This window comes from Ixodes scapularis, unplaced genomic scaffold, assembly GCF_016920785.2.
Source record: "Ixodes scapularis isolate PalLabHiFi unplaced genomic scaffold, ASM1692078v2 PGA_scaffold13__105_contigs__length_92229423, whole genome shotgun sequence".
Classification (NCBI taxonomy): Eukaryota; Metazoa; Arthropoda; class Arachnida; order Ixodida; family Ixodidae; genus Ixodes; species Ixodes scapularis.
In genome coordinates, this window is record NW_024609839.1 from 20,445,735 (window position 1) to 20,517,823 (window position 72,089).

The following is a 72,089-nucleotide window of genomic DNA, read 5'->3' on the forward strand; positions in this document are numbered from 1 at the left end:
CTGAATTAATATGACTTGAATGTGTATTCTTACACAGCTGCTTTTCTCTTTCTTGGCAAGAATGGAATGATCGTTGACGTGCATTTCTCGCGTTATATTTATTTTAGTTGTTTACTGTTTTGTACCCCACACTTGCAGGGCCTAATGAAAGCATCTGCCACTCTTTTTGAGTAAAGCACAATGTTTTTCTTCCTCCGGTGTTCTGACTCTCTCCCGTTGTCCCTGTTTCGTCGCAGTGCGTCGTGTTTGCAATAACTCCTGGTCCGAGGTGGAACCACATGCGTGGACCCCCGGTCATGCACAAGATACAGCGCGGAGTCGTGAGTGTCTACGCGGTCGCTCGGCATTTCATGAACAGAGAGAAAGTCGAAAGCAGCACAAGGTCGCAGCGGCTCGGTAACTCAAATACCTTTTACTTTGAAGAAAGTTTTAATTCGAAAGCACTATCTGTCCCATGAAGCGAAGCCGGCGTTATCTGAGTGAGGCCAACGTTATCGTTGTCTATAGCCGCGAAAAACTGCACCTAAATTCCCATTGGCTGAGCATAACGGCACCTGAATTCCCATTGGCTGAGCGAAACGGCTCCTAAATTTCCATTCCCAATAAAACCCAAAGTAAAGCGCAGCAACGCAGATGTTTCGTCACTGAAGCCGTCGTAAAGCCGGCAAGGTTCGCCGCGCATGCGCAATGGGGGAGCGTGACGTCACCGCCGGAGTGCCGTACGCGATAGGAAGACGTGGCGGGATGCTTGTAGAAATGTGATGCCATGTAGGGATGCTTTCGCATTCCTACACGTAAACAGATTTAAGTGTCTTTGCCAATTTTCTTAAGGTCTTAGTGTTCATGACTGATCTGTAACATGACCAAGTTGATCTCTAATGCCGGGGAGGAAGCATTGTGGCGTTGTGCGGACATCCGCGTTCGCTGCGCCATCCTGCTGCCAACCTCAAATGTGCCAAAACTGGCCGAAAAAGCCTTCTTTTTTGTTCCTAAATTTATTGGTCTACTTTTTGCCTACTGGCCAATGTGGTTTAGTGTGTGGTGTTTGTTTAGACACTGCTGAAGCGATGTGGTCGTGTCAGTGTCAAAGTAGACGACTCTCGTCGACTTTGTCCAAAACAATTTAACATACTATTAAAGGAGCTGTGCGACGCTTTTAACGCTGGAAGAATTGACATCTACTCTTGACATTTTTTCTTTTGTCACAAGGTACAAAAAACACATCTCCTCCCTTCGAAACATTAAGATATCGCCGCGTAATCAAAAGGCAAAATTGAGTATATTTCCCGACCTGCAGCCGCGAGCGGCGGCCATGAGAACCACGCGGCGTGTCGTCAAAGGGAACTTGTAAAATGATAGCAAGTTGTGCAAATACTTGCTCGATAAGAGGTAATGTTTTTTTATGAATCTTTTCGTTCCAACCTAATATATAACTGGGTCAAAAACTGATATCATTGACAAAACTTTTATAATATGAAGTTTTAGTGGCGCCATCTATCCGAGGTCTACAAAACCGTCAGCTCTATCTGCTACCGTGAACAGCCGCCAGAAGCTGGAGGGGGAGGGGGACAGAGCCGGACGGGGATGGCTGAACCTTGACGAGAACGTTGGCACTTTCCTCCTTTCGCATCTTGATCGCGCTGCGCAAGCACGTGGTCACGTGGTTGCGAGCGGATGAGTTCTCGCTGCTCACTGATGGCTCTAAAGAGAGAGCTTCACCTGAACCCTGCGTGTCCCCATTTCACGCCACAGCGCACGTGACTCGGAAGATGGTGAAGGAGTTGAGAGGTGCCGAAAACTTCAATCTTTAATTGTCAATTGTTAAAATAACAACTAGGACCAATTGCAGGCAAAAACGGCGTTTTGTTCCTTACTTCAGAAGGGTCGAGACGCCGACTCCAAAATTATTTAAGGAAAGCACTGAAATTGTTGCACAGCCCAACGCCAAGTGTTTATTTTCATCCAAGGAGAATGACCCAGGGTGTCTAGTGACCGAAAATGCCGGGAATAGTCGTGGAAATTTCGGCTGCCGGAAAAAATCGGGGAATTGTCAGGGGTATCGTCAAAAAGCGAGCCCAGTCAGGAAAAATGAGCCAAAAATGCCATCAAGTGCACCAAGCGGAGACTTGAGAAATTTATGACAGAAAAATACGGAATAAATTCTGCCTAAAGCGGAGTGTGAACCCTGCTCACTTAATGCAAAGGGAACAGCCGACAAATCCAGTCCAGGCCTTGCAGTGGGAAAGCAGCCCCGGGTTGCAGGTTTGGCGTCTTTTTTTTTTATTCTTTTTTTCTTCCAAGGACCTAGCAATTTTGAGCAGCGTGCGCTAGCAGTGCTAGGCCTAGGGCCGAAATGGGGCATCAGTGGTTCCCTGTTTCTTTTTTTTTTTTTAATTGTGGTTTTGTAACTTTTTGTTGGCAGCGGCCACAGAGCGCATGGTCGAAGGTGCGTCAGTGAATGTTTAGTTATGCAGGACTGGTTTTGCGTCGCGTTTTTTTGGGGGGTTTTACAAAGCGAAATCTTTTCACTGACGATGTCGGCGACAAGGAAGTGCTTCTTGGGTCCGGACTGAACAAACCCAAATATTTCGGAATTTTCAAGTTAGATTAAGCCCATGCAAAATGATCATCACAACTCTGAATGTTCAATGTGCCTCAAAACGTTTTCTTTTAGCGACAAGACAGTACAGTTTCCAGTCACGCGTCGAGCGAATTGCATCTAGCTGCTTTCCAGCCTCGGCGAAATTAACACAAGCTGGACTTCTGTCGTTTGTTTGTGGCAGCAACGAACGTTTCGGCCGGATGTAGCGGAGATAGCACATTTCCGCCCAAGGAGCGTGCAACCACCACAACAAGCGTGAAGACGTTGATGAGTAGCTTTCCGTTGAAGAGCGCCTTGAAAGAGGTCGACATAGTTTGGTGCTTAAACGAGGTACCGATTCACGGATTCCTCTGTTCAAAAGAATCGTTGGCTTCACTCTTCCCCTTCATGTGCTTCACGAATGAAGTCACTGCAAAACTTCAGTTCGTGACAGACAAGGCGGGGCGTACAGTTTGCCACGGTATTGCACCCTAGTTTAGGATTAGGCTGCTGTCGAGCCTTTCCAGTTTGCAATTCGTAGCTGTTTCGTTTGACGACTCTCCGAGCAAAGTCAATCAGAAACAACAGATGGATCTGCTTGCCCAATATTGGGATGACGCTACCGATGGCAAACGCAGTACCCATGGGTGGAAGCGCTGCGCCAATTGCGCCATTGTGCACCAAGCCACTTTCGCTGCGCCATCCTGCTCCCAAGCGCAAATGTTGCACCAAAAAAGATTTATTTTTAATAGCTTTATACTGATGTGGTTGTCTCAACGTCAAAGTAGGCTATTCTCGTTTGATGAGCACTGGTGCCAAGTGCCTATTTTCATCTAGCGGGAATGACCACAATTTATTCCGGCCCAGGTAAATAGACTCAGTCTGTCGAAAGCTGTCAAGCTCTAGCAGCACGAGGGGCAACACCGCGCGAGTTGGTTGTTCAAGTCGTGTGTTTCGAACGCGAGGGAAGGAAAATGCTTTTATTGTTGTTCAGAAATATACCGTATCTGTATGAATAACACGTCTGTGGTATCAACATCTGACAGCGTTGCTTTCAAAAATTGTCTTAACAATGTTCACATTTCAGCGTTTCACTAATGTGTACATATTGTTCTGCATTCATAGGTTGTTATTTATTGTATGTGGTTAAATTCCAGTAATGTAACCCGGTCCCCTCTGTAATGCCTTCGGGCCCTGAGGGAACGTTTAAATAAATAAATAAAAGTCGTTTGCTCATTTCCCTTCCCCGTACCAGTGCCTTCGAAGTACTTGTTTGGGCGCGTTGCTTCATCCTGTCAGTGCCACAACTCGGCCAACAACGGCATGTTGATGTATGTATTCCAAAAATTGGCAGACATTCCTGGTTTTGTAAGAAGTACTAAAACATCAAATCGTCGTTTCCTTATTTTGTTTTGCACAGTGTAAAGTACTGCACGCCTTAAATCGCGTATACCGTAAAGTCTCGTATGAACGCCTGCCCCCGAGGAATCACCCATCCCGTTTTCTTTGCTGAATATCCTTAAAGGAGCTGTGCAACAGTTTCAGTGATTTGCTTAAATAATTTGGGAGTTGGTGTCTCTACCTTTCTGAAATAAAAAGCAAAATACCGCATTTTCCTGCATGTTCTAATTTTTGTATTAAAAATGGGCAAAGATTGAGGTTTTTGGCACCTCTCAACTCCTTCAGCACCTTCCGAGTCACGTGCGCTGTGACGTCAATGGGGGTCACGCGGGGTTCCGGTGAAGCTCTCTCCCTTGAGCCATCAGTGAGCAGCGAGAACTCATCCGCCAGCGACCGCGTGACCACGTGCTGGCAGGCGCAGCGCGAACAATATGGTGAAAGGAGGAAAGTCTCATCCGGGTCCGGCCATACCCGTGCGGCTCTGTCCCCCTCCCCCTCTGGCTTCTGGCGGCTGTTCGCGGTAGCAGATACAGCTGACGGTTTTGTGGACCTAGGATAGATGGCGCCACTAAAAATGCGTATAATAAAAGTTTTTGTAAAAGAACTTGTTGTTGGGCTAGTTGGTGTTGACGGTATTGAAGCATGGTTAAAAGCTCTAAAAAAAGACGTACACAAGGTAGAAGACAAACACAGCGCGCGTATTTGTCTTCTAGCTTGCCTACGTCCTTTTTTAGAGCTTTTAACCATGGTTGAATACAATAAAAGTTTTGTCCATGATACCAGGTTTTTGACGCATTTATGTTTATGTTGGAACGACAAGATTTATAGAAAAGTTACCTTTTATCGATCAGGTATTCGCACAACTTGCAATCTTTATACAAGATTTCCCATCGACGTCACGCCGCGTGTTTCTCATAAGCGTGGCTCGCGGCTGCAGGTTGGGAAACATTCTCATTTTCGCCTCGCGATTACGCGGCGGAATCGCAACATTTCGAAAGAAGAAGTTGTGTTTTCTGTTCTTTGTGACAAGATGAACAATGTCAAATTTCGAAGATGCCAATTCTTTCAACGTTAAAATCGTTGGACAGCTCCATTAACATAAAAATGCCAAAACATTAACTTAAAGCACTTGTGACTTGGGCTGTTAAAAAATAGGCTTTATTTTTGTGGTTGAAAAAAAAGGAGTCTTTAGTATCAGCCAGGAAGACCACACTTCAAATATTACGACCTAGATTTGTCTAAATGTTCGTTAAACAAAGTGGAAAGTTGGGCCACTTGGTTCGTGGTTCTTTAAATAATTAAAAGCGCCGAAAAAGACAAGGACAAAGTCGTGGACACGACGTGGTGTTCCAGTGGGTTCCAGGCCATTCGGGACTACAAGGGAACGAAGCAGCAGATAGGGCGGCGGCACAAGGCCATCTGACTGGAGTACCAGATGTAGTCTTATACCCCTGTCAGACGGCAGCTAAAATGGCATTTACGCCAAATGACATTCAGGTTTTCAAATGACATTCATGATGAGACCTGCCAGACGACAGCTAAAATGACATTTAAGTGATGTCTATTACAATTGCGATCCCAAATTCGTCTCGTGCACATAGAACACGTTTTCGTCAATAAACAATTTTAACACGGCGAAACACTTGTTTTTGTGTGTGTTGTCTGCTGGGACAAGAAAATATAACGAAAACCTGGGATAGAAAGTTGCGCTCACTAGTTTCTGCCGAAAAAATAAAGCGAAGCGTGGGGCGAAATCCATTAGCCAACCTAACGTCGTCATAAGCCGATCCGTAAGCCGAGCCTCCCGCGCTCCGCCACTACAGCTGACAGCTTGCTCGCACAGTTCTCACTTGCAGTTCTTTCGTTAATTTCGGTAGTGCTTGCTCGCTCTGGCTGTCCCTCACGCTCGATCTTCGGCTGCCGTCTTCACTTCTACGTCTGCGAGGGATCCTGGATGCCGTATTGCGCTTCCGCCGTCACTATCACGGTGGTATGGATTGATCTTGGTTCGAGCGTCTCCGGCTGTTGAGAAGGCCGTCCATCATCTTCGTCGTAGACGCATACCGCGAGCTTCGGTTTGAAGACAGGCTACCGTACCTACTAACGCACTGCGTCTTCAAGGAGGCGTTTGGCTGGTGTCGGCGACGTGATCAGGCACCTTGTGAATGTGTGTCGGTGTTACATAGAGTGCTTGGTTCGCCAGGTGACTTGCGTGCACCTAACCACCACAGTGACAAAGTGAGTCGGCGCTGCAAAGCTATACTCTCCTGCGGAGGACAGAACCATCGCCAACTTGCTCGTCGTGAGGCAAACCACTGCCAAGTGATCGCACCCCTCCGACGCGACTGGCCGAAGATCTTGAGCGCCACCGCGACCGCTGAACGGTTAAACACACACGGGATAACCGAACTGCCCCAGGACTCCCTCAGGTCATAGGGAATCGCTGTAGGAATGCCACCTGGGACATTAGGTTTCAGCACCAGCGGCTACCAAAGCACAATAAAAATAGTAAGTACCCTTTTTTGCGAAAACCAAGAAAAAAAAAAAAAAATGTTTGAACTAGTAGAAATAATATCCCTACATGTTTTTTTAGCTCTTAGAAAATGCACGCAATCTTGTTTCAAACTCACAAAATTAAAAAGATAAAAAAAAATTCACTTGTCTTCCTTTTATTGAATGTCACTCAAAACTAACTGATATAGCTCCTGTCAGCATTCTAAAGTTATTCGTTAACTCGTTTTAATGTGAATAAAACAACTGGATTGATCATCTTCCCAATTGTGCATCTTTGATGAGGTGAAAATGACTGAACAACTGTTTCTAAATACGAGACAAGAGTGCCAGCTTCTAGCACTGTAAATACTATGTTTAGAAGCTATAGAATGTTTGCCATTCTGTGAAGTTTCCAAGAAATGTTCCAAGCTAGCTGTGTGGTGAAATTTTGACTGCTCTGCTTCCCCATTGAATCTACAATTTTGAGAATAATATGTCTAAGGTGTAAGATATTTTATGCCTAGAGGACTGATGCACCTGTTGCAATGTTTCTATCCAACTACAGTGATTCCTCTGGCTCTCCTAGACCACTGCTACCAGTTCCAGTATCTCAATGTTGGGATGCTGAGGCAGTTTCGTGACCATCTTCCAGAGGTTGGCACTGGCTAGCACTCGGGAAGCAGTGACGCCCCAGGCACATATGGCCACAGTCAATGGGACCGCCGTGTCCCCACGGATCCTGTGTAACCACGTGTTCCTGATAGCATCCAACATGCTCGAACCTTGCCCAACCCAGGACATCATCTTGCAGGGAACGGCACGTCGATCAGTCAATTCCGTACATGCGACGACCCTCCCAGACTTCTCAGCATCACTCCCAACTTCTTGTAGTGGTGGATAAATTTCAGCCTACTACTGACTTGGAGAATTAGAGTGGATACAGGGGCTATGGTTTCATTTACTTCATGCGCAAGTGAAGCTGAAGCTATGAGCATGAGCATGTTGCCCTGAACGATGCTAACACTACATGAGCGTGCATGCTTGGTAGCGACATTGAAAGCCTGGATCTTGCACTTAAAATGAAACGGAATCTTGCGTCGTGAGTGTTGTGTGTGCATCTGGCATCATCGGCGAGTTGGCAGAAGTCAAGCCAAGGCGAGTCAGGCTGGTTTTACCGAACCGTTTGTCATTCTGGGGACTCGTCGTAAACCATGTGTCTCTTGTCCAACTCCTCTTTTCTGCACGGCCAAGTCGGCCGCCTGAATAAAGCTTTGGGCAACAACGAGAATGAAGAAATTCAAACTCCGAGGCACGCAACCACACTTTTTTGAGCAACGACAGCTTCGTGGCAACTTGGCAACGACGAGAGAATATGGCGAAAAAAGACGAGCCTAACGTTGTCATCAAAGGGCGGCTGAGACATCTCGAAGAGTTCGACCCAAAAAGATTGAAACACGGCCCCTGTACCAGGAGCGACTAAACGTTTTCTTCATTGTGCTCAACATCGTCGAGGAGTCCCCAATATGCGCAGTCCCGTGTAGCGTTTGTGGACCGACAAGCTACTCCGTCGTATGCTCGTTGTGTGTGCCAGTGGACTCCCTATGCGGACATTGTGTTGGAGCTCACCGCCCACTTCACACCCTGCCTGTCAGTGATTGTTCAGTGCTTTGCGTTTCATAAGTGCAGCCAACAGCCTGGAGAAAGCATCTCGAATTTCGTCCCCGCCCCACGCCGCTTCTCCGAACACTGCAACTTTGGTGAGACCTTGTCAGCCATGCTATGGGACCGTCTGGTGTGTGGTGTCCTGGACAAAAGGGTGCAGCGTCGTCCCCTGGGCAAACCAGTGCTGGAGCTCAAAAAGGCGTTTGAGGTTGCAGATCCTTTGCCTTTGTAGGATTTGCAGCAACGACGTTGATTTCCGTCAACAGCTTAAAGGGGCACTCAAGTGGATTCTGAGATCGTCTATTTATTGGCATAACTCAATCTATGCGCTTTAAGCATTCTAAACAACCCAAGATAGCATTCAAGGGCAGCCGATTTTCATAGTAAAAATCCAATTAAAGATTCTGGCACGCCACCTTTTCTGTGCCGTAGCGCAGAACACCGGGGGGTGCCACCGGACGGGAAGGCAGCATGGGAGGGCACGCGACAGCCAGTCACAAGTGACGGCTTCTCGGCGGACTGATTTTTCAAAGGCGCACATGTTTGAAAATTTAGTGTGCCGGGAAGCCATTATTCGTAATTGGCTGTCATGTGCCCTCCCCTGTTGCCTTTCCGTCCGATGGCACCCTCTGGCGTTCTGCGCCACAGCGCAGAAAGGAGGGCATGCCGCAAATTTTTAATAGAATTTTAAATAGCGAGATTGACCGCCCTTGTATGTAATTTCGGGTTTCTTAGGATGCTTAAAGTCCATAGATTGAGTTATGACATAAAATAGACGATCTCAGAATCCACCTGAGTGCCCCTTTAAGAAGATGACCGCCTTCTTTATTGAAAGTAGCTACCCACTCAGCGTTCTGTGCAATGCGAGCAGTCGCGTCTCTAACATTTCGCGACAAAACGCTCTATTTCCCCAACCAAGATCTAAACCACCATGCAACACCCTCATCATCACGTTCCATCCCTCCATACCCAGGCTCAGCAGACTAATCATCGAGACCACTTTCCACCTGGTAGACTCTACAGTTATCTCTAAAGCACCCGCCCTAACGTCCTATCGAAGCACAACTTACGATCCCTTCCAGTATGCAGCAACCACTCCGAAACCCCCTCATCTTCACGTTCCATCCCCCCATACCCAGGCTCGGCAAACTAACCATGGAAACCACTTCCCACCTCGAAGACTCTACAGTTATTTCTAAAGCACCCGCCCTAACTTCCTATCGACAGCCCAACTTACGATCCCTTCCAGTATGCATCAACCACTCCGAAACCCCTTCATCTTTACGTGCCATCCCTCCATACCCAGGCTTGGCAAACTAATCATGGAAACCACTTTCCACCTCGAAGACTCTACAGTTATCTCTAAAGCACCCGCCCTAACGTCCTATTGAAGCACAACTTACGATCCCTTCCAGTATGCAGCAACCACTCCGAAACCCCCTCATCTTCACGTTCCATCCCCCCATACCCAGGCTCAGCAAACTAATCATGGAAACCACTTCCCACCTCGAAGACTCTACAGTTATTTTTAAAGCACCTGCCCTAACTTCCTATCGACAGCCCAACTTACGATCCCTTCCAGTATGCAGCAACCATTCCGAAACCCCCTCATCTTTACGTGCCATCCCTCCATACCGAGGCTCGGCAAACTAATCATGGAAACCACTTCCCACCTCGAAGACTTTATAGTTATTTCTAAAGCACCCGCCCTAACTTCCTATCGACAGCCCAACTTACGATCCCTTCCAGTATGCAGCAACCATTCCGAAACCCCCTCATCTTTACGTTCCATCCCTCCATACCCAGGCTCGGCCAACTAATCATGGAGACCACTTTTTACCTCGTAGACTCTACAGTTATTTCTAAAGCACCCGCCCTAACTTCCTATCGAAGCCCAACTTACGATCCCTTCCAGTATGCAGCAACCATTCCGAAACCCCCTCATCTTTACGTTCCAACCCTCCATACCCAGGCTCGGCAAACTAATCATGGAAACCACTTCCCACCTCATTGACTCTACAGTTATTTCTAAAGCACCCGCCCTAACTTCCTATCGACAGCCCAACTTACGATCCCTTCCAGTATGCAGCAACCATTCCAAAACCCCCTCATCTTTACGTTCCATCCCTCCATACCCAGGCTCGGCAAACTAATCATGGAAACCACTTCCCACCTCAAAGACTCTACAGTTATTTCTAAAGCACCCGCCCTAACTTCCTATTGACAGCCCAACTTACGATCCCTTCCAGTATGCAGCAACCATTCCGAAACCCCCTCATCTAGTTCCGTCCCTCCGTACCCAGGCTCAGCAAACTAATCATGAAAACGACTTTCCACCTTGTAGACTCTACAGTTATTTCTAATGCACCCACCCTAACTTCCTATCGAAGCCCAACTTATGATCCCTTCCAGTATGCAGCAACCAGACCACAAAGCCTCAGACTTTGCTCCCTGGTACCACGCCGTGCGGCACTCCGACATGTCTTGCGTGCAAACACACCGGCCCTCCTTACAGCCTGCCAATGAGAATTCCTTCGGCCCTTCAAAAGTGTCACAAATATTAGATAATGCTGCTCTCCAGCTAGTGAAGGCACATCTGAGATATCATAATGACCACTGTGCCCAGTTACGCCAAACGCTCACCGTCGCTAAGACTCCTCAAGTCCCTTGACTCATCTTTCGATTCACACTCATGCAAACTTGTTGACAAAATTCTGGAAGTCAACTCATATCTCTATGCCGATGGTCTCACCTGTAAATCAAGGAAACTATACTCTCTCTTGCCCCGAAATGATGAGGCTGCCGTCCAACGCATTGATGATGTCACCATACGAGACGATTTACCCCTCACTGCCCCTGAACACGTTATCTTATCGAAGGGCCCGTCCTTCGTTCCTGCACTTCAAAGCCGACCTTACCCTTTTTTGTTTTTACATGTGGACAGCAAACAATTCTTCTGATGCCTACTTTTAGATGCCCACTTCACCCAGCATCCGTCTAACTTTAATCGCACCATGTTCGACACCATTAACCCAAAGACTACTATCCGGACCCTGCTTCTCGCCAAACACCCTGAAACTGACAGTTCAATCAAAGCATGTCGTAGCATTCTTGCCAACTCCTCTAGCAAAATAATCTCTAAATACCGCAACGCAACCCCACAAGAAGTTACCGCTCTAAACTCCGTTCGAAAACGCACTAACCTCGTAACCAAGCCAGCCGATAAGGGTGGAAACGTGGTGGTCTGCACTCTGCAACGCCTACCCCTCCCTCAAGTTTACCTCACTGATATCGAAATGCGCTGTCAACTTCCTAGACTTAAAAGTCACTAGTGACGGTCACAGGTTCCACACCTTTGTGCACTATAAACCCACTGACAGCCACAGCTACCTTCTTTACTCCTTGATCCATCCTAGATCCCAAATCAACTCTATTCCCTTCTCACAATTCCTTCGCCTCCATAAGATTTGCAGCGACGAAATCGATTTTCGTCTTTAAGACGATGACCGCCTTCTTTACTGAACGTAGTTACCCACTCGACCTTCTGCGCAATGCGAGCAGTTGCTTCTCCAACATTTCGTGGCACTGCTACTGCGACTCGCATCTTCCGAGTGCTCTAGTGGGGCATGTCGGGCTGCTTCAACAAGCCGAAACAGCTCCTATGGCTATGTGGCCTTTTCCTTTTCACTCTTGTCAGCTCAGCTGCACATTACTGTTTGTGCCGGCCCTTATACCACTGCTTCGTCGGCCTGTTCTGGTACTTGTGGCATCATCACTGACATTGCCACTAGTCTCGGGTATCTTGGGGTCAATACCAGTGACAGCCTTGATGCTGGCTATTGGACTGTCATCGTCAGCCTCACACAATTATTTTATTGCTGCTTTTCTAGAAGTTACCTCACCCAGGTTGCTTTCTGCGATACTTTTACACTGCACGTCTGAAAACAAGTGAGGAGAATGTCACAAAAGTGGCCATGGCTGCAAGAAACTGCCACTTATTTAGAGACAGTGATCCCGGGAACTTGTAGATTCCTTTGTAATGTAGCCAGCTCACTACTTTGCCTACTTCTATGGTGGCCCCCAGCAGCAGATGTTTTCTGGAACACGTAAATATCTCAAGTAGCAACTGTGCAGCAACTGTATTTAATGTATATATGTAATGCATTATTAAACAATTTTTAGGATGTTTTGGGAAAAAATTGTGCACGTATCACGTAAACACACGTAACATATTTCGCTTTGAAACAGTATGGGATTATCCAACATCAAAGAAAGCTAGAAATAGAAACATTGAGAGACTGACTTCACGCAGCATTTCTTTTTATTTCTTTTTGGAGGATGTCAATGGGAATGTAAAAGCCGGCCAAAAGTAAGGGTGACGAATACCTACCCTACGTTTATTAGAACAGTGCATTTACAAGATTTGTACCACTTAAAGAAAAGTAAACTGTTTTTGTCGTATTGCATTCTTCCCAGAATCTCTACTTCGCGGCAGCCAAGTAAAGATTCAGCCAACTTCGCAAGCTGTTGCCAGAGCAACAAACGCAAAATTTAAAGCGCTGCTAGGCGAAGTCAGCTAGTATGAACCACGACCAAGCCGGCCGTGCAATGAACTCGTTCGAGGTACGCAGTACTCGTTCGAGGTACGCAGTACTCGTTCGAGGTACGCAGTGCTGCGACGACCCACACACACAAAACGAATACTAGGCGGCCGTCCGCTCCGATAATTGTTTTGCGTGCTCCTGTTGGCTATGCCCACCGTTAAAGTTATATCTTACCCAAAAATGTTCCTTGAGGTTTCGGTATTGTGATGGAGCGCGACGTATATCTTGAGGAAACGGAGGGCTTCTCAAATCGCCCGTAGGCCGGTGCAGAACCCGCCGTTCCGCTTCTGCTACCGAAGACCATTCGAGGCGCTCGTCTCGCATAGTTTGAGTACCGACGTCTCGCGGGACAGGCCGCCTTTTTTTGTCTGCAGGCGCTCCTTCCGATATCGTAAAAACGCGTAAATGAGGAGCGCATCGCAAGTGGAACCAACGAACCGAGAGCCGACCGAGGCGAGCACACGACAAGTTCAGCGGTTCAAAGCCATTAGGCCTACTGGGTAACTGGAGTCGTGAGTAGGTTAAAAAATTAGGAACGTAAAGTGCGTGCGAAATACGCGTTAAAGAAATTATTTTCGTAATTAAAACGATGTAAAAATTGTTTCCGTAATGTATGCCTTATTTTTTTAAAACAATCCCGTAATATGTGTCGAGCGCTGCCATCGAGAGTACGCTTTGCGAGCCGTAAATGAGTTTGGGGAACTCTGTTTACCCGAAATGGCATTTAGGTTAAATGCCATTTGAGTTGCCGTGTGGCAGTGCCTAAATGACATTTACACTGAATGTCATTTGGTGTAAATGCCATTTTAGCTGCCGTCTGACAGGGGTATTATTTACCAAAACCGACGCTCGAGCCCTTATTCGACAACTTGGAAAGCAGGAATTCCAACAATTATGGCAATCACCGGCATATCATTACAAACCGCTATATGCGATTGATCCTTTTCTCCACAACGCACTTCTATGTAATTTGCCAAGACATTTTGAAACACTTCTACATCGCCTGCGCCTGAATGCCACATACACAAACATTGAAAGGCACAAATTCGGTCTTGTCACCAGCCCTAACTGTCAGCATAGCGACATGCCTGAAGACAACTGTCATATCTTTTATGAATGTGAGCTTTTCGACGAAGACAGGCAGATATTGATAAATAATATTTAAGAATTAGACAGCAAGCCCTTTAGCTTAGAGAGGGTCTTGGGTTCGTGGGACCCTCCGCGTCTTCAGCAAAAGGCTATAGCTGCATTGGAAATATTTCTTCAAAATGCAGGGCTCATTGATCTTATATAATACTCTTTCCATTGTAAATATACTTTCGTGTTCATAACTTTCAATACGCGACAAGTGATTTAACGTAGACTGCCATGACTGTATTACACTAAACTCAACTGTGCTGAGTGAATAACTCTCCAGTGCTGTGCGCCATCAAGATCAACATCCAAAGTCGTGCTTCATTGAGTGCTCCCTCCAGAACTAAAACTCTCTCTCCCCCATTCTTCCTTCTACCAAAGCAAAGTAGCCAGCCCCGGAAGTTTAGGGCTAACCTCTTTGCTTTTACTTCCGTTATTAAAAAAAAAGCGCATTTGAGATAACGCAATAACGTCCTGTGGGAAGCACCCACGTCGAATGGCATATACGTATGGATCCTAGCCCGGCAGCACGACACAGCAATTAGGTTGATTAAGGGATACATCGACTGATGATGGGTGGGGGAACAAATAAAAGAGCCCGTTGTAAAAGAAATAAATTGCGGCAAAGTGGAAAGTTGGGCCAGTTGGTTCATAGTTCTTTAAAAAATTAAAAGCGCCGAAAAAGACAAGGACAATGAAGTGGAACGACACAAGGTGCATTTGAAATAGCGCAATAACGTCCTGTGGGAAGCATTCACGTCGAATGGCATACGTATAGATCCTAGCCCGGCAGCACGACACAGCAGTTAGGTTGATTAAGGGATACATCGACTGATGATGGGTGGGGGAACAAATACAAGAGCCCGTTGTAAAAGAAATAAATTGCAGCAAAGTGGAAAGTTGGGCCAGTTGGTTCATGGTTCTTTAAAGAATTAAAAGCACCGAAAAAGACAAGGACAAAGAAGTGGAACGACACATGGCGCATATGAAATAACGCAATAACGTCCTGTGGGAAGCATCCTCGTCGAATGGCATACGTATAGGTCCTAACCCGGCAGCGCGACACAGCAATTAGGTTAAGGGATACACCGACTGATGATGGGTGGGGGAACAAATAAATGAGCCCGTTGTAAAAGAAATAAATTGCAGCAAAGTGGAATGTTGGGCCAGTTGGTTCATGGTTCTTTAAATAATTAAAACTTATACGTTCAGGGAAGCTTTGCAACGCGCCGAGTTGCCGAAATCTGCTTACTCTAGCGGCCGAATTGAGGCGCAACCAACAGCGCAGTCATGCCTACAACGTGGGCGTAGCCAGCATTGAGCTAAACGCCATCACCATTGCCTATTTGTGTTTATTTTTACTTTTCTGTGCAATCGTAAAAGGTGACGTCAGCAGAGCTCCCTCTCAGCGCTCAGCGGCAGGGCTACGTGATTGGCGGAACGCCCCTGTGGGGCGCGCTTCTTGGGAGCCGTCCGGCCGTCCCGCTGTTACTTTTCTCTCACAGTTTGGGATTATTAGAGAGTTTTAGTAATACGCATAGGAGCAAACGCAGACCCCACACGTTAACGTTAACGTTGCGTCCTCTACACTGCGCATGCACCATACGTACGTGCTGCGGCGAGCCTTGCGTACGTACGCTCGCTATCGATTTTTGCGAACGTACGTAGCGGTCCCCCGCGTGCTATCTCGTTGCTCTCGTCACGCACGCGAGAGCGCGAGACTAGTCCAGTTTGAAAAATGGCGGCGGTGAGGCAAACCAGCGGAAGTGCTTCGCGCATTGTATGGGTTCGCTTTACTATTGAAGATGACATCAACCTCCTCAAAGAAGCACCCACAAAGATGGGTATCGATACCCAAGAACGTTGGCAACGCCGTCGAACCCAAAAAAAGTGTTTACCGTGCGGTCGGCACAAAAAAAAAAAACAGAAAAAAAAAACACGTACACAACAGGCACACGGAAACACGCACTTCCGTAACAAAGCGAGGAGAATCAGGGCTTTGTATTGGCTTGACCGAATACCCGCCTTGGATTGTTTGAAGCAGTTTACAGGAGCACATCTAGATGGCACTACAAGTCTTTACGTATGCATTCTTCTTCCGCTGTACTAAAACCAGTGCGTATTCGACGCGCTCCGTAACGTTCCGTCGACGCAACGTTAACGCTAACGTAGAGGGTTGGCGTTTGCCCCTATACATATTACTAAAACTCTCTATTGTCTCTGGGAATTTCGTTCCCATTACGTGCCCAGACTGATGCCGCAGTTGTGCAGACGTCGTCGAATGTCGCAGACGCCAAAATATTGTGAAGGGTGCGGTGCATAAAACACTTGCGCCTGGCACCCGAGCGCCCTAATCCCACCCGTCGTTGTATAAAGGATCACGTGGCATCTCGTTCCACGTGATAGCCATGGTCTTGGCGGCTCGAGGCGAAGGTTGCCAAACGGAGCCGAAGTTTCGGTTTAGATTTCTGCTGATTTGCCATGTAAGGTTCAACGATATATATCCCATTTTTGGCGAAGTAAATGATGTAGTGCGCCTTTTGTTAGTACCTTTTAATTTGAAATCACTCAGTATCCCGAAATTGTCCGAATTGAGGGAGTGGCGCTTTAACGTAGCGAATTTCTTCTACTATTGCTGAACAACATGATGCTGTTATATCAAATATTTTCGTAAGCCCACGCACAACGGAGTAGCAGAGACCACTCACGACCGAGGAGCTTTTTTGTTTACGTGCAACCTCACCATGCATACCGTTCGGCTTCATTATAGATTTTATAACTTTCTTTTCACGTATTCCACAGTCATGAAGTTAATTTGAAATTAAATAACTATTTCTTAACGATGCTCTGGTGTCTCGATATTACATTTATTTTTAGTTGTTAGTTTATTATTTAACTTTCAATAGACCGCTGTTTATGCTATTGAAAAATTGTCTTCTCTACTTATAACGTCCGAATGTCGAGGATAATTTATGCCAGCGGTGAATTGAATATAGTGAATTAAATTGGTAAGCAATAAGCTGTACACAAAATGTACATTTTTTAAATAAAAAACACATTTTAAATTAGGGTAATTCTCTCGTGCAATAAAACGGAATCAGGTGAGCTAACGAAAATAATGAGACATTAAAGTATGAAGCATCTTCTGGTTTTACATTTTTCAGAAACTGGATATCAATAGGTTAGACGTGAATTTCAGTATTCAATCGCAAACGTTTTCTATTCAGTTATGGCTGGTTGCAGTTTCCTAATATCAGACACAAATGGCGACATGTGTTCAGCAGCCTGTTTTGCACTTGTCATCATGTGCCGCTTGGAACACCAGGCAAGAAACAGAAATGGCACCAGACGTGTGAATGTTATATGATTAAAGATTAAAACAGCTCAAGGACACGGACAAGAACAAGAAGGTAGACAAACAAGGCGCTGAACACATGTCAATGATTAAAACAGCGCCTTGTTTGTCTACCTTCTTGTTCTTGTCCGTGTCCTTGCGCTGTTTTAATCTTTAATCATGAGATACCAACTAGCCCAAACTTCTACTTTACTTGAATGTTAGATGTCTGAATGCCCGCAGTGAGCGATCCTGAGATGGGAATACAACAAGCGCGAGGCTGCAAGTTGACCACAGCTGCTGCGCTGTGGTTTAGGGGACTAGAGGACTAGGATTAAAGGAGTCGCCATTAGATCAGGACGATTTTCACGTTTTGTTCGGACCACATATCCCGGAGATGCGAGCTGAGAGCGTAGGCAGCTGCTCCTTTGCACGAGGATAGGTGCAGCGGGGCCGCGCTCCCCAGAAAGCTTGTCCATCAAAAATAAGTGAACGGCCAGGGATGTCAATTTCAAGAGAAAAGTAAAGAAAGATACCACACTGTATCGAAGTGCAACCACGCACAATTTATTGCATTCGTGCATGGATCTGGAAGGCGACTCCATCGCCATCTGTTGGGTCAGAACTGCACTAACCAAGGGTGGGCTTAGCGGCTGGGAGTGCGTGCACTTCTCCCAAAAATAGCATACGGCCGGTAGCTTTCTCGCGGATGTAAAAGAGGAAAGGTCTATCCAGGGCAAAGGAATGTGGAGCACGTTTTTCTATTACCACTACTGTTGCGCCGGCGGCAACCGTTCCTTCTTCGTTGACCTCAATGGCTGCCTTGTGGTGGACTTCGGTTACTCTCAGCACTCCATCACCAGTGACTCTTGACAGATCGGCGTCAGAGAAGACTGAACGCACACCCATCTTCTTCACGGCAGGGACGAGGCCGTACTCTGTTTTCAAGTCGAACTTGGGAAGTTGAATCTTGACAGTCTCATCTTTCAAACTTTTCTGGATTTGTTTTATGCTCTCGATAGTCATGGCGTCGCGGAGTTTGGGAAGTTCCTTTTTTTCACTTGGAAGTATGATTACCATGCAGTGTTGGTCCCCTTTGTAAGATAGTTCTATGGCTTCAAACTCGGGTTCAGAGGTGAACGGTACCTTAGCCAATCGCGTCATGGTTTCTACCATAACCACCTCAAATCCTTTGTTATGAAAAGAAAGAATGCAGGTATCGTTGGGATCGAAAGAGGCGTTCCATAGCCCCTAGAAGTAAATGTCATTAAGAAGCGCCATTATGGTGTTTGGGGGAATTTTGAAGCCCGAAATCTTGCCTCTGGTCTTGTTCTTCAGCCACTCGTTAACCTCCAATTCCATGGAAGAATTTCCTGCGCCAACATCCACCGGCCGGAACATCGCCGCAAAGATGTCAACGGGCTCTTTCTGCTAACTTTCGAGGACGTTCAGTGTTTTCTTTACAAACACTGCATTGGCTATCATCAAACTTACATTGTCATCAGTCTGCTGTTCTGCTAGAATCTTTTTGTAAGACTCCAGGATAGATTCTCTGCTGGACAGTCCCGCTGCGGTGTGGCCGAGAGCAGTGGAAATTTCCGTTTCAGACTTGCCCCTGGCGCCGGCGTAGACCATGGCGAGTGCGACAGAGATGCTGGTCGGCGAGAAGAAGATGTTCGATTCTGGCTTTTCGCTGGAGAGTTCTTTGAGAAGCTGGAGGGAAAAAAGGTTCTGGGCACGGGCGAGCTTCATGTCGCTATCTTCAGCATGGCATCTCCTATTTCCCGCTAGCAGAACGAACAAGACGAGGAAAACTTTTTCCGCAAGCATCCTCAAAACTGGACTTTCGCCTGTTTTCCCACGTTCCTTATTGTGTGTACTTATTCATTCATGAACAATGGGCTTCTTCGATGGTGGAAACCTTCGGAATATTTAGCCTATGAAACAATACACATTCATGTATATTTTATAGCTCCCTGTAAGTTGTTCGTCAGTCATGGAGACGCGGAATCCGTAATAATAAATATGCGCAACATTCAAGCGCCAAGAATACTAATTTTATTTTCATATGATTGTGATCCGTATTCGAATGCGGAAATTTAGTTTTCTGTTGCTTTTGTCAGGTTCTGCACTTGCTTGCCTCACTTGTTTCGTGACATCGTTAAAAGGTCTGAGAGGAAACATTTTTAAGATGTACATTTGTGTTGATTACTTTTACAAGTTGAGCGGTCAGAATTTCTGCGATTCCTAATTTAACTCCAAGAACAATAACCACGGCAATAGAATTGCTGTTTTAATTTTTTTTTTGTATCTAACGATACGTGGAATTTGTAAAAATAAGTATGTGCAACCATCAAGCCCCAAGACAAATGATTTCATATTCATATTATTGTGATCCGCGTTCGAATGCTGTCATTTAGTTTCCCGGAGCCTTTTTTTGGTCCTCCACTTGCTTGCCTCGCTTGTTTTATGACGTCGTTAAAAGGGCTGGGAGGAAACCTTTTTAAGATATACTATGGTGTTTATTACATTTGCAAGCTAAGTGGTCAGAATTTCTGCGTTTTGAAATTGAACTAAAGGAACAATAACCGCGGCAGATAAATTGCTGCGTGTTTTTTTTTTTTTTTATTTAAGCGCGTCTCACCGGCCTTTAAACCTATGGAGACAGAATCAGAACGCATTGCTTCCTATGCGGCATAGGGTTCAGAGCAGTACGAGAGTTGATGGTCTAGGCACGGAAATCAGCAGCTAAACGGGAAACAAAACAACACAAAACAAACTGGTCTAGAGCACGCAAAAAAAAAAAAAAACATGTGTGTAACTAAAAATGAATTCAACAAATACTTGCGGTATTTAACTGCCTTGTCATTACACGCGTAATCCAAAAATAATATGATCCTTCAATATTAAACTGACAAACAAACCAGTTGACTGCCGCTTCCGCGGCGATGTTGGGAACGAACGCTGCTGCCACGAGGACCAAATGATTTCGAGCCCACTTGGACCGGATTTTTTTTTTCTTCTTAATCTTTGCTGTTCTAAAAAGTTCAATCCATTCGCGGCTGTACTCGCGTGTTCTGATTCGCGCTGTTCTTGAATGTAGTGCGTGCATAAAAACAGGCAACGCGCTGCTTTGGGGGCAGTCCTTCTTCTGACGCCGACGTGAGGTGGAACCAGATAGACTTCAGTATAGACACCTTTCTCTTTAAAGGGGGGGCGATGGAAAGATTTGTGTACTTTCAGTAAGTTGTGGATAGAAGTATTCCGGGACATTCATTACCAATGAGCCATAAGTTTGAATCGGGGGACCAGCTCCCAGACTTACTTGTGCTGCTGCAAAACACTACTTTTGTGGCTCCTGACCCGCTACAAAGCTGAAATCTTACTGCTCGAAGGGGACACCATTGCTGCTCTCAGACTTGCAACAACATGATGCTATTTCCACTCTTGGAAATCGCATCATCCATTTCCCATCGGGTTGGGGTGCTCCGAGCTTCGAAAATTTAATGCGCATGTTAAAGGTGCGCGAAAGACGTTTCTGATATCGTCTGTTCTTGGTGATAACTTATTCTACAGGATTTTAGCACTCCAGAAATCGAAAAATTATGCTCGTGCGACGTCTATTTCCCTACTACAAATGTGATAGAAGTTTGTGCCAAGGCCCTTTCTGAGGGGAAAAATCGGGAACGCAGAATTCAGTGGAAGCGTTGGCGGCGGGACGATGGGCGCGCGTCCGCCAGTCGCAAGCGGAGGCACCGGTAGAGGAGACGCCGCCGACGCCTCCGCTAGATTTTGTGTTCCAGATGCTTACGATCAGAAAGGGGCGTCGCACAAACTTCCACTAACTTCTTTCACATTTTGTAGCGTGAGCTACACTGGCCAAAGTTGAGCAGTTTCGCGTGGTTCCGAAAGAGCCGTGCTGCGCAGGCGCGAGGAGCAGTGACGTCACACGGCGCACAGCTGGCGCGCCAGAGCCGCCGCCGCCGCGCACTCCACCGCCGCCGCGCGCCCCTCGCCAGCCTTCGTAGTCCAGAGGAGTGACGTCATAGCCGCGGCAGACGCACTGGCGCCGCCGTGTGCCCAGCTGTGCACCACCGTCGCACAGTAACCAAGTCTGAAGCTGCACCGGAACCGCTTGATAGCGCCTCTCATTTTGTGCGCATAAGCTCACGCTACGTACATCCTGCCATAGCCGAGCTAAGCCAACGAAATTTTTAGTAGGGAAATAAACGTCGCACAAGAATAACTTTTGGATTTCCTGGATGGTTGGACCCCGTAAGATAATTTATCACCAAGAACAAACAATTTGAGATACGTCTTTAGGGCACCTTTAAGGCCTCAATTCTGGAAGACTACAGCTAACCTTGCGCACTCCCATTTGCAGGCCAACATTCACAGCAGCAGTGGAGGCCAGCTGATTGTCAAGACCTACATCGTGATTGCCATCAGTATTCTTTTTCCTGCATCTTGCAGTGTTTATTCAGGGGGTGACCCCAGGCTAGCGGTTGTTCTGCACTGGCTAAATTGCTCATCTACAGGGAGTGACTCGTCGCAACTTTGAAATGGCTGACCAACTACCCGGTGTATAAATCTACACAACTCAATCATCATCGTGGCACCAGGGGTAATCACCCGCGATTTATTTGTAGCCTTTACCTCATAGATGGCGCAAACGTCTTCCGAAACAAACGACTTGCATGCTGGCTGCTGCGCATCCAGTTCGGCTGCTCAGGGTGGGCTCGGACCACAGGCTGTCCGCAGCAGTCTTCTTCGCCCTGTGTCCGCCGCTGCCTGAAGCTGCACACGGGCGGCGCGACATACGAGCGAACCAAGACGTAGATTGTGGTGGCTTAAATTACGTAGAACAAGCTCTGATTTCCGACTGGATTCGAAGTTCAAACCAAGTTCGAAATTATCGAAAGTACAGGGTGCGGCGTTGCGGCCGTAAGGATCGGCACATTTAGCCTGCCTTACAAAATTCGAATTCCAAACGCACCTACCTTAAACTCGGCAAACGAAAGTCGTTAAAAAAATTTATATATATATATATATATATATATATATATATATATATATATATATATATATATATATATATATATATATATATATATATATATATATATATATATCTGGGTGATTTCATCTCAAATCGGGCAGGTTAAAAGTGTCTAATTTTTAATTTTCACGAAAAAAATATATGTTTTGGGGGTATTTCACAAATGAAGGAGGGCGCAAACCGCATGTTTTCCCGATTTTTTGTTCTCGAGTTACGAGCCGTAGAATCTGCAGTGGCAGAAACTAGTGTTTTTGCCTGCCGTCGCAGGTCGCGTGTTTGACACCTTCTGCTGACGTTATTGTATTCTCTACACCCTTCTAACTTTTCCGCATCATTTAATAGGTATTATAAAAATACCTTGATGTATTCAAATATTTTTAGGAATTTGACGGTTTTCTGAAACACAGGTCAAACTCGTCACTCCGGTCGGTTTTCGGTTAAATTTAACAGGTCATTACTTTGTCTGTACTTAAGGTAAATTTTCTTTCTTTGGCTCTACAGAAACCCCAAAGCAAGCCCATTATAGATATAATAATATCATTATGATCTGTCGACTAGCCGCTCCGCTACCATCACGTAAACGTTGTAAGAAATAACAAATGTTGAAAGTTTGAGATCGATTTTCTCAAAAAACCCATTTTTGTAAATTTTTATTTTTTAAATCTTTTTAGACATATTAGTCGACTACAAGAAAAAACAGTCTACAAATGTAATATTTTGGTTGTATGTCCTCTGTTTGAGCCGAAATCGCGTGAAATGTGTGAACATTTGTTATTTTTCACAGCAGTAGCACCGAACCCTACATTATTTGGCGCTCCACGCGAGGCCTACTGCTACCCCGCGGGTTGGACCGCAAGCTTTTAGCCCGCTATAGGCGTGTTAGCCTGGTTTTTCTTGCTTTTGCCATCCCCGATAGGCCTACGTGGTCGTTCGACTAGGCCTCGGCCACCGGACGGCATCTTTGCCATCGCGGCTTGGACATTGTGTATATTGTGCATACTGTAGTATATTAAGTGTTTTTCCGTCCTTTTGTGTTTCGTTCTGGTCTTTTTTTTCTGTTTGGCTGTTTTTCTGTGGTTGCTACTGCGATGCAGACCCGCCAAAGAAGCGCCGCAGACCAAGGCGAGACCGGAGAGGGGCCTGACCCGACATCCCTGGACCTGATGGCTAGGGTGGCCAACCTCTGCGACACGGTCGCGCAACGCCTGGTCCTGGCTGACCACGGACCCCAAGGGCAACGTTCACGGCCCGAGGTGCCGGTTCCGTTGTACACGGGCTACGACGACCGGAAGTCCGTGGCCGACTTCCTGGCCGAGCTAGCGGCCTATGAGCTCGCCACGGGAGCCTCGGATGAGTACGTCCTCGCGCGGGTTCTGCCCGTGGCGTTCCAGGCGAGCGCCGCGCGCTGGTGGCGCATCGTGGCCCCCTTCCTCACCTGGGAAGACTTTCGGCGGAAGTTTCAAGATGAATTCCTCCACCTGGGTACCAGTCTCAAGTCCAGCGAGAACTGGAGCGCCGGACTCAGCACCCGGACGAGACCCTCGTCGAATATGTACGGGTGATGCAGGAGCTCTATGAGAGAGCCTGCCCAACGACGTCGGAGTCGGACAGGGTTGCTCGGGTGATGCAGCAGAGCCACCCGAGATTCCGGCCCTACCTGCATGGCCGCACGTATTCCACCCTGGAGCAACTGGCCCGGGACGCTCACGGCATACAAGAGACGCTCCTGGCCGAGCTGCAGTATCGGCCCCCGCCTCCGCCTGAAGAAGCTCTTGAGCCGTCCTGTGCCTGGCGAGCTCCCGGGCCCAGAAGAGGTCCGACTCAGCGCCAAACCCCGGATGGCGCGGTCTGTTCCCCCATGCGCTGGACTCCTATGCCTTCGGGCAATGGGAGCGCGGGAGACCACTCGATGATTCGGACCCCCGGCTACGTGCCCGGCCGGGTGGATCGAGCCGTTTAAGGTCCTTCCCCCGCAATGCCAACCGGGGCACCGATCGCTGGTCCAACGAGGGACACCAAGAAGGGCCGCAACGACAAGCGCAGGCAAGCCCGACGCACGTCCCTGACCGGCGCAACTCGGTGCGGTGCTTCGACTGCGGTCGCCTTGGCCACTTCCGGCGTGACTGCCCCGACCTGCGGCGCAATCGTCCTGCAGCCTCGAGAAATGAGTTGACCCCGGGACGCCTGTCAGCCGCGGTGACCATGGACAACTCGGCAAAACTTCCATCGGTATGTCGAATTTAGCCTGACCTTGAGCTAGTTGAGCCTCATATGACAGTTACAGTGCTCGGAGTAGCTGTGGCAGCGCTGACTGATACCGGTGCGAGTCTGTCGCTTATTGGGGACTACCTGATGGAACGCTGCGAAGGGCAGAAAGCCAACCTGCGCGAAACGTGCGCTTACAGCTAGCGTCAAGACCAGAAATGCTCGCGAGTCAAGCCGCGAGGTTACAGATCGGGTTTAACGAGAAAAAACGCCGTCAGCGTTTCGTTTGCTTACCTGGTCTCACGGTACCGATTATTTTGGGGCGAGATTTCACCTTCGTGGAGAACCTGGTTCTGGACTTTCCGAACAAAGGCTACCGGTTAGGTAGTGACTCGAAACTGATCCCATTTACCAGACGAGAGGATTGTATCGTCAGCGTCAATAACGTTGGCGTTAGAACGCCTGCTTTGCGACTCCCATCTGCGGTAAGCGATTCTTTGCTGAAGTGTCTTGCTTCGGACCAGCAAAAGCGGCGTCTCCATAGGCTCCTGGAGGAGTTTTCGCCGATCTTCACGGAGAATTTCGGTAGAACCGGTGTCCTAAAGCATTCAATTGACACCGGGAATACACGGCCTCTACGCTGCAACCCTCGACCAGTCAGCGTACACAAGCGAGCCCTGCTGGACAAGGCGCTCCAAGAGATGATCGACACGGGTGCAGTACGTGAGTCACAGAGCCCTTGGGCCTTCCCGATCGTCCTTGCCCCCAAGAAGGATGGAACGGCTCGGCTCTGCGTCGACTACCGGCGCCTAAATGCGGTAACCGTTCGTGACGCGTACCCGTATTCCTCAATTGAGTCGATCATGTACAACTTGGGAAACGCGAGTTTTTTCACGACTCTTGATTGCAGTCCCGGTTTCCTCCAGAAAGAGGTCGAACCCGCTGGCATTGAGAAAACAGCATTCACATGCTACAGAGGGTTGTACGAGTTTGTGCGCATGCCCTTCGGCTTGAGCAACTCTCCTGCCACATTCCAGCGTCTTCTGGACATTGTGCTTGGAGACGCACGGCCCAACTACGCCATGGCGTGTATGGATGACGTAGTAGTCTTCTCACGCTCGTTCCAAGAACATCTTGTGCACCTTCGGACTATACTCGAGCGCATGCAGAATGCTGGTTTGACAGTTAACCTGGGAAAAATGCAACTGGCAACATCTAAGATTAACCTGCTGGGCTTTGTAATCGACGATGGAGCGCTTCGCCCCAAAGAGGACAAGCTGAGGGCCATAACTGAGTTTCCTCCCCCACATGATGCGAAGAGTTTGCAGCGATTTCTTGGCATGGTTGGATTTTACCGCCAGTTTATTCCCCACTATGCAGAGATAACGTGGCCTCTGAACGAGCTGATGCTCAAAGGCGTCAAATGGCGTTGCACGGAGGCACAGCAAAATGCTTTCCTTCAACTGTCCAGAGCTATTGCTGAGACAGCATCTTTGAAGCTCCCAAACCTCAACCGTCCGTTTGTGCTGCAAACCGATGCGAGCGGCTACGGTTTAGGTGCTGTGCTGCTTCAAGACTTTGATGGTGTCTTACGACCCGTTGCGTTTGCTAGCCATACGTTGACAGCAGCTCAACGGAATTACAATGTTTGCGAGCTCGAGTGCCTAGCCATCATATTCGCCCTGCAGAAATTCAACATCTGTCTCGATGGCGCGCGCTTTGTGATCCAGTCGAATAATGCCGCATAGTCTGGGCTTCAGCGGCTGGAAACTCCGGCAGGACGATTAGCACGCTGGGCAGTTACGCTTCAGAAATATCACTATACCATTGTGCACAAGCCAGGCTCACAAAACAAAGTTGCAGACGCTTTGTCGCAAGCTCCGCTTGGCGAAGAGCACGTGCTCGAGGATGCCAATGTTGTGGCTGCGATAGATGCTGGCTCGCGCTGGGGTACTTTGATTAGCGGAGATGAGCTTCGTGCTGCACAGCAGAACGATAGACTTTGTCGCAGGGTCTCTGAGTGGTTATCTTCACGTGACCGAGGTGGCAACAGAGACGCTGATATGGGTTTTGACTCGTACTTGGTGGCCGAAGACGGTCTGCTCCTCCGGTACGTACCTCAGATCGACGATGAGGAGGGTGGATCCACAGATACTCCATTTCGAACCGTGATACCTCGCTGACTTCGCACGTTCTTCATTAAATACTACCATGACTCTGCTTTTGCTGGTCACCGTAGTGGCTGCAAGACTTTTGAAAAGTTAAGCCATACTGCAACTTGGCCAGGAATTCGTCAGGACGTGCTGAGGTACGCTCGTTCATACCCGGTTTGTCAGAAAGCCAAACCACGTGGTGGTCAACCCCCTGGTCTCATGCAGCCAAGCCGTGAGTCGATCCCCATGGGAATGCGTTGCTGTCGACGTCATGGGCCCTTTCCCACGCAGTCCGCGCGGCAAACAGTACTTGTTGGTTGTCACGGATCACTTTAGCAAGTGGGTGGAGCTATTTGCATTGCGATCGCTGACGTCGAAGAAAATCTGGTCGTGTCTGATGGAGACGTTCACACGCTTCGGATTTCCGGCGAAATTGATTAGCGAGAACGCTACTTACTTTGCCAGCAAAGTGTTCCGAGACTCATGTGCCGCATTGGGCATACAACACAAGCGGACGTCTCCCTATCACCCACAGGCAAACATCACAGAGCGGGTGGACCGAAACCTGAAATCGATGTTGATAGCTCACACCGAACGTGACCCTGACTGGAACTCAAAGCTCCCAGAGCTCGCGTTCGCAACACGCACAACCGTTAACTGGTCTACAGGTTTTACGCCAGCTTGTCTAAATTTCGGAAAAGAGCTGACTTTCCCGCTGGAAAGCACTTGCACGACCAACAACCGTGGCGCTGCTCGCTCATACGGTCAGTTTGCAGGAAGCCTACGACGCAGACTCAGGGACATCGTTCGTGATGCCCGGGAGAGCTTGGACGTCGCACGGGTTCAGCAGGCTGAGCAGTACAATCGCGGCCACCGGGACGTGCAATTTGAAGTTGGAGACCTTGTGCTCCGACGGACACACCCACTTAGCGACGCCTCCAGAGGTTTCACAGCTTCCCTGGCGAAAAGGTGGGATGGTCCGTACCGAGTGCGAGACAAGGTCTCACGCCTCACGCACACGCTCGTTCATTGTGAGTCGGGACGACTCGCTGGACCTGTTCATGTCACCAACCTCAGACGGTATTATGAATCGGATAACGAGTTTCTCTTGCAAGTGGAGAGTGATGCCGATCCAGGATATACTTCAAAATAAACTTAATTCTGTGACGACTCTTTTTAAAGTTGGTGACGAAGACGAAGACGAAGACTTAGAAGATGCGCGTTGCAATAGGCTTTGGCGAGAACTAGTTTCCGCACCATACAGATTGTGCGCGTAGTTCTGTGCGATATACACAAATAGTGTGCTCGCAAATTTAGCTAGTCTATTGCCGCGCTCAACGTTACCGACGCTTTCTTGTAGAAGCCTCCCCAGAAGTCAACTGTTGATTCTTTTTTTTCGTTCTTTCCTCCTCGATGAGCCACGTGGTTTCAGAGACTACGGCAACGCAGTAGGCAGCCGAGGACTCTCTACTGGCCCTACCCTGTTGGAAAATTTCGATGATGGAAAGTAGACGGAAAAGGCTTATACAAGCGTAACCGTAATATGGGACATCCAATACAAGCGAATCGGCGGATCCAGTATAGTGGATTAAGGCGGAACGATACAGGTAGGCGGAACCATACAAGCGTGTCGTATTATGGGACATCCTATACCAGCGTAGTGGAATATGGCGGAACCGTGTGGAACCATACATGCATAACGTAATATGGGACAACCTATACCAGCGAAAAGGCGATACCAGCACGGTGGAGCCATATGGCTCCAACGTGCTGGTTTCACCTTTTCACTGTTGTACAGGGCGATTTAGTTTTAAGCTTTACATATATGTTTAGAAAGGTCGTGAAAGCTAAATTAATGCGGTTTGTGCAGGCGAGTTATACGGCCAGGCGTACGTAGTATAGGGACCTAATCGTAACAATCAGTCAGATAATTAAATAGAATTTGTTAATTAACTTTTTAATTAGTGAAAATGAAAATATGGTTTCAATTAGAAACTTGCTGAGTCATTGAAAACCACAAAATCAACTCTTTTTAGAAGGATATAATGCAGGGGTAGCCTTTTACGCGTTCTGTAAGAACGCTTTATTTGGACGAGTTTCTAGGTTTCAGTTTCTTATCAGAGCTCATCTCTGCGCCCAAGGTCCTGTTCCCCCTTAGACACGCAACGCACGTGCGCCTTGCTTCCCTCCATCCTACGAGGGAGGCGAGGGGGCGGCTTCGCACTGCGGCCACCGGGCAGCAGGACCACAGGTGCAAAGATGCGCTCTGGTAAGAAACCAAAGTCTGGAAACGCGTACAAACTGACCATTTTTTTAGAACGCCGTAAAATGCTGCTCTTGTTTTATATCTTCACAAAGAAAGTTGATTTAGTGTGTTTTGATGATGCTTAGCAAGTTTCTAATTGGAACCATGGGTCTATTTTCACTGATTAAAAATTTCAGGAACATACTATACTTAGAGAGAGGCTGAAGCGGTTTTGTATTTGAGAAAACACTTTTAAATCTTCATATGACCTCCAGAATCTCAAATATGCAAATTATTTGGTAATTTTATGAATCGAGGCTGCATAGAGTCATTTTTAAAGCGCTGTGAAAGCACTTCCCAGTAGAGCGACGTCACAAAAGTGGCTTTCGAAATCTTTGCTCATGCATCTTCAGCACCTATCAAAGCTATGCACGCACGTGCTATTTTTTAAAAGGGCAGAAAAATGTGTCACGACTGGTGCCAATGCGGGAGAATATACCTAGAAAACTTGAGATTGGACGCGCGGCCCTTAAGCGACACGCTTGGCGGCCGAAAGGTCTTCTTACGATGTCACTATTGGTACGATGTTTTTTTGTGTCTTCTCACGTTTAGTTATATCTTTGTGGAAAACGAACGGGATATTCAGATTCGCGGGATAAAACTATGCTAGGATGAACCTCCAATCTAGTTTTCTGAAAGAAGACTGGCACATCTCTGTAATAAGCTGACTGATCATTACAAATTAGCCTTTTATACTATGCCGCCCTGGCCTTATAACTCACGTGCACAGACCGCGTAAATGTAGCTTTTACGGCTTTTTTAAAAATATCTGTAAAACATACAAAAAAACACTCTCTAGAATGTCCCCCAATACGACACGATTGAATGGTTCCTTTCCCGCTTGCATTGTTCAAGAAAGACCTGTGGACATCCAGCGTTTCATTGGAATACTGGATGTCAGCGAGTCTCTACATCAGTGAGTGGTTTCAAACAAGCATGATGTTTGCACACCAGTAAGCTCTTATCCGAGGCTCACCAGGAGCACTAAGAGCAGAGGCAAAATGTCGTGACGTGGTAAATTTTGTTGCAGGTATTTATTTTTAGAAGAATTGCAAGCAGCAAAGCTTAACTTTGCTCAAAAGAAGATAATTAAAAATTCAATACTGAACAATGGTGTCCCTTGAGCTGTCAGACCAAACTCCCACTCTTGCCACTCAGGAGTTCCTAACTTGTGCGTAGAGGATCAGCACAACCCAGATTTGTGCTGCAAGCGCACCTGCAATATAAAAGTTGAATAAACATGAGATGAAATATGAGACGTTTACAATTCTCTGTAATGTGAAATTAGAGCACAGATCTTGAAGAGGAGGATGGGAGGGTATGACCCCCCACCCCCTAACCCTCCTACTCTTCTGCTTCCTCCCATTTAGCGAAACATTTCCCTGAATTTAGCGGGAAAATTTGCCCACTAAATTTAGCGGGTTAAGTTTTCCACAAAATTTAGCGCGGAAATTGATGTCACTTGACCTCAACACAAATGCAGTTTCCCCACTAAAAGTAGCGGGGAAAATGATGTTGCGTGACCGTGTCCTGTCATCCATAAAAAATTCAGTTTCTCAGCTAGACTTAGCGGAAATATTAACGTCACATGACCGCAACATTAATTCAATTTCCTGCCAAGTTTAGTTGGGCGGTTACGCCGAGGGCGACGCCGCGAAACGCGGAAACGGGTGCTAAGAGCTGCGCTAAAAAAACTAAATGCAACAGGTGAAATAAGATGAAAATTAGAGATAAGAAAAAGAGAAGAGAATCTAAGATACCGTTCTCAGATCCTTCCTTTTGTCCCTTCTCAAATGTTTTGATTTCAAGAAATGTTTATATCTTTATTCATGCCCAGAGAACCCCTCCCAGTTTCAGCATGAATGCAATAAATCAATGCAGACTAGACCTTGTAAACTATAATGCACATGAAAATGAATGTTCGCCACATAGTCATGTATGAGTCAGTGGCTCAGATCTCTAAATACATTTGTATTGAGGAACATTCTTGAATAAAACTTCTGGGCTTTGAATTCGACAGTTTGTACTTCCATAAGGAACACTGTATGGCACTGATTTTTTTTGTGACACATCAGAAACAGCAGTGTCACCCTTGCATACCAAACAAGATTTTTTTTTTTTTTTTAGCATGGCATGTGCTATTTTAATGCTTATACAGCCTCCTTTAACAAAATTTCCTTTGTAGAGCTTTTTATTGGTTCTTATTTAACTCGCACGACAGATTCGGGACCTTGAATTCTCACTCGGCATCAACAGTTTTATATATTAATGTAATAGTGAAAGACAAGAATAATGGTCTTGAGTACGGCTCAACAAGCACAGATGTTGAGAAAAGTACTGAAGAAAACTCAAATGTCAAAATAAAAATAAGCTGGAATGTGGATACAATTAAGGACATGGTCATGAATACAGTAGCAGATTCAATATGAAGAATACGTGTTAGACGCACACTCAAAAAAGAAACCTGTTGCATCTATATTCATGCAAATTACTTCGCAGAACCCAGCGCTGCAGTCTCGGGTGCGAGTTTGCTGAATGAGTCCACTGAAAATGAGTGCAGACGGAAAAAGCAGTTTGATTGTGACAATGAGCATTACATAGGCAAGTGACATGTCATTGTTACTGTTACAGTGCCGAATGTTTCAAACTGCCAGTCGTATCATTCTGCGAGTTCCATCCGTATATTACAGGGTTTGGCTCTCTTGAATTCTTTGCGAGAAAAATTATGAACTGGAAATGTCTAGCGTAGTTCTAAAAAAACTACTACCAGAATCCTAACTCAGCATCGTAAAGAATATAAAAAGTTTCCAGAGATAAGGTTAGTGCAGGAGTTGAATAAACGAAACACTTAGTTTTGTGAAACCATCTTGCCGTAGTAAACATATAAAGTTCCCCTAGGTAGAGCTAGTCATTACGGATGGTTGTGCCCATTGAATACCATAAAAATTTAATTTGCGACCTACACTATTTACAGACTCAACCAACTCTGAGTAAGTGGAACACTTGGCACTAAAGATTGGTCTCACCATGACTGTCTGCAAACATCCACATAATAATTTCCATAAACCTATGCATTTCAAGAAAATATTTGGAGCGAGCTGTTTAAACTGCCATAACACTTTTTAACACTAATAGAAAGCCTGTAGTGGGCCACAACTTAAGCAGTTTTTACTTCATTATGAAGGGCAATAACAAATATGTCAAGCTTAAAACTAGGCCTGCACTGAATTGCTTTCTTAAGTTGAACGTGCTATGCTCGGTTCAATATATTATCTTTGCAGAGCTGACAATGTGCAAGTTCCCATTTGTTTTTATATTTCACATCTCCCGACTGCTGGGTGGGGTAGGTACGTAAGATTAATGACACCAACGTAACACAATGATTATTTTAAGAATTTGTTTGGGTATGGCAGTAGCGAAGCCATCTGCGGGAAGTTATTTCTGCGACTCCGTCGAACCTACATCCGTGGGCTTTAAGTTCACATGTGAATCATGTCTGCAGACGCCTTTTTGTAATTGGAACTCCATCCAAACCGAGATTTCAATGTTTTTTGCATTTTAGGCTTAGTAGTGCTTTTGCTGTTTCACTTCAAGAATAGGTAAGAATGCTTATTTCGAGTAGCATACCTAACACTTGGTGGCATGAGGACTCCCTTGTCGTGATGCTAATCGAAAGCCACAGGCAGGGAGATACTGTGATGCTCTTGTTGCTGGGATTACCTCCCCCATGGTCCTGGCCGGACCACAGAAGAAGATTGAGTCCAAGCTTGTGGCCACTAGGATCTCCAGATCTTGAGGCAACCAAGTAGCTGGAAATAAAAACAAATCACAATCAAGTACTTGGCAGAGCTACATTAGAATGGCTAGCATATTCTTTCATGATCAGCACATAGATCCTTTTGTTTTTATACTTTGTACTTGTACCTATTAAAGAACTGCTCCTTCACAGCCACAGTCATAAATACACCACAGGACAAGGCCACACAGGCCTTGAAATGATGGGTACCGAATTGAGGCGAATGATCAAATGCATTCATTTAACCCTCTTTCACCCCAACCTGGGAGATTTCTGTCAAATATTCACATTTAACTTTAAAGACTATAAAAAAAACCTACTACTGCAATGCAGAGCCGTATAGTGGGAGAGTTTAACCAGTGGGTGTGGTGACAAAGGTGCCGGAGAGGAGGAAAGGGAGGAGAGCGCCGAAGGAAAGAGAGAGAAGGCAGCAAAAAGGAGACGACCGCTATTTTGACGCAACGCTGTTGGCGCGGAGCACTGCTGAGGCTATGTGTCGTCTGCTACTGGCTTAATTTATTTTTGCCTTTATAAAAGTTTGCGTTTAAACATGGAGAAACGTCTTTCTTTAGGTTTTTAAGCCACCGAGGAATAACACTATATTATTTTATTGCCAGAGCCTGCCAAATAAAAGCAAAGGGCAGGTATCTGGATAGAAAGAGTTTAGTTGGCGCACCAAGAGGCTAACCAATAAAAATGGGTACCACTCTGCGCAAAATGCCTAAAAAGCATGCATCTGTACTTGACACTAACAGCGGCACACACTATCTATTTTACTGACTAAAGGGTACTAGATCATTATTTTCAGCTAACTAGTCAAAATAGATATTCTCGCCGACTTGCTTTTTAGGAAAATTTTTAAATTTACAAGAACTATTAAGACAACGGCTAAAAAAAAAGCAATGGCAATACCAACAATCGAATTCGCCTGCTCTCCAGTAGCACGACATCTATAAAGGCAGACCTGCAGAATGAACAAGCAGTCTAAAGAAGAGTATGTCCCATGTATAATTTGTTTCCATGCTGCAAAGCAAGTGCTGGAAAGAGGTATCACGACATTAACAAAATTTCTTGCAATCAGTTGAGAACAAGTTAGAGCAGTGAACTTGTCCTTGCCCTTGGCATAACGTTTTAGTGTTGCCCATGGAAACTCAAATAAATTTGTGAATAAAAACAAAAAAAGACTAACCTTCATAAAAAAAATCTAACTTTCGCAAAGAAAAGTTATCTTGAACAAAATATGCGGGATACAGTTGTACAGCATCCATTTTTGTGCTGAACCAATTTTGAGGCAAATCAGCGACAATGAAAAGAAAACGCCTGAGTACATTAGGGAAAGACAGAAAGAATGCATACCTACAACAAAAAAAAAGTGAAAGCCGTTTACAACTCCCTGTAACACCGAATTAGAGCGCAGCTCTTGAGGAGGAGGAGGGAAGGGTACCGGGGGGTGAAGTGACCTGGGGGGGGTCGCGTGACCTTGGGGAGTCACGTAACCATGCCGATGATGTCATCAGTGACGTCACTGATGACGTCATCAGTGACGATGACGATGCGGACTCCGATGACGTCATCAGCGATGATGACGATGACGATGCGGATGTCGGTGACGTCATCAGTGACGTCACTGATGACGTCATCTGTGATGATGACGATGACGATGCGGATGCCCCCCGAAGTCACGTGACACCCCAGGTCATGTGACCCCGCCGAGGTCACGTGACCTCCCCGATGACGTCATCGTCACTGATGACGTCACCGGCATCCGCATCGTCATCATCACTGATGACGTCATCAGTGACGTCACTGATGACCTCACCGGCATCCGCATCGTCATCGTCATCATCACTGATGACGTCATCAGTGACGTCACTGATGACGTCACCGGCATCCGCATCGTCATCGTCATCATCACTGATGACGTCATCAGTGACGTCACCGGCATCCGCATCGTCATCGTCATCATCACTGATGACGTCATCAGTGACGTCACTGATGACGTCATCAGTGATGATGACGATGACGATGCCGGTGACGTCATGGATGACGTCATCGGGGAGGTCACGTGACCTCGGCGAGGGTCACGTGACCCTGAGGGTGGTCACGTGACCTGGGGGGTGTCACGTGACTTCGGGGGGGGGGGGGTCACGTGACCTCGGGGGTCACGTGACTTCAGGGGGGTCACGTGACTTTGGGTGTCACGTGACCTTGGGGTGACCTTGGGATGACCTTGGGGGGCCACGTGACCTTGGGATGACCTTGGTTACGCCGACGCCGACGGCGACGGCGACGCCGCTCAAGCCGGGAACGGGCCCCTAAGAGCTGCGCTCTAAAAATTTAGAACGACCACGGGCAGGAACCTCTGATGAGGCTCTCGGAGTGACTCCCTGCAATGGGCTTGCGCAGACCAGAGAACAAGATCTGTCAGAGCTTGCAGCCATAAGGTGCTTCATACCATGAAGTTCCAGAAGTAGCTGCAATTGCAAGCAAAGTGCATTTCATTTCTCTGCAGAATGGAGAGTTTAATAGCTAGTATGCATTCATAAGGTGATACAGTCACGAATGCAGATTTTTCAATGCAGCACTATATCACCAAATTGTTAACCGTGCCGGGCAACACTAAAAACCGGGAGCATTATTCCAAAGTATCTCAGTTTAAAGTTAACCACGGCAGAAGCTGCAAGCCATGTGACCTTCTAGTTGGATGCCATGGTACGTCGAGCTTATAATCATGTCTCACACTGTTTTTGCTGCAATGGATTGTAGTGTCAAAAGTGGTCCAGCTTAAAGAGATGCAAAGTATAGACGTTTGTGAGTGGGGCCCTGACCTAGTCTTGAGCTACATTGCGAGGAAGGACGTTTCAACCGGGATGTTTGCTGTCTGCATCCACACGACCAGCTTGTGCACAGCGATTGCTCGTGCCGGGTACATGTCCTCGACAGTGCCATTATTTGACAAGCAGTTTTATGAATGTTAAACATGACTGACTTGCAGAGAGACTGCATCTCAACGGCTAATGACTTGGGATACCTAACTGAATACTGATATATTAACTGAATGCAAAACAAATTACGTAGCAGGCATTAAATTTATCAACAGGGTGGGTCGACTCCGCATTAAGTTGGAGTCGATGCGTCAGGCACGTAGCCAGGATTTTGTTTCAGGGGGGGCCCCCTCATAACAAAACGCTGTATGAGGGGGAGGGGGGAGAGGAGGACCCATGCAAAATGGAAGATATCGGGGGGGGGGGGGGGGGCGGGCCTCATAAGCCTCCCCCTGGCTACGTGCCTGTGATGCGTAATAGGACAATACAAACAAAGATATGCCTTACAATTCCTTTTGCACCCCCAAAATGATGTGTTTTTGAAAATAAGATACACAATGTTCTTGATTCAGAAAGTGCCTCAGCTGTACAAATGCATATGCAGTAAGGGCACTCGCCCAGCCTATTCTCCTCAGCTCTGTGCAGGTTAAGCTAAGTTAGAGTATAGAGGTACACGCTCACTGGCAGCATGAGAAAGGCAGGGAGAAGTCTCCGTTGTTCCACCACCAGCCCGTCTGCTACCTTCGATGACGTTTCAGCGCCTCGTGAGCCTGGAGCAAGCACATCTGTCCAAAGTGGGGTGAAAAGCACAAGCACGTGCTGGAGGACGCCCAGCCATTCTCTTTTTGTCATCGGCTATTCTACATATTTTAGTATGACATATTTTTAAGTGAGAAAAACTATTGCAAATATGCAGTCCAACTTTGACCATAATACAGAAGTCTGATAAAGATAACAGTTGCCATTCACCATTTTCCAAATAAGTGCTCCCACCTATCGGAACATCTACACATGTGGTGCGTGAGTGGGTTCAGGACTGAGACGCTAGAAAATGAAGCGCTCACAAGGCTTGTCTGGCCCTTCCAACCATGCGGGTACATTCATCGCAAATTTAAGATTTTTAGACAAAATGATTTAGAATAAGCAAATCTTGTCTACGCCCGAGGTAGAACATTGAATTGTGATTCCCCCATATTGTGCCAACCATCCTTCAACCTGCGGTACCACCTGCAAATGAACTATGTTGTGCTGCGGCACGCGTCCATGCTGCCTGCTTGAGAAGAAAACCACTGCTCGTGTTGAAGACGACATCTCACAATGTACAGGCAACAATGTTTAACGAACTAAAACAAAGTTGATATCATTCAATAGACACAGATAGGCTTACAAAATGTCGACACCATGATTGTTGTTGTTGGTTTTACTCCTGCATACAAACATAAGTGACTTCCTCTTTCCTCCGATGTACAGTAAAACCCCCTTATCTTCGTGGCCCCTATTTCTTCTCGAATCGGTCACAGAGGACATAATCGCAGCCACTGAATTCTGCAAAATTAAAGGGCGCGAAAATTAAAGGTTCGCCAACATTAAAGAGTTTACTGTTCTTCCGTGTGTCACATGATGTTAACATTTCAAGGAGACTGAAGGCATTGGTTTAAGAAAAAATTGACCTATGAAAAAAAATGCCCTTCTCCAGGTTAGGCACGTGAGGTTCTTCTGCACTACCTATAAGGCGGCAAGTTTGTTTCGGCAGAGCTTTTGGTTAAACGGAGTCACAAAAGTAGCTATACTTGGAGTCAACTATTTTGTGCTGCATTATAAAGCTAGAGTAAATTCCACTGTGCTTCTGCACAGCACTGTTTGTTGCGAGAGCATATGTGGTTTAGTGTTGCATCCCATTTGCATGATCTAGAGAAACTAGCGCTAACAGACTTGGAGCACTCAAAAACAAAAAAAACAAAAAAAAAGCCGACTGTGGGAACATTGAGAGATGCACACATGCCAACTGTGCATTTCTTAAAAGTGAATTCGAGCAAAGGTAAAGACAATATGTGTACTTACGGCGGCCATACTTGCCTTTCCATAGCATGACCACTTTTCCCTCGGTAGCACCATCCAGTAAGCACCAGCAACACGCCCATAAGACGCCGCCGACTCATGGATTGAATGACGACCCGCCTGAGGTCTTGGAAGGAGATCCGGAACACTGCTTTAGGCCAGATGTTGTATCTGGAGGGGGCAGGGACTAAAAGTAAAAATTAACAAATTTATCTGAAGCGCTACATTCCTATAGCATAAACTCTAGGATAGCAGTATTTTTTTTTTTTTAGGTCAGTGATGCATTTTAAGTAAGCACAAATGGTTGGTTTATATGATGAACCTGCACCTCTTATTTTCCTTAAGTGTAACGGAGTGTCTAACGTTACGTCCGAAGGAACCCAAAATAAAAATTAAGGTTACGCCCAACGTAACTGTCAAGCATTCGAGTTGCGTCCGACGTAACCCAAAACAAAAATTAAAGTTACCGTATTTACTCGAAAATAGGTCGAACCCTATTTATTGGATCCACCAAGAACAAAAAAAAAATTCAAATATAGGTTGACCTTTTTTATTTTTAAGAACTGGGGAAATTTTGGGCAAAAGAAAGAAAAAAACCTTTATTTACATCACTCTCAGCTAAATCACGGGGCGATGCCAAAAACTTCATCACCGTCAGAACTTCTGGACATGTTATCATCGTCCGAAGCTTCGTCAGCTGGGTAGACATCCTCGCAAATTCGCAGCAATACTTCACTGACACCGTTGTAAAATGACAAGAAACGAAAAAATGTGCGAAGCGACGGAAGACAAACTACAAAGACGCAAGCAAAGCCGCCCTGTCGCCATGAGCAACACGCGAGCCGAGCCGCCTCAAGCAACTAACAAAAATAACATTTCTTTTTTTTTTTTGTGCGCGTTTGCGAGGATGGAGGGTAAGGTGCATGGCGCATCGCGTTCCTCTCCTTACCCGTTGCCCAGCAAGGGGAATGCTAGAGGCGCGATGTCGAAATCCGACGCGCACCGCGGGCGGCGAGCCATTTCGGCAACCAAAAGCTTTTTGAAACAAGAAGCGGCGCGGCTCTACGGCAACGCCGGCTCGGTGACTCGATAGCTTCATACCTCCGGTAGGGTCGCAAAATTTGGTCGCGAATGTAGGTGTCGAAATTCTTTATAGCATCCTCGATCATCCGCACCGGTGCGCACCGGGGCACTGAGGTGCGCCCCTTCATCTTCGATCAAGTGCACCGGTGCGCACCGGACGTCCTCGATCAACGAAGCGCACCCTCCCGGTGCGGCTTTTCGTTGCCCCAACGCGCACCAAGAAAATCGGCGGTGCGCCGGGGGGCAGTCCCATCAGGCATTGCGGCCAGGAGCGGGAATCGAGAAGATGGCGGGAGTAGCAGACGCGCAGACTATCGAGGCGGCGACGCGGCGATCTTGCAAAAACGAACACGCCTCGCAGCTGCACTAGATGATTTCCTCGGGTCTTCTGACGGCGAGACGACGAGCTTCTCACCATTGCCGCGATTACTGGCGATTGCTGCGGCGGCAAGGAGCGCCCGAAAAGCACGAACTTCGTGGAAAGCGGCGCGAGGCGTTTCGATGACAGCGAGGTGCGGCTATTATATCTGGTGTTTCGTTATCTTGGAACTAATAATGATGGCCAACATATACATGTGGAATTGTCAGCCGCTTCGTGACCCCATCGACAATCACGTCCACGATGTTTATTTCTGTGGGACCGTCAAATCCGCGAGTAAAAAAATAGAAGAAATTGACAGCAGACGGGCACCATGCGCTGACCTACGCAAAATAAACGAACAAAACGCGAAGTGACGCAAGGTGGAGCTCGCCGCGGTGCACCGGCGCGGCGCAGTTTGTCCTCGATGTTGCACCGACATCGCGCTGCTCGACCGAGGAGCGCTGTGCGCTGTGCTGGTTTCAGGGCGATTCCGGTGCGAGTTGATCGAAGATGCTATTAGTCACAATTTCCAAGAAGAGAGGAAAAAAAAAGGTCGATTTGTATTCGAATAAACACGGCAGTCGGCCGCGCGACGAGACACACATTATGAAAGCGATTGGTGCGAGCGACCAAGGCGATGAGCGACGTTTTCTAGAAGCCCAAGAACCGAGCGGCGCAAGCAGCGAGAGTGAGAAATCTACGGCGCTCGGCAGCGGCTCACGTAGCTTCTCGCCGTCGCTCGTCTCGTTGATCGCTATATTGCTAACATGCCGTTCAGAAAGGCGCTCTAAGTGCTTACCATCGCATTGGGACCAGCCTCGCATCCAACCGTAACCAGTCTTGACTTTTTCTTTTTTTTTAGCCGCCCAGGTAGAAGTTAACATCGTACATACACCGTTTTCAAGCATGGCTCCTCGTTCATTGCTCGATTTACATTTTCAGCAAATGACCGCAATGAAGCACAATTATTCTAGTTCAAAATTGTCACGAACACTTGGCACGCATGCTTATACTGTAGCGCACCTAACGTAATTTAAAAGTAGAACGAAAACGGAACGAGATTCCATTACCGCTTCACGGATCCTAGGCCTTCGGATCCTAGGCCTAACGGCCGTACTTGGAACTCGCCTGCGGTCCGGCGATCGGACGAGTCGAGCCGGCCTGACGCAGGCTGACCACGCCTGGTTGAACTATGAGAGGCGCCGTCCAGTTGAAAGCCAGAGACGCAGTAGAAACGGACCGCAAAACATCTGTCCCGTAATCGTAAACGAGCCAACGACCCCCCACACCGCTCTATCTTCGCCATCTCCGCGACGACCGGAAGTGGAAGCCGCAAAGTTAGAAAAGCTGCGGCAGCGGAAGCCACTGGGCGGAAGCTTTAAGTTTCGGTTTCGCTTTTCTCCAACGCAGGCTTCGGTCGCTACGGTTTCGGGCTGGTGGGTTTGTCGGATTTGTGGCTGGTTGCGACGACGCGAGGGGCCACGAAAAGACGCCAAGTTGGCCGAGAACGAGTCACGGCCCACGATACGAGCAACGGGCCGTTTGCCGCTGTCGACCGGCGATGCGGTATCCGCGGCTTGGTGTCACGATCGGTTTGTTGCCGTGCGCGTTGACTCAAAGCTCGAAGTTATGCAGTTCCGTTCCGGCACCAGCCGCACCACGTTTTCCGGTGCATCGCACTGGAGGCCTTTCGACGCATTCAGTGAACGTAAAGATCGTGCCCGCTGTCTTCGGTGCTGTGGAAGAAGTTGGGAGACGGAAGGCGTTGAGGACTCCAGGCCGGGCCGCCGGTTCAATCTGAACGAGAGGCGACGTGTGTGCGCACGCTTTGAGGAAGTCTCCGCGTTTCGCCGCGCTAGACCTCGCCGATCGCGACCGGACCAACCGGACCCCGAGTCCGAGAGGCTCTTACGGAGCCAGGAACTGCACCGAGGTAGGAGCTGCTCGTTCTGCGCTACCATGCAGTGCTCTACAGTGCTCGGAGCTCTCGGTGTCATTCGTGCTTGCACCGAAGCCTTTGTGACCCCTTCGGACGCGCAAGTCGTACTTCGCAAAGGTTTGGACGCGGCCACCCTCACCGAGCAGCTTCGCTATATTCCGCTTACTTATGATCGCAATAAAAGCTTGCGTTCTCGGGAAAAAAATTGCGGGACCGCTCTAAAATTGCGGGACCGCTCTCCGCGCCGCCGACGAGGTTGGCCGCCGCCATGTTCTCAGCTGTTCACTCGCTCCCGCAGCGAGCGCCTTCCGATAATCCTCCCCGTTCCAAAATGCGATGCGCTTTGCGCATTGTGCCGTTTACATGACCGCATATTGAATGCGGCAACTGGATTCAATGCGACTAAGTCGCATTCGTGTAAACGTGGCTTATGTTCTTTTTCGACATGTATGGTGTATGTAACGATAGCGGTGGTGAACGATGGACGTTTTTGTTGGACGATGGCGGTCGTCTTTCTGCATGTATAATTTGGTTATACCGGTGGTCCTGTGGTATAAGCGTTTTGTTGGAAAGACGGCAGTCGCCTACGTCATCGGACGCAAAATCATACCAGCCACACCGAATCATATCGGCAAGCAAAGTGGCTGCCAGTATAGACAGACCCGGAGCCATAGCGGTGCCGGTATCTCCAGTTATGCAGAACGCCAAACCAAACTAGCTGCAGGCGTAACACAAAGAAATTATGGTGGTGTCATACCAGAACTGTACAAGCAGCAGGTTTGTTTCTTGTACGTTTTTTCCAATAGGGTAGCTACGCCGCCAGACGCAAGAACTACGACCACGGCGGGACCTGAGAAAACCAGATGAGCAGCCTCGGCAGCGGCTACAACGACGGCTACAGGGCACGCCAATGGAGACCAGGGCCGATACGAAGGTCCACCAGAGCCCGACGTTATCAGCTACGGCCCCGGACGTGCCCACTCGTCTTCAGGTGGTGGACCCGCATCAGGGGCCCCTGCTGCTGTTGTAGGGCCTCAACTCTAACAAGATGAACGCCAAGAAGCTCTTCAACCTGCTCTGCCTGTACGGCAACGTCGTCAAGATCACGTTCCGGAAGTACAGGAACGGCTGTGTCATGGTGCAGATGGAGGACCACCTGGCAAAGCAGAGAGCAGTGCGTCACCAAAACAGCGCAAAGTTCTCCTACATCAAGATGCAGATCGGGACGTCATTGGCAACTGCTACAACCGCATCACCAATCCGGAGGCGGCGTCCACGAACCGCATCCGGCCGCCTGCATCGTCACAACCCCCTCCTCCTCTACCACCAAACACCAGATAGGACAGCCACGGAGCCAGAGGACAGAGAAGGGGGGAGGGGGGGGAGAGTTTGTGGGCTTTGCGGCCCGTCACCGCGAAAAAGAACTCGCGCTCCGCCCCCGGCGCGCAACGTGCGCGCGAGCCACGCTCGAGGCTCGGAGCTCGGCAGTCCGTTGGCTGCCACCAGAAAGTAAAGGTGTGTTTTTCTGAGATCCGCCTCGTTGGTCCTTCTTGCGGGTGAGCAGTAGCACCGAACCCTACAATATATATATATATATATATATATATAGTTCAAATCCTGGCTCCGCCAATTTTTGGCTTTCGGCGGGTTCCTGAAAACTTTGATTCTTTGATATATATATATATATATATATATATATATATATAACGGGCATGGTGGCGGGGGGGATTTGATATATATATATATATATATATCAAATAGATCAATATATATATATATATATATCAAATAGATCAATATATATATATATATAAACGAATATGTGCAGATGAATGAACCGTACTTAATCCAAATAATCAAAGAATCAAAGTTTTCAGGAACCTGCCGAACGCCAAAAATTGGCGGAGCCAGGATTTGAACTCTGGGCCTCCCAATGTCCGGTCGGGTGTGCTAACCTCTACACCACTCCACCTTAGCTTTCTGGCGTTTCCTACCTGGCCTATTAATGCACAAGAAACAAAATGTATCCAATCAAAGGTGTTCTGGAAACACACGCCGCCGCGTGGAACGCGGTACGACGCTTAGTGTTACGTGGTACGTGCTCGCTTGTGCTCCAGAAATCCTCCCACTGTTTGTCTCGTCCCGTGTACATGTAATATTCTTTGTTTATGAGCTTTAGAGACGCAGTATCATCATCATCTGCGAGAATCAAGAGCCACGTTATTGATTATACAACACGAGCACTTCACACCATCGTACGCGGTCTCCGAGGAGGATATAAACGAGTATGTGCAGATGAATGAACCGTACTTAATTCAATTAATCAAAGAATCAAAGTTTTCAGGAACCCGCCGAAAGCCAAAAATTGGCGGAGCCAGGATTTGAACTCTGGGCCTCCTAATGTCCGGTCGGGTGTGCTAACCTCTTAAGCACTCCACCTTGGCTTTCTGGCGTTTCCTACCTGTCTTATTAATGCACAAGAAACGAAATGTATCCAATCGGAGGTGTTCTGGGAACACACGCCGCCGCGTGGAACGCGGTACGACGCTTAGTGTCACGTGGTACGTGCTCGTTTGTGCTCCAGAAATCCCCCCACTGTTTGTCTCGTCCCGTGTACATGTAGTATTCTTTGTTTATGAGCTTTAGAGACGCGGTATCATCATCATCCGCGTCTCTAATTTATTAAAAGAGCAACAACGGACGATTTAATCTTTGACGTTTCGGCCGGAGTCCGGCCTTCGTCGGGAAGACATTTCGACGTTTCGGCCGGAGTTCGGCCTTCCTGACGAAGACCGGACTCCGGCCAAAACGTCGAAGATTAAATCATCCGTTGTTGCTGTTTTCACTAAGGGTTCGTTTCTTCTTCTATACTCACGCCTTCGGCCCCCCGCCACCATGCCCGTTATATATATATATATATATATTTAGAGCTCAAATCAAACCTGGTGAATTAAACGAAGAATAGAATGAAAACGGGCGGTTTGTAGTTCCTATGCCCTGCATCGGCCTGCTCTTCGTGAATTGCTTACAACGCCTACCTAAAATTTTAGGTAGGCACAGCAATCAATTAACGAGAGAAATTGTTGAAGCCAAGCACATCGTCAGGAATTATGAAAACTGTATCAGTACATCATTTCGAACCTGACAGAAAAAAAAAAGTTTTGGCGTTTAGGAGATTGGTGCGCGTGATTCGGGAAATTCGGTAGTTCCAGACGTACAAGTCAAAGTATATAAAAACAAGTTGTCAGCGAGCGCGGTTCTTTTGAATTTTTCTTTTGTTTGTTGTGTTTATGGAATGAGTGTACGGTGTGAGTGTACGTTTGCAGCGTGCGCCGCAGTGTGTGTTAATATGAACCCGTTACGGGTGCTAGCGCTCGTATTTGCACCCCGTTTGCTTCCACTGCTGGTGTTCGGATTCAAGTTTGATTTTCGTCCTTGGACACTACTGGAAATATTGCGTGCCGTGCGCCTTCAGAAGTTAAGTCTGATTTGATGTGTTGCTTCCAAAGAATATGAAGAGTTCTTTTTCGACTGCGGCACAGACTTTTTATACAAAATGCTCTTTATGTTGCACTTATTTGTTAGCTCTCTGGATGTACTTCATTGTAAAGGTAGGGGGGATGCGATTCAGTAGTCAGAAAGAAAACACAAAACAAGGTATTTCGAAAAACTTTCTTGAAGAAACCATGAGCTGATTTTCAACCTACTTCCTCCCCAGGTTTTCTCCTCAGTTTATAGACGCTTTACACACGCGCCAGATTATAGACGCCATTGCCGACCTCCTATGGTCTTACCGAGATATCAAACCATTGAAGCTGGCTTTGGCGAGCCTCCACAAAGGCAAATGCTGGGGAAAAAGACACCATCGTATCTAAAATGCCAGTAACCAGTCCTCCTGAGGTAATGATGGAGTAGAGTGAAAAATATAAGCGAAAACAAAAACTGAAGGGCGGTTATGGCAGCGCCCATGCGCAGCTGCTGTAAACCGTCTATAAGCAAAGTTGGAAAATATATGGTGGTATCTCACGGGATCCCAAAGATCTCCCAGCAGTCTGAGACTCGGCGAGGACAAAGCCCTTAATAAAATTCACGCTTGAGATTTTCGCAAGTTCCAATAACCATAAAGCGAGCAACGAGAAAAGGGATGGAGATCCTTTTCGCTATCACTCGCTCATCCGCACAACGAGGCAAACCGCATGAAAGCGACGGGAGCAAGCGATCAAGGCGATGAGATACGTTTTCCAGAAATCCAAAAACCAAGCGGTGTGACGAGCGACAGCTGGAAATCTCCGTCGCTCGTCTCGTCGCTCGTGAAGTAACCTGCATGTGGTTCAGCCTTAATTGTGTGAACGCGAGAGGCGCGTGCCACCAGTGAGTGCTGTGCTGCCACTCACTTCCAAGTGCCTCTCATTTCAAGGCTACACTGCCGTTTGCTTTCAAGTACTGCACAGGTCGTGTACTGGCACTTTAACGGCACTTACGAAACTGACACAGACACATCAAGGGGTTAGGTGGGGTTAGCCGTCCGGTGTGTTTACCGCACCATTCTGTTTGGTGCCTTTACAGTCCAGAGTCACTTCACAGTCAGAAGTTGGGATGCCATGAGGACAGCGGCACTTGTGCCTGCTTGCCCTATTCGCCAGAAGTTTGAAAACCTACTGCCAGGATTACGACATCCGGCAGCATGACTCTTCCGGTTCTGTGGCATCATTTCTGGCCACCTTGGGACAACTCATAAAGGGGCCCTTCAATCCTATTTAAGCGTCTACTTTTTTACGGTTTCTATATCTCTTGGGGTTCGGGCAACCCAGCGGGCACGGAGAGAGTGACTAAATATCAGTCCGTCGTATTTTTACCGGACGACGCGGAAGCATCTTCCCCCTACGGGGACCGCCCCGTGGTACCGAGCGCACGCGGTATGTGACGACATCGTGACGTTTTCGGTCCTTGGCCAGCTCCTGCCTTTCGACTGGTCAGAGCCGCTGAAAGCTTCTTTTTTTTTTTTTAGACGAAATACAAAATACAAGTGGCGCGAACCGCTCCAATTATTTATGAAAATAGTTTTGTTCAGTATTTTAGATCACAAACGAAACAAATGCAGCATATAAAGTATGAAAACAAGAAATGACTCGTCGACATACCCGCCACCGAGCGGTAGAAAAGGTGGCGCATACTAGAAAGGGGCAGTGGGATGACGTGCCGACGCACGCCACGCATTATTGTGAAGCGGCGAGCGTAGAAAGGTCTCGGGTGTAAGCGGCGGCGTTGTGGTCGTATAGGCTGGAGCATTCGACCGGTTCCGAGCGTTCCCAAGGCCTTCTTCGAGCAGGTTTGGCTTGCGGTTTTTTCAGCGCAAAGTGGCTCCCCGTTTCGAACTGATCTTTACGCCGTGTTTGCTGTCGTTTGTGGCTAATGAAGTGTCATGCCGAATTAGGATTTAGTAGCGCAGCAAATACAATGCGAGCTGCCCTGGCCGCCCACTTCATCCAGCACATGATTTAGTGGCGCCCTCTCGAATCGTCGGCACGGAGTGCGCAGCCGTGGGCGCTCGCTGAGCTCACTATTCCTCCTCTAGTTTACGGCCACCGAAGCCAGGACCAGGGACGTCATGAAGGAGGTTATTATTTGCTTGTTTTTGTAATGTTAATTTGCCAATAATTCTTAAAATAAAGCGAAATTCGAGAAATGAAAAGTTTCATCAAGTTGATCCGTTCAGTGGACTCGGGTTCGGTGCAAATTAAAAACCAGTTGTTGCAAGACCGCTTTTATATATGGGAGGAACAAGATAATAATGACACCAGTAGAGAATACGTTGTAACACGGCTTTTGTTTGGGCTAGTTGGTTCTTACTAGACATGATTAACGACACTTGTGCTGAATGCACAACCCGCGATCCAAAAAAAGTCTTATCATTTGAAAGTGCCTACTCCGAACTTATAAAAAGAGGAATAGCCACAAATTGCTTACTGGCTGCCCTCACAAAAGTTGTTAACACAAAATGTCAACCGCCTTCGATCAGCAGTTTAGGAAGATAAAATCTGCAGGGTACCCTAACAGGTTTGCGAGAGCCTATTACAGAAACTTAAAGGATCACAGAATAAAGAAACGTACTCTAGAACAGATCAACAAAAAAAGAGTGCAAGTTGTGCCTTATATACACAGGGTATCGCATAATTTTAAAAAGATAGCTGGTAGATATGGTACTGATCTCCTTTTTTCGGCTCCCTGCAAGCTTGGCAAGATATTTTCTATGCTTACAAGGAAAAAAAGTGACCAATGCGCAAAAACATATGCCGTCATGTACACTAACTGCACAAGTGGGGTTGTTTATGAAATTCCTTTTAGGCTGTGGCCGCGTTTACATTGGACAAACGAGTCGGTGTTTCAATGAGAGAGCGCGCGAACATAATCTGTCGGTACGAAGCAATTTGGGTGGTCACCTTGCTGAGCACGGTAAACGATGTGGGTGCAAACCGCTCTTGAATATGACGAAGTTACTAAAGAATGCAAAGGACGAGACAGAAAGGGAAATTATAGAGGCGTTTTTTATCAAAAAAGCGGGAGACAAGTGCATCACCATGCCGTCGGTGTGTCTCATTGACAAATAATAATTTTTTCTTGATGGTTTTATCTGAAGAAAGGCGCGTGATATGCATTAAATCTTAACGTATAACTGTTTTCATTTTTTTGCGCTTTTATGTTCGCTGGCGATGGTATATATTGCTTGGGTGATGATAATAAACTTAGTTGGAAGTAAGCGCCAGTCCTGTTGTACCTGTGCCTTCTTTGTTGTCATTGTCAAGTTTGCGCTATTTTAATCATGTGGAGAATACGTTTAGGCGCTATGCCTGTACTAAAACTTGCTTGAGCACCTGTTTATATAAGATTATGGTTGCATTTGCAGCGTTACCTTGGAGGTTGAGGTTTCCCTATCGGAAGAAAAAGTCGACTGGGCCATAGGTAAGGCCAAGCCCGGCTCGCTCTGCTGATCCTGTTGGCCCGGTGCCTATACAAGGACGAGGACCTGGTCAATAGTAGTGTGACGGGCCAGCCCTCCAGGCGTGACATAAAGTATGGCTCCATGCGAAGGAAGCCCATTACACCTGCCAAAGTGGATGCAATCGCAGGTGCGTGCCATACTGCATGTCTACGCTCCCGGCTCCAAACTATGCAGCAATTGGCAGGTTTGGCAACATGCATTATAAACGTTTCATAGACCACACGCGAAATAGCTCTCGGGTATCGTCATCATGCCGCTCAGAGCTGAGGTGTTGAGGCTGTTGCTATCTTGGATGCGTAAATGGCACCATACCTCGTCTCGCCTCAGCATGAACTAACTGCGAAGGCTGTGCAAGAGCGAGCGGGTAGCCTCGACTGGAGCTCTCATGGAGCCGCCGACGCGTGATCCAAAGCATTTCGCGTGCACTTTCAGCAGGCGCGGCCTTCGAAAAATGGCTATTCACCCATCTAATGTCTGCCAGGCCTCAAAAATATACAGTAAATTCAGGTGGAATTCAAGTAGCTATCTCCTTCCTTTTGAAATTATGTAAAGAGCAAAGAAAGAAACACTTGCCAGCGTCAGTTTCCTTCAACTAGTAGGTTTGGGTTTCGTGATTAAAATGGTAATAAAGTATTTAAACATTAGTTTCGAACATCATCTCTGAGTGTATACCTCAGCCTTTGCAGCAGACGCTGACGAAAAAATTACGTTTTTAAATTCTGACGACCTCAGCTGATTTTAAACTCTTGGCTCGGTCTATTGGCCGCTACGTGTTTACTTTCTTGGAGCCGCCAATAGAGTTATTCGGGGAAAGAGGGTAGTACTGTGTGCCCCATAATGAAAGAGCACATTAGGTAGTGTGCTTAAAGGGATACTGAACCGAAACCTGAATTTCAGCTAAAAAGGCAGTGGGAGCGTTGGAAGCTACAAACCCCAAGATATCACTTTTATAACGCTATGTCGAACGAATGGCTGTATTTTCTGCAACAGAAAAAAAGATGTGACAATTTTATTTACTTGTTTTGCCTTCAAAGTGGAGTTACTACGCCTTTTCTTTACTAAGGTCTCAGCCACTGCTGCTAGTAGGTTCAACGGATAGCCAGCAGTCCGGAGTCTAGAAGATTGTCTACTAAAACTTATATCAACCTGGTGTGAGCACGCCTTGCCCAGTGCATTCGGCATGCGCCGATGAAAACGGCAAAAGTTTCTTGTTGTTTCCTGGTTCATACACCCAACATGCGTGCGTATCAAGAAAGTTAAGATGGAGCTCTAAAAACCTAATGGAGCTATATATGGGCAGCTCGTGAGTCAAAATAGTGGTTCAAGCCTCTCACTAAAAGTAGTCAAAACGTACGCAACCTCGAAACTCGAAGGCCTTCTTGTTGCAATCAAATAATACTAGATAATCATTTACGAACCTATAAATTCTTGTAACGTTGGAACTTTCTCGTTTTTTTAGACAGGACTCTGCCATAAAACGGCAGATAGATGCCACTCAGAAAAGGAGGTATACACGACCCTATGGGAAAAAAACAACGTAAGTTATTTCTTTCAGTCAAACTACATAAAGTAAATTGTTTTCCTCGAGTTATTGCCTCAGAAATCGGGACTTGGCTCAAGTCTATGGCAACCTTCCCAAAGACAAGTTTTAAGGCGCTTTTATTTGATGACCTTTTCCGAGTCAAGAACCCGGAACAGATAATTGGTTTTCTGAAAGATCATTCTGACAGGAGCTCTTTGGCCTGCTCAATAGATGTGAAATATCTGTATGACTCGCTCCCGCATGACAAACTGACGGCAAGAATTGGAGAATGCGTCGACAGGCACTGTTATTTTGCGTTTGAAAACGAAGCAGGACTTAGTGTGAGTAGGTTTTAGAGCTTCTGGTTTTTTATTTAAAGTCGACGTTCGGGACCTGGAATGAAAATCTGTTTTATCCAAAAGAACGGTGTGTGCATAGGGTCGTGTATAGCTCCTGTTTTGAGCGACATCTATCCCGCGTTTTATGATAGAGTCCTGTCTAAAAAAAAAAAAAATAGAGAGTTCCAAGGTTGCAATCATTTTTAGGTTCGTGGATGATTGTCTAGTATTATTTGAATGTACCGAGGAGGCCTTTGGATGCGAGGTTTCGTACATTTTGAATTCTTCTTAGTGAGAGCCTTGAACCATCCATTTTTACTCACAAGCTGTCCGTAAACAGCTCTATTAGGTTTTTAGGTCTCCGTCTTAAGGTTCTGGATACGCACACGTGTGTTTTTATTTTCCTTACAGATTTCGGCCTTCTACGCCGACTGTGATTTTACTTTTTATCTCAAACCCATTGTTATATTCTTTACACTTGTTTACGTTCTTGTTCATAGTTTTATCGCATATTTCGCTACTATAGCTCTTTCGTCTTTTTAAACTCTAATTGCAATAGTCTAAGCTTGGCGCAATATAGCCTTAGATGTTGATGCACCATAAACCCTAATCAATCAATCAATGATCGGAGGATGCAGAGTAGATTCCCTTCATCGGCGTCCCCTTGGCGCTACGGGGAGGCATGATTGATTTGGTAAGTGCAAGATTATCCTAATGAGGATTTCACTATGATACAAGCATCGTCCGCTAATATTATATTAAGCATATCAAGCATTTCTTAAGGCGTGCTGTATTTAAGAAGTTTCTTCCTTGAAGACGATGCACCGGGTGCAGAGATTATGCCTCGCGGGTAAGAAATGTCTGAGGAAAACGTTTTTTCTTTCGGCTAAAACCTGCCCCTGCGGAATATTTAGCGGGTATAAACAAGGGTGTAAGATATACAGTCTGCCCCAAAACAATTATTCCTTTTTGTTTTATTTTTACTGCAAAAACAAACTACGCACTCTCTTATTCTCCTCCCAAATGTAGCACTAGTGGTCTGAACCAGCTGTCAAAGTTTCAGAACTTTTGGTTGTGTTATTCAAAACTCACGTTATTTTTGTTATACTTTTATTCGAGTACGCGGTCGGGCGCCATTTTCCCAATCAACGAATAGGGAGTGATACAATTCTTGCATCCCCTACTGAAAAGAAACGTATACTTTTAGTACTGGTCCTACCCGTTTCGGTCATATGGTGTTATGGACATACAGGTCCCGTGTTCAGTCGGGTCGGGTCGACCCGACTGAACCATGTCGTCTGTGGTTGGGTCGACCCGACCGTAGACACGGGTACTACACAGGCCGACGACTGTGGACACGGGTCTACCCGACCATAGACACGGGTCGACCCGACCGTAGACACGGGTCGACCCTACCGTAGACACGGGTCGACCCGACCGTAGACACGGGTTGACCTGACTGTAGACACGGGTCAACCCGACCTACGACACGGGTCGACCGGACTGTAGACACGGGTCAATACGACTATAGACACTGGTCGACCTACGTAAACCAGCAGATACGGGTGCCATGCAATTCCTGTTCACAAAAGGTTAGCATCCCGAGACAGTACCACCGCAAGGCATCCAGACCACTTTCATACTATCCTCACAGCGTGATTGGGTACGAGTGCTGTGGCAGTGTTTGGCTTACACTTGTGTTCAATCCGCGCGTCGAAGGTGGGACTCGGGCCCAGTCGTCGTGTCAGCATAATCCGACTGTGATGCCATTTCATTAAGGAAGAGGAGGTGATGCAGACACTTTTATTATCTAGGCAGTGTTGCCCGAGGCCCCCACTGAAATGAACTATTGACACAGCACCTAGAAAGGGCATGCAAAAAAAGCACTCTGGAAAGAATGACTCCAAAGCAGGTGAATTGACATATATATATTGAATACTTTAAATACTTTAGATCGAAGGTTCCTCAGAACTCAAGTTTCCTATTAATATGGTGAAGTTGCTCGCCGATATATTTGTTCATGAGGGACCTCCTCTTCTTCGGTGACTTTTCCGAGGATGTCCGCGAGGTGTACAGCTAGAAGGCATCTGAAAATGGGTATGACAAGGCAATGAGCTATATGTACCAGGTTCGACCAACCCAACAGTTACGACATGTTAAGTATTTGAACTACTGCAGAACCAAGCAAATTCTTTTGAGGGAAACACTGCTAAAAAGATGTATGGTACAGGAAAACGTAACAACCAATATACTAGTTTTTTTTTTTTTTTTTTTTTTTTTGGGGGGGGGGGGTTATAGGTGGCACAGCAAACAAATCGTGACCTACCCGATATAAATAGTGCATATTCAGGACTAATGTTTCAGACAGCTTGAAGTTCGAATGTTTGATTTGTCTGAGAAAATTGTCGCAAGCGATCAGTGGGAAACACCACCGAGAAGCAGCCATTTTAAATTCTATGTTGGCTGCACATGGATTGACTTGGTTTGGCAGCGCTACTTAAATACTGCTAAGTCCTACTGCTAGATGACGCTGTACGGCTTTTTTCTCTTCAGCTGCACGTCATTATCATCATCATTATTGTTTCCATTTTGCTTTGTTCATTCGTCATTGCAGTCATGGACTTGCGCCTCCCATCTCGATCTTGTCTCGGTGAATTGTGTTTTCAAACCACGCTGGCTTGGACATCATGGCCCCATCTGTTCCTCCGTTGCCGCGATGTGTCGCTGATTCCCGTGTCCCACTAGAGCGACAGACAGAAACAAAAGACAGCGACAAGCCTCAAACCCATGCAGCATGCTCGCGATGGTACCTTTGGCTGGCGTTTAGTCGGTCGGTGCTCGTGAAGTAAGCACTAGCGGTTGGAAGCCCGCCAAAGATACCCTCGCGTGCGTGATGCTAGTGTTTGAGCATAGCCTCCTTTATTACACAAAGCATCTCCAATCGCGAAAGACTGGTTTGAGGCTTGTCGAAGTCATTTGTTTCGGTTTGTCGCTCCAGTGGGACACGGGCATAAGCGCAGAAAGTACTCGACCAAAGCGCTAGAAAAGAAGGCAGCGATTCTTAAACTAACAGAAAGTTGCCGAACGCAAACGGAGGCAAAACCTAAAACAAGGCGCGCAGGCGTAACCTGAAGCAAGGAACTATTTACAGCTTTTATAGGCCCGCTTAGACGTAATAAAGAAAAGTTTTTTAATCTGCTGATTTTTCGGGCTGCTCTTTTATTTGGACGTTTTTTCGGTCCCTGCGAAGTCCAAAACATCAGTCAGAGACTCTAATATTCAAGTTAATTTTATTTTAATTACATTCCATACGTCTTTCACTCGGAATAAGCACTACAAGTGCCTGGAAAACAATTTAACGATTACGAGTAAAAAGAATTAGCGGAAATTCCCTCATGAGTTCCTACTTTCAAGTAATAAAAAAAGCATCTATGGGAACCTCTGTTGTAAATTGCAGCATGGTGTGTCAAAAAACAACTTGTTCCGTGAATTTAAAGCCCAATAGATTTCTCCGACCAATATGGTATATCCTAAGAAAATTATCAGTTGAGATTAGCAATTCTAGTTTTTTCAAGTACAAAAGATTGATCATGTGAACTAATGCAAGTTTGATGTTCGTAAAATAACTATTGAGACCAAATTTTAGCAGTGGTCAACCATGAGCCATGTCATAGAGATGCCTGCGAATAAGTGGCAGAGTTTGGTGTGTTGGGAGTAAAGGAAAAGCACTTACTGCCCACGGCCGCCAGCTTATTCGGAGTCAGAGCTCGCTTCGCAGCTGATCCCTTGAGCCACCTACACGCCTGCCCAGTCACACTTCGGCGCTGCAGGTTTGGAGCGCCAAAAGCAACCTTGGTTGCCTCTTTGCAAAACACTGAGTCGCCGCGGGCACCCAAGATGTACTTCGACTTGCTTGCGGCGACCATGACCCCGTGACCAAGGTGGGTCTGAAAGTACGAATAACAATGCGTTATTCTACACAAGCAGTTATAATGGCCACAATACGAAAATACTCTTGCTGGTAATGGGCTAATAAAATGGATGAAGCTGCTCCAGTGTTGCAATTGCAGCGAACATAACGCAAGCTGGTCGTGTTTAATATGCCCAATTTAACGCTCCGTACTATTGGGTCCAAATAAAGTTCAAACGGCAGAGCACATGGCTTTGGATACATGCTGCAACAGCTGGTGGCTCCCTAACTCATGAAAATGTGCCGTGGACTGCAGGCACGATGATAGCTTCAGTAATGCGTTGAAAGATCTGTCACTACTGCCATTGTCAGAACATGTGGTGCGAAGTTCCTTATTCAGCAAGCGCAAACACCCACAACATTTCTTTTTCCTAGCTTGCAGAGATCTTTTTATATGCTTCACAATTTCCTAATACAGTACTAATAGCGAAAACAGTGTCACATGCGAGACAGAAGATCAAGGGGTAATGCAGGATGAGTGTTATGTTGACTACCAACTGCAGTATATTACTCAAAAAATACTCTACATTGTCTCATCCATACATCAGTTCCCTGTGCTCGTCCCCTGTGTCCTTTTCTGTTCTTCTGTCTCACATGACTCACTGGGATTGCAGAACGTAGGTCTGCGAATTTGCATAATCCACAAATATATGAATAAAATGCAGCAACTTGAGCGGGCCTCGCATTTATTGAATGTTGAATAAACAGGATTAAAGATCTACCACTTCACTGTTGCACACATTTAGGTGCTTAATTGATATTACAAATACCAACTCAATGACAGACCCTGTCTGGCTTTCTTGGTAGCGGACGGCATAAGAGCCCGGCAGGCACATTTATATTTCTGAAGTAATCTAACACAAATCCATCCTGGTAAAGTTTAATTTTAGTTCACCAACTTTTAATGAATGAATTCCTAAGAAATCTTGCCAAAGAGAGATCTTAATTTAACTATTGAGCAGCTATTGAGAGCTGTCCTGGTAGCAGGCTGGTTCCTCTCACAGATTTCCAATAGAAGGCATAATCAACAAAAGAAGCACAACTTAAACCTCATGAAAACAAAACAGTGTGCATAATTAACAACCTAAATTGCATGTTAAATAATTTGAAAACAAAACCATTTCAAGATGAAGAAAGACCAATATTAACTACAGTTTTTGTTATTAGAAAATGCAAATTTTCTAAGTCCCTGTTTTAAACAAAACTATTCCAATACTAAACAGAGTATTAATCTGCTCTACCTGATAAAGGTATGAATTCAAAATAATGAAAACTTTACGATGCCACCGACACCACCCCTGCTCGTACAAAAATGCTTACTGGAACCTCACTAGAAAAAAATAACCGACTTAAAAAAAACACTTGTTTAGGAGTTTTATATAAAAAAGTGACCAACGAAATGGACAAGACCGACCATAAAATGGAAGGTTTTCCTCACAAGTCGAATGCTTGGATGCGTACTAGCACAACGGTTTAGAATTTGCTTCGCTCAGCGGGACGTTCCCACCTTCTCCTCGTCCTCTCGCCAGCTTGCTGTTTCTGTGCCAGCGACTGTATTCGCCACAAATATCATTTATAAAAAAAAGTCTACAGACCATCGAGTCAATCTTTTATTGTTTCTATATGTTACGTTTGCGACACAAATGAGAAGCATGGAAGCGGTCTCAGCAAAAGCACACACCCCAAACACGCAAAAAAGAAAAGAAAATATTATGCCAAATGTTTGTTAAATTTTTGAATAGTACTTGTCGCTTTTGCCAGAGATTAGATGATAGGTGAACATATGCCAGCAGACCCTTATGTATGTTTATATACCATGATGAGGTCCTGTAAAAACGCCGACCCAAATAAACGTCATGATTAACTATCACCAGCTCGCCTGCGCACTCACTGTCTGCATTAATGACACATATAGCAGACATGGCGAACTCGCGCGTGCGAAAGTACGCGGGAATTCGCTATGAAATCCCCTACCACGGGTGCCACAGCAGAATGCAGATGCAACGCATTCGCGCTTCACGGTGCAATATATACACAAGAACCCGGCCACTAGAAACTCAAATGTCACGGTAATCAATACCGTACGCAAAAATCGCTGACAAAAAAAAAGCGGGAACTAGTTAGGAATATGCATGTCATGGAAAAAGATACCCCACATATTGAGGATACTGTAGAGTCGCATGTCACGATACGATAAGCACAAGAGAGCCCGCGGCGGGCACGTTTATCACGCACCGATACCGCAGATCACGCAGTAGAGTTGATTGAAAAAACAGGATATGTGATTTCTCGGGGACGGGCGTTTGTACGGGACTTTACGGTATATGCAATTTAATGCGTGTGTGTGGTATTTCGAATACACGCAACCATGCTCAACGTTACTGTGAAAAAAGAAAAAGCAAAGAAAGGAAGAAATAAGGAATGACGACGAAACGATGCTTCGAGGTGTCATTTCGTCGACTGTCAGAGTACCGATGAGTACTCTGACAAAGCGGCCTACGCATGTTGCATTTTCGGAGATCAGACCTATACTCCGCTGACACAACATTGGTATGGTAGTTTCGTAACAATACGGACTTTTAGCAAACGTTCACCGTGTTCCGCACTACCGGAGCCTTTGAAGCATGCTTTCAAGCGCTTGCTTCACGGTCACGGTATCGGTTTGCTAAAAGTCGCTATTGGTTGAGAATCACCTAAACGAACATAACACGATAAACTACTGTGGCCAATAAAAAAAAAAAGAACTCCAACAACTTTAACAAGTAAAAAAATTTTTGGTTAGTTTTGGCGCAACATGTGCGCTTGGGAGCAGGATGGCACAGCTAAAGTGGATTGGCGCACCATGGCGCAGCCCTTCCACCCCTGCTCCCTTTAATGTGGAGCGCAAGTTTGTCTGCTTCTTTTACGAGGGTTGTGGTGACGTCAAAACTCCAAGCTCTGATTGAAGGATAGTGGGTAGACCTCAAAGCAGCTGCCTTGAGGTCTACCCACTACCCTTCGATCAGAGCCAATCAGAGCTTGGCATTCTGATGTCACCACAACTCCTGCAAAGCATACCCATGCTTTGCAGTGGTTGTGGCGTAACAAGCATACCCATGCTTTCGTGGGCTGGTCTGTGTTGAAAAGAGACAATATATATTTATTTATTTATTTAATTAAAGAAAGAGACAAACTTGCGCTCTGCATCATGGTTTGCACCTACGGGCGGCATAACTGCTTGAACACTTAACTCATCATCTACCTCTGCGAAGAGGCCCAGGAATCCATGGGAAGGGGCTTCTGGTGGGTCGTGAACAAGCCCCATTCCTGGAGCCACGGCAGCTGGCAGAGCTGCTGGAACCCCAGCAGCTGCAGCAGGCTCTGGCGGTGTCGCAGCAGCTGGCGGTGCAACAGCAGGTGGTGCCGCAGCAGGCGGCAGCACTGCGGCAGGTAGTTGTGCTGCAGCAGCTTGTCCAGCTGTGGAGACAACTGCTGCAGCTGGGGCAACGGCAGCTGGCCCAATTTGTGTGTCCACTGTACCTCCTTGATTCTTCTCTGAAATTGTATACAATGCACTAATTGTCAACAGCTCAAATAGCACCCAGGAGAACAAACCTGTTCCCCACCCCATGCGAAACATGTTTCTAGCAGACTGAGCATACGCAACTAAAGGAAACATCTGCAAGCTTGTTTTCCGGTAGATGGCACGCAAAAGCTGATATAGCCTTGTTTAAATGCATCTAGAGATGTCCTCTGAAGCATAATAGCTTAAACTTGCCATTTTTAGGGGGGACATGTTAACAATCGACATCTTTTAAACCCTGAGATGGGGAACGATAAAAAAAAAAAAACGGACGAACACAATAAAATCTCAAACGCAGCTGAATTTTTTTTGATAGGAGCATACCAATAAATAGACTTTTACACAAGAGTAAAAGAGAAAGGGCAACAAAAACTCAAAAGCAAAAACAAGACGGCCAACGCGTTCACCCCAGACGGTCTAAGCCACGCCCCGGCTCCAACAAACCCCGGAAAGGGCGCCGACCACTCGAACAACAACAACCCCACGGTCACCACACATGGTGACCTCCAAACCGCTAAAGCCTAATCCCCAAATTTCTTACTCGAAGCAAACGCTTCCCGGTCCCCCCCCCCCCCCCCCCCCCGCCTTTTTCAAGGTTTACGAAGCTCCCCTCATACAAGCAAAAACTCTTTCATTCGATCAGTGATCACCAAGGACGGCTGGCTGACACAATTCCCCCGCTCGCGAATGCATAAAGTCTCCTTAATTAGCCTTCAAAACAATTATTTTGCGTTACACAACACAGAAGTCTTTTCCCAAAGAGGGGAACAAAAATTACAAAAACTAACATGATTAACCAATTCAGAATTCTGCGTCAAATTCTTTACACACCTTTTATGCTCCACAAGTCGGTCATTCAAACAACGCCTTGTCTGACCAACATAACACAATCCACAGTCAACGGGGATCTTGTAGACTACCTCTGTGACACAGGAGACTGAGGGATCTCTGTGTTTTTTCCCGCAACGCCCCTCACGTCTGAAGGAAAACGGAGTAAGCCTGTCTGAACGGAAGTCCGTCCTAAAAACTACATTAACGTTAGACTTCGCACCCAAGGCCTCTAGGCTATGAGAAAAACCATGAAAATGGGGAATTACAGCAAAGGTTCTACCTTGAACCCTCTCAGCGGTCACCGACGCGCGTACAAGCAGTCTACGTGCACTAGAAACGATAAAATCCAAACTATAACCCGCTGATGGTAGACGTTTGGTTTGAACGTCGAAAGTGTTACCAACACAATGAGAACAAGATTTTTTCAGTGCACTGCCAATTAATGATCTCACCCCCCCCCCCCTTTTTACCAGTTTAGAATGAGCACTCCATCTAGAAAGAACCTTCTTTACGGTTTCCCTACCATAAGACCAACAAAGCCCCCTTTTATTAAATAGTTGCAAGTCCAAAAACTGTAACTTCCCATCTTTCGCTGATTCAGAGGCAAATTCTAATTCCGGTGCAGCGGTCAAAGTAAACTCATGGATCTGAGTAGCAGAAAGCTGATTCGGAGCACAAACCAAGATATCATCAAGAAACCTCCGAACCAAAAACCTTTCTCCATCCAAACAGCCAACAAAATTTGTTATTTTCTTGTCAAGAGTGTTAAGATAAAACTCAGTCAACACGGGAGCCACCGCCGAACCGATGCACACACCTTTCCGCTGTATATAACTGTCACCATTAAAGTTAAGCACAGTTGCCCTCAGATAGCACGTCAGAAGCTCCAGTACCGCATCTACAGAAATACCCGCTTTGGCCTGAAAAGAGACCAAATTATTTTCTAAAAGCTCCCTAACCCTTTCCAGCAACAACACGCTATCTAAAGAATAATACCAATCTTTGATGTCCAGGACATCAACGTGCACGAGATGCGATGCAGGGGAGAAATGCCCTCGATTAATTCTTCCGAGTTCCTAAGGGCAATACTGCCCTCCAGAGTGACATGGCCCAAACATCCCTGAAGGAAAACCGCAAGCGACTTCTGCCAAGAACCATTTTCGTTAATTACCACACGGAAGGGGAAATCCACTTTATGATCTTTTACTAAAACTTTAAACCAAAAGAAGAGTGTGAAGCGCCCCTCACTCTGTTTAGCGTAGCCGTGATGTCCTCCTCTGCCAAAATCTTACACACATCCCGTTTTAGAACCGCAACATTTTCATCACTCTTTACAAATAACTCGGAAACAGCCACCAAAGCTTTCTCATTAAAAATACCATCCGAGAGCACTGCAAACAAGCCACTCTTGTCAGTCTGGAGCAGGGTCAAAGAGTTATCTTTCAACTCCCTTTTCAAAGCCGACACTCTCCTGAAATTTCTTTGCTCAACCGGGAAGGACGAATCTACCAGAACGCTCAGCTTGCTCAAGGAATGATTTACAAAAGTCCTTCTATCATCTGGCGTAGGAATTTTGGTACTAATAGCATGCACATTCGACCACAAATCAAACCGTGACGGTTTCACATCCAGGCAAAACTTTGAACCTTCATTTAAAATTGCCTGAGAATTCTGAGACAGTACAACACTTTCAGGATTGAAAAAACGTTCCACAAAAGCCGATAAAGCTGACCTTTTCTTCGTCGAGTCTTGTTTCTTCAAGACCTCTCTTTTCTTGGCGGCCCACGAGGAACGAAAGCTTGCAGGCCGAAGAGAGTTCCAACCGTCAAACTCCACAGAACTGCGGAACCCCTCACCCAACACGCCTTTCCACAACACATCAGCGAGCTCAAAGAGCTCACGAAGTTGCTGATCTGCCACATTCCGAGAGGCCTTTAGGATCCTCTTCTGGTGCCGCCAAGGGAGATTCCGCTGAGTGAGATAGCCGAAAAGGCTGGGATCCACAAACCTCTTCCTTAGGTAGAGCCCAAAGTAGCTCACATCCGTCTGGAGGTCACTCAGTCGCTGACCGATCTTGCACAGCGTTAAAAACGCCAAGGCTCGTTGAGAAGGTGGTGGAAGGTTTGACACAAAAAAAGGAGAAGGGAAGACGAAACCTGCTTCAGGTAGTAGAAGTGTAAGCAGTGAGAGAGTGCAGGCGAGCTGGTTATCAATCGACATCTTGTAAACCCTGAGATGGGGAACGATAAAAAAACGGACGAACACAACAAAATCTCAAACGCAGCTGAAGTTTAATTGATAGGAGCATACCAATAAATAGACTTTTACACAAAAGGAAAAGAGAAAGGGCAACAAAAACTCAAAAGCAAAAACAAGACGGCCAAGAGATTTTGTTGTGTTTGTCCGTTTTTTTATCGTTCCCCATCTCAGGGTTTACAATATGTCGATTGATTACCAGCTCGCCTGCACTCTCTCACTGCTTACAATGCTAACAAATTTGTTCACTCAAGGAGTTTGTGGGCATTATATCGATGTCTCAAAAGCACATTAAGCCTCAGAAGCAATCTGCAATCTCCACGCATTTATTATTTTCTCGGGACATCAGGTAGGCTTACCCAGGGTGTCTAGCAAATTATCATTTTGAAATTCCCTGACTTTTCCAGGTTTTCCCTGATATTTTCAGGTGAAATTCCCTGATATTTTCAGGCGAAATTCCCTGACCACTGTAGAGGCGGTTAAATATATAAGACCATTACAACACAAGGCATTGAACACAGTGAGGATCATTCTTCAAGGGCTTAATTCAACTTGCATATTCCGAAATATTCGGGTTCGTCCAGTTCGGATTAAACGAGCACTTCCTTGCCACCGACATCGTCAGTAAAAAGGCCCCTTCCGGAAACGCTATGAAAACACGGCGCTCAGCCACACACGTCAATAACCAAATGGCAGTATAGCCGGCAGAAGCACACCTTCGGATATTTTCAGCTTAAGGCTTGGATGTAGGATACCAGATTACGGTCTACGGCTTCTCCATTTGTTACTAATTCTAGTAGCTCTAACTGGATCTAGCCTAGTGTGGTGCCTCAATCCAATCCAATCCAATCCAATCCAAGGCTTGGACTAGATTTGTTGGCTGTTCCCTTTGCATCGGATAGCACACGCTACATTGAGTGAGCAGAGCCCGCGCTCCACTCTAAGCAAAAGTTATTGGCTATTTTTCTGCCCCTAGGTCCTCAAGTCTTTGCTGAGGGCACTCGATGGCATCTCCGGCTCATTTTCCCTGACTGGGCTCGCTTTTTGACAATATCCCTGATTTTCCCTGACAATTCCCGGTTGCTAGACACCCTGTTACTACAACTGGTGTCAAAGCTGAAACTAGGTGACAAAAAGCCAATGAAAAGTGGAGAGGATTAGTGCTTGAGTTTTAAAGTAGAGTTCCACTTCACTGATGAACTAGCCTTGGAAATACTCTGTCTCTCACCCAGTCTCTGCTTAGACTGGCCAGTTTGTGTGCTACCAACTGGGCTGGTAGTAGACTAGCCCAATTTCGCCACCTCATAACAGTAATACAACTTTGTTTAGTAAACCAGATGTAACTAAATCCTGAAACCCAGCCAGTGATTTGTTTCTCGATAGAAAAAAATTTCTGCAATCTTAGAAAACTATTTTAATTTACAACACACACAAGTATGTTCCACTCAAGATACACACATGCAGGCACACAACAAAAATGTACCACTCACTCAGTGCTATCAGCAGTGTGTTGAATTTCGTCTTCTTCCTCTATGTTGTGTACACCTCGACAAAACTCTATTTTTTATTTTTTTCCAAGTACAACTTTTTCTTAGATTACACGGCACCATGACAGAACAGCACACGACATAACAGCACGCGACAAAACAGCACGGTCAAAACAGCACGCGTCAAAACAGCACAGCGTCAAAACAGCACAGCGACAAAAGAGCACGCGTCAAAATAGCACGCGACAAAACAGCACAGTGTCAAAACGGCACAGCGACAGAAGAACACGTGCCAAAACAGCGTGGCGTCAAAACAGCACGCGTCAAAATAGCACGCGACAAAACAGCACAGCGTCAAACAGCACAGCAACAAAACAGCGCAGCATCAAAACATGACATTGAAAATATAGCTATAGGGTTCGGCGTTTTCGGTTTGTATTATTTGAAATTCCGCGCACTTTTTTTTTGGTTTTTATTCCAAACAAAAGTTTTCGGTTTATTGTGGTGAATATTTATAGACTCATAAACTTCTCAGTTATATTAGGTTTATTGACGAAAACGAGTATACTAACGAAAATGCAATAATTAAAAGCATTTGTGTAAATTGTCAATTGAGTACCAGGTACTAGTCTTCTTATTTGTTGCCATTTTTGGCAGCCGACACGACCAGTTCTGCACTGGGGCCTTATCGTGCTCTGACATTATCGTCGTGTGCTCGTATTTGTACACAGGACGAGCATGAATGAGCTTCAGTACCACTTCGGTCGGAGAGGCAAATATCAAAATCAAGAAATTAGCAAGCATTGTACTCGGTGCGTTTTCCCCCTTTTTCGCGATTGCGAGCGGTGATATATTCGCGCCGACGGCAGAAATGACAATAAAACACTCGTATTTATGCCCTCCTCTAGTAGACGGAAGCTAGGGGTGTTAAACAATGCACGGCATTGACGGACGCTCTTGATTTCCGTTGTTCGATTTCACGATTAAACTCCCTTCTTTTAACAAAGAATTCGGCACAAATCCTTATCAGGTGAAAAAACCAGATTTCCTCCTGAAGACCCCTGCGCCCCCGGAGCTCTTGTTGAAAGTTGAACCGATCTCGCAAAAAAGCTGAAAACTGCGAGAGGAAGTGGTGATATGGTCAGTAATCAGTAGGGTACCGTGTTATCGGAGTTTTGTTTTCGTCAAGTTCAGAGGGTGTTTTTCTGAGTTTAGTTTTTGCCGAAAATTCGGAGTTTATCGGAGTTTATTTTTTTATTCAGAATTCTCCAAAATTCGGAGCTCAATTTCGTAATGTTTCTTATTAATAAATAAACAAGTAATATCCAAATGTAAACGTCTGCTGAACATAAAAGAAAAAAAAAACGTGATTGTAACAATTAATGTTTTCTTTAGTTGGATTTGGCGTTGGTGCCATTACTACTGGCAATACTAATTTGTCCAAGAACAAGAGTGGCACACAAGTGTTATTTCGATAAATGTCGATACCCTTAAAATCAATAACCTAGTGGAGGTAGTCGCTGGGAAGCCTGTATTCAGTCCATGCTATTCCATCAACCTACCACACGGCCGCAAGAGGTAGAGTGGAAAAGGATGAAGTAGAGAAGTTTCAACTGTCCTCTCCCCCGCTTTATGTAATTTCTATGGTCCATAGCTTTCACGGTTACAAAAACACAGCCTCTCCTTCCTCTCAGGCACAAATAGTATGACCCAAACCGGAAATATGAACAGTGACTTTTGTCTTGACCCGATAGTACAATGACCTGTTGTCCTGAACGAATTTTGAAAGATATGTGTGGTGGCATTTTCCCAGGATCATTTACTCTACGCGTTGACTATACCATTAATTGTAAAATATATGTGTGTGTGTGTGTGGGGGGGGGGGGGGGATTGGCACATCGAAATTAAGATTTTATCAGATAAATCCGACTAGACGAAACTTTTACCGGCGGGTGTTTTTCGAATTAATCCGAAAACACGAAATCCTAGTAAGAGTCACCTTCTCCTACCCCCCCCCCCCCTCACACGCACACGCACGCACCACTCCAAACGCCCTCGAAAATACTGAACTTTTTTTAGTTAAGACCGAATTCGGAACAATGAATTCGGCGTTCTTTTATCGGTTATATTCGGGCTAACCCTAAAACGCTGAACCCTAAATATAGCATTTGAAGCTAAAAAATGTACGTCTCAAATAAGGCACTGTAAAGGAACTGAGATTATAAGCCAACTCGTCGACGGCCAATTTTTCGAATCTGTTTTTTTGGAAGCAAGGTCGGACTGGGGAGTATACTCGATGGGCGCATGACGGTTCCCTGGGCAGTACCGAAGCCCCCGCTGGTGGGTATTCTGGCTCTTTTGTAGCGTGAGCTATACTGGCTGAGGTTGAGCAGTTTCGTGTGGCTCGCCTAATGAGCCGTGCTCCGTGCTGCGCATGCGCGAGGAGCAGTGACGTCACACGGTGCACAGCTGGCACGCCGGAGCCGACGCCGCCGCGCGCTCCGCCGCCACCGCGCCCGCCTCGCCGGTCTGTGCATTCCAGAGGAGTGACGTCACAGCCGCGGCAGACGCACTGGCGTCACCGCGTGCCCAGTTGTGCGCCTCCGTTGCGCAGTAGGCAAGTCTGACGCTGCACCGGAGCCGCTTGATAGTGCCTCTCATTTTGTGCGCATAAGCTCCCGCTGCGCATATCTTGGCATAGCCGAGCTAAGTCACCGCAATTTTTTCGAACAGTTTTGCTCATTTTGACGCGCAAGTTTGCTGGTGATATTGTCGACAATAAATAATTCAATCGCACGGCAATGTACTGTCGTTAGTTAAAAGAAAAAAAAAAGAAAACGTGTGCGGCAAGGGTGTGTTCAACCCATGCTGCAGTGTAAGGCCACAGCATTGAGGCTGCCGCATGTTACTGCTTCACCGGTTTCCACTCGGTCCAGGCCTTCGTCGGCAATAATCTGTGAATTTAACTCAAAACGTACAACTTCTCACCTGTAAGCTCCAGCTGCGTTTTTCCAGGAGATTCTATTCACGGCGAATGAACCCCTCAGAATCGGTGCCCATGGTACACCTTGAATACGCTCCACATTAAAGTCATCCTATCTTACCGGTTGTATCAATCCATCTGTGATCGGCGCATATCCCGCTTTTTTTTTTTTTTTTTTGGGGGGGGGGGGGGAGGGGGGGGGGACGTTCTACGCTTAGGTGGTAATTGCGAAACGGCGAGTACTACGGCACCTCACCGGACCGCCACAAACAAGGCAGTTCATAACTTTAACCTTTGGATATCTTTTTTCCCAATAACTTTTCCTCTGTCCCTGATAGTTCAAGAAAGATCAGACAACGCAGCCAACATCGACGCAAAGGTATAGCCTCTAACTACCCAATCTCTTCAGAGATTAGCGTAGTTAAGTAGTAGTAACTACTGCTAACTTTATTTGTTCTTAGCAATCACACAACAGCAGCAGCACTCGGGACACTGGCTTCAGTGAGGTCCCGTCGCCGCCAGCGTACATTTTTTTTATTGGTTCTCCCCTAGCTGTTAAATAATGCCATGCAATGTCCAACCCTTTTTTCTTTATGTTCTGTTTTCTTTCCATAAAACGCTACCTTTTACAGCCTTTCTTACATGCGTGCTGTTTTGTCGCTGTGCTGTTTTGACGCCGTGCTGTTTTGACACGTGCTCTTCTGTCACTGTGCCGTTTTGACGCCGTGCTGTTTTGTCGCGTGCTATTTTGACGCGTGCTGTTTTGTCGCCATGCTCTTTTGACGCTGTGCTGTTTTGACGCGTGCTGTTTTGGCCGTGCTGTTTTGTAGCGTGCTGTTTTGTCGTGTGCTGTTCTGTCGCGTTCCCAGATTACATTCCCCCCCCCCCCCTCGCATAATAAACCGACCTCCAATTTTCCGCTCCGTAAGTCTCAAACCGCACCCAACTCAGCTAGCCACCAAGCCCACCAAGCCAATTTTATTGCACCGCCAAATGGCCAGGCCAAACTAAGCCAAGCATAGCAATATACGCTCCCATGGCTGCAAGTGCATAGTAACGGAAGTGATGAACAGTGAAACTGAGTAGCGAGCACACCCAATAAAACTGGGGTCGAGGAATTGCCCAGCTTCGGACATGTTCCACCCACCGGATGCATTGATGTCACCTAACTCGTGTCCGTCTGCGGTCCGCTTTCGGACAGTGAAATCATGTAAGTGGTTTAGGTAAGAACAATCGCGTCGCTCTCAGTGCGGAGTGAGCTTTGTAGGGTGCTTTCCCTTCGGCAAAAGGCACGCCAAAAACGCCCTAAAAAGGATTGCAATTTATAGAGCATGGTTACTGTTTCACACCCACAACTAGTCGTGGGTGTGCATCCGTCAGTGGAGACGTGCCACAGTACCCTGCCTGTTATATCGGCACCTAAAAGGACATTTTCACAAAGTTTGTAAATGCAAAATTTTACCCCGCGTAATAAACCCAAATATCTCTTTTTTTTCCGGGGGGGGGGGGGGGGTGGGGGGGGGGACTGTGTTCCTTTTGCGAGTAAATACAGTATGTTATAGAAGGGTTCCTAACACATTGTTCATCTAGCTTCAACCCCAATTGTGTCCGCTTCAATAATTTCTCGCGTGAGGAGGTGGTGAAATGCGTATCTAGGCATGCATTGGCAGGCCTGCAGACGCTCAGCAGACTTAAAGAAATGTATTGTAATAGGCAAGCACTTTTACCAGTTCACACGAGAAATTCAGACAATTGTGAAAATAGGTGAAAAATGTGTTAGTCGAAGTAATTGATTCTATGCAGCTGGTCGCCTTGTTTTGCTCCACTCTTTACAAGCGCATTCTTTGTGCAACAGCAACGAAGAAGAATAAAGTTTGGTAGATGTGTAATTAACATAGAGAAAGAAGAAAACTTACAACACAGTTGATTGTCAGAGCTGAGAAAGTGGTACATTTTTGTTGCTAGCTTACTTTGAAGTAAAGGATCAATTCAACTGAATAATTGATTTTAAAATTTTTCATTACATCTGCTACCTGTTTCAAAATGATACAAATGTAAATGTTGGCCAGCCCACACACATTTTTTTATATGCGTGCTCAAAGCCTACTTGGCTAAGCCTGGCCGCTTCACTGGCTTGGCGTTCCGCTGGTTTCACGCCATTCCATTTTCTTCCCCAGACTGTAAAAGGCCGTGGTTGGGTTTTCGCCCGGTTGCCATCTTGCCATTTTGCATGGTTGCCACCTCTGCACAAATCTCTCAAGCATTGAACCCCTAAAACACCTGAACATATGGTAGCCTCCCTATAATGCAAAAGATTGTGTCTGACCCAGCACTACCATTGTGTGAACAGGGAGACAATCGCACACCACAACATGGCAAAAGCACGCCTCATCCTAAGCAGCACCAGCATCACCAAAAATAGCAGTGCCCAGAAGCCTTTCTTCGAAATGCGTTTAAAAGTTTAATTAAGAGATCCAGTAGACGTTCTTGAAGACGCCGTGAAATGTCTCTTTCTATGTCGAGCTCGAGCTCCAGGTGGCAGATCTTTTGTTTTTTCGCTTGCAGTTTTTGTATAACTCTGGCATACTCTTCAGCCGTCACTGCACTGCTCGCATGCTCCGTATTGTCACTAGAGCCTTTTGGATGCTTTCGCCTTTGTCATTTTTTCTTTCAAAACAGACGCATTGTCCAGCTAAAAAATAAAAAAAAATGGCAGATGATTAGCTGGCAAAATAGGGGCATCGGGGCCATATCTGGTACCCAGTGTAACCTTCTAGGCAGCAGGTAGTAGTGTCTGTGTTTGAATGTGTGCCATACCTTAGTGACACAGGCTGTTTTAACCTTGTTTAGGCAAACGGCAGTTAGCGGCCACTAACTGTGGTACGACCGAACTGAATTGAGATAGTGTTACATGGCCATTTTGCTTCCAGTTGAAGGGTTGAAGCCAAAAAGAAACCAACTGCAATGTCCCGCGTTCAGATCAACGACACATTTTTTATATCTATTATAACTGTTTAAAATGAATAATTAGACTCCTTATTTTATTTGTGGTGCATAACAAACGATTATCAAGACACCTAAAATAAATACAAATATGGGCGACATGAGGGAAGCCGCACTGCCATCGACCAGAAATAATGGCAGTGCCTGACGAATGAGGGCTTCGCCCCGTCCTGTGATATGGCGCAATAGCCCTTTTCCGAAATCCCCCAAGCGCCCCGGCCCGCGCACGAAGAATTGTGGCAGGGACTGTCCCTCGCCTGGCCGCTCGATCACATTGCCTTGTTGCTTGCCTCCTCTGAATCCTCTGTTTTTCGATTCCATTACCTATTTTTATCCATTCCAGTGTATTTTTTCTTGCTTCTAAGTGTTTCTATCCTTTTCTGCACGCGTTATTTCTTGTATATATATATTTGTCTTTGTTTTACGTTTTTTCGACGGGAGTGCCGACGACAACACGCCGCTTCATGCGTCGTTCCTGGGGTGAGTACTACCGTTGCTACCGATTCCTATCGCGCTGTTAGCTGTTAATTTGGGTTCATTTGACCCGCGTACAGTCAAGAGGAGCCGCTCATGAACACCCCCGCACATTTCATAGGGGTAGGCAGAGCTCTGAATCAACAATCGCGACGCGAGAGCCGAGTGCGGTGTGATTAGGCCGCCCGCGCTTGCTCCGTTGACTTTCACTGTAGCGTATGCCTTTGCGTGCCGCTTACTTGACCAAGATACAGCACGCCACTTTGTCGCCGTGAACCATTTGTCCCAATGTTTACGAAGCTGGGGCATATGCAACGCTGCGGCGCGATCCCTTCGCAAACGCCGACGGCTCAATGTCGCGGCTTCCGCGACATTGAGCCGCCCAGCAGACTGATCGTGAATGCATGCCAAAGGTGTATAGAAGCCGCGACGTTAAACCGTCGGCGCTTGCTAAGGGCTCGCACTGTTGCGTTCAGTTGTCAGGCACCGAAGCGTTGGATATGACGAAGAGTTACGACTTTGCAGCCATTCGAACAAATGATTTGCGACAACCCATCTCTGCACTTGAAAAAGGGCGTTGGCAACGGACAACCGCTTAGCAGATAGATTACGAAGGCGTGCCATAGGCGCATTCAAGCCGCGGCATTGAGTCGGCGGCGTTTGCGAAGGGATCGCGCCGCAGCACGCAGTTTTCAGGCGCCGCAGCGTTGCATATGCCTCAGCTTCGCAAACATTCAGACAAATGGTTCGCGGCGACAAAGCGGCGTGCTGTATCTTGTTCAAGTAAGCGGCACTCAAAGGCATACGCTACAGTGCGAGTCAACGGACCGAGCGTAGCGGTTAAATCACAGCACACTGGGCTCTCGCGCCGCGATTGTTGATTCAGAGCTCTGCCTACTCCTATGACATGTGAGCGGGTGTTTATAAACGGCTCCTCTCGACTGCACGGGGGTTAAATGAATCAAAATGAAAAGCTAACAGCGCGATAGGAATCAGCAGCAACGGTAATACACACCCGGGGAACGACGCGTGAAGCGGCGCGTTGTCCGTCGGCACTCCTGTCGAAAAGGTAAAACAAAGACATAAATACTATATTAAGAAATATTGTGCGCAGAAGAAAATAGAGATACTTAGAAGCAATAAAAAATACACTGGAATAGATAAAAATAGGTAATGAAATCGAAAAACAGAGGATTAAGAGGAGGCAAGCAACAAGGCAATGCGATCTCAAGGCAGAGCGGCCAGGCGAGGGACAGTCTCTCCCATAATTCCTCTTACCCGGGCCAAGTCGCCTGGGGGATATCGCAAAAGAACTATTGATTTTAAGCACCCAAGAATACATACAATTACTGTGCGAGGGCTTAAAGTTTACCTTACTCATGCTAGAAAGCTGTGCAACCAAGCTGCATACATACCTCGAAGTTCTCATTTAAAATCAGGGGCACTGGGATGTGCTTCCTCCTCATCTCCTCAAGGAGGTCCTTCAGCGTTTCTGTAAGACAAAATTACAACAGTTCACTTACGTTCTGAAAACTTATATTGCAGGCAACACCTGTGAAACCTCGACCATCAACACAATTTGTTTCACTCCAATTTTCAGCAGCTTCAAGCGAGCAAAATAGTAACATTGTGATCGCAGCAACACAAGCAAGAACAAACTGGCTGTTAGCACTTCCTCTGGCACTAATACTGAATCTCCGCCCAGTCGCATCGGGGTTGCGAAACGGGCCCCCAAAGGAGTCGGCCTAGTCTAAAGAGCAGCATTCCACCCCATCAGTGTCGAATGCGCCCCCCCCCCCCCTTAATCATCAGAGTCCACCGAGCGTAACGCATAAACCCCCCTCAGTGTCACCTTCACGCGGAAGACGACTGTAGTGAAGACGCATGGGTCCAGCCAAAAAGCATTTATTCGTAATTGGGGGGCCTTTTTATGGGCAGAGGGAGAGGGAAAAGCTTGGCGAGAGAAAGAAAACAGAACAGCAGCGCACCGGCTTGTGCGCTGCGTATTTGCCGAGTCATTCGCTTTATTGCACTCCTCTATCCTTATAGACGATTCGAGATGGCGGTCGCCGTGTTCGCGAAGATCTTCGTGCTGTACTGCCAGCTGCAGCGGGGGCACTGCCTGACGCCGGCACTGGTTCCGACGGGGCGGATGTTGTGGTCACTGGGAGGCCAGGAGTCGCTTCTGCGGGCCCAGGCGCCGTCACTGGTCCGGACGAGACGGATGTTGTGGTCACGGGGGGGCCAGGAGCCGGTTCTGCAGGCCCAGGCGTCGCACTGGTAGTCCTGGCCACTGGATCACCGGAAGCACGGTAGTGGGGCCGTCCGGTTGGACTGGAACCTGGAGTCCCAGGGGGCGGCACGGAAATCCCGGGTGCTTTGTCACCCGAATCACGGGGGCGGAGCTGGTCGGCGTGGCGCCGGTGGATGTTCGCACCATCTGGAGACTGCACTTCTACCAGGCGGGAACCACTGGTCGATTTCACAACTCCCGGACTCCACTTTTCACCCGGACTGTATTTCCGGAACCAGACAGACTGTCCCGGAAGGAAAGGGTTAGTTTCTGGCGGTGGAGACGGGTGATTCAGTGGAGGCAACATGGCATCCAAGCGTGAGCGTATATCGTAGCCCAGCAACCGCCGGGATGGGGAGTAACCGTCCTTCCCGGGCGCGCGGCGGTACTCGTGCAAAAACCGAGCTAGCCGGGTTGTCAAGCTACCCCTGCTTGACCTTTTAAGACCCTCCTTGACTGTGGGAACGACTCACTGCGCCAAACCATTGGATTGCGGAAAGTACGGCGGTGAACAAAGGTGCTTCATATTGTTTCGTTCGCAAAACGATCGGAACTCAGCACTTGTAAACTGCGGCCCGTTGTCAGATACAATGGTACGAGGGATACCAAACCGACTGAAAATGGACCTCAATGCTGACGCTGTGTATTCGCTCGATGCTGACTTTAGCGGTACGACCTCAAGTAACTTGCTATGGGAGTCTATTAGTACCAGTAACATGAACCCTTCCACCGGCCCGGCAAAGTCAACGTGTACCCGCGCCCATTTCTCGTTCATCTCCGGCTACGGAACCGGCTCTCTTGCAGGTGGATTCGGGGCCAAATGCGCGCACTGTTGGCACTGCTGAACCATACGCTCTAAGTCTTGGTCCATCCCAGGATACCATATCATGGTTCGTGCTAACGATTTCATCGCCGAGGCTGCGCGGTGACTTTCGTGCAGAAGGTCAAGCACCACTTTTCGCGCTCCCTGTGGTATTACCACTCGACATCCCCAATACACCAAGCCATGAGCGAATGTGAGTTCGTTTTGCCTGTTCAGGAACGGCCTTAACGTTTCCGCTGCCACCTGGTGCTTAAGAGGCCAGCAACCATCCTGGATCCAGCTACGGACCTGCTTCAAGTCGACGTCCTCCGCCGAAAGCTGTTTAAGGAGAGCAGTTTATATGAAGTTCTCGTCGAGCTGCTCCGTCAGCAGGACGTACTCCGGCAGCTCCTCAGTAGACGAGCTACCGGTGCTAGCACGGGGTAACCGGCTTAGGGCGTCGGAATTTTGATTTTCAGAGCCCCTACGATAGACCAGATTATACGTATAATCCCGCAGAAGCAGCGACCAACACTGGATCCGGGCTGTGGCCATAGAAGGGATTGCTTGATCCG

At 46.8% G+C, this 72,089-nt stretch overlaps 1 protein-coding gene across 1 annotated transcript; it reads right to left on the reverse strand.

The window, feature by feature from the left end:
- Positions 1–17,839: 17,839 nt before the first annotated feature.
- On the reverse strand, positions 17,840–18,961 carry LOC120843453 (intracellular coagulation inhibitor 2-like). The gene is made up of 2 exons (XM_040214842.1): positions 18,704–18,961; positions 17,840–18,460 (listed from the first exon to the last, which is right to left on the reverse strand). Exons 1-2 carry the CDS (start codon positions 18,959–18,961, stop codon positions 17,840–17,842), a joined length of 879 nt encoding a protein of 292 aa, XP_040070776.1.
- Between the last annotated feature and the right edge of the window lie 53,128 nt (positions 18,962–72,089).

Bases quoted from the DNA above. Each gene is read 5' to 3' on its own strand.
- LOC120843453 (XM_040214842.1), bottom strand. From the start codon at position 18,961: ATGAAGCTCGCCCGTGCCCAGAACCTTTTTTCCCTCCAGCTTCTCAAA. The intron at 18,461-18,703 runs GTAAGTTTGATG...ATTTACTTCTAG, and splicing joins AACAGCAGACTGATGACAAT to GGGCTATGGAACGCCTCTTT.